Here is a 72,089-nt window from a genome sequence, read left to right on the forward strand (position 1 = left end):
ACTGGTTGGTATCCCCCGATGTCATTAACTGGTTTGATTCCCACAGGACGCTCCCTCGAACATACTCTGATCACTCCCCGATAGTTCTACACTTGAAGCTCTCACGACCAGAAGGGTACGAACGGCAATGGCGCTTCCCGGGTAGAGCACTGCAGGACGAATCATTCAAGGCAGAGGTGCGAGAAGCGATAGAAGACTATTTTGAGATTAATACCAGTTTGGTTGACACCAGGGTGGTATAGTGGGAAGGCTTCAAAGCCATTATTAGAGGAGTCTACATCTCTAAACACGCCGGAGTGCTCAGTGATCTCCATAACACGATGACCCGCATTGAACGGGATATTGCTAAGTTAGATTTGCAATCCTCGGAGTCCATGACCCCTGACTATCAGGCAACACGTCTCTCTCTTCTGTCTGAATACAGAGACACTGCTGACCGGGAAATATTGTATCTGTGGAAATACCACACTGCTCGGCGATATGGGGAGGGAGACAGACCGGGGAGAGTGCTAGCGCAAATGCTGAGGCCACAGTGTTGCAAAGCTTACATCACAGAGCTTCATTCTGCCACGGGCGACACGCTTACCACTACACCCTCTATCCGGGACGAATTTATAGACTGCTATACCACTCTCTATACATTTAGGACAGGGCCTGACAACACTGCTCGGACAGATTATCTAGCAGAAATCGCATTGGTGTATTTGGAGAAGGCTATGCAAGACTTAATGGGGCATATCAACAACAACCGGCGATAATTATCTCTAAGCGCACTTAGCGCTAGGATAATTATCGCCGGCTAGCGTGAATTTTTATCGCTGAGATAGCGTGCTATTAGCAACGCTTATCTCAATAGCGATAAAAATCCTCACGCTAACAGGCTAACGTGAGATTATCGCTGGAAACCCAGCGATAATCTCACGTTACCTTTTTGATAGGGACAGGCAAATTTAGCCATGATATCCTCTTTCCATAGGATATCATGGCTAAGTCAGAAAAATACCAGACGTAAAAAAGCAGCGTTAACCGCGGTTAGCGCTGCTTTTTTTGTCTCTAACAGGGTTAGCGACATTCTTGATAATAGGAGAAATGTCGCTTAGCGACATTTCTCCTATTATTTTACTCTGGAACGCCCCCTTTGCATCTCATTAGAGATGCAAGGGGAAGCGTAGAGTAAAAGGGTGCTAACATGCAAATTTGCATGTTAGCACCCTGTTGTTGATAGGGCGCTAGTTTTATCTCTCCTTTTTTGGCATTTAAAGCCAATAAAGCAGAGATAAAGCCCTTGTTGATATGCCCCCATGTCGGTAGCTATATCAGTAGAGGATGTAACACATGCTATTGACACCATCCGGGGATCCACGCTCCGGCGCTGGATGGTTTCACAGGAAATTTTTATAAGGAGTTCAAAGACCTTTTTGCTCCACAGCTCATTGAAGTCTATGCGGAAGCACTAGAAAAGCAGATACTCCCCCCACGTTTTGGGAGGCAGGAATAATTCTCCTCCCCAAGCCCGGTAAAGACCATAGACAATGCAGCTTGTATCGCCCTTTATCCCTGCTATATCTAGACTACAACATTTTGGCTAAAGCCCCGGCCAACAGACTGTCTCAATTAATGGAGTACATTATATCCCCGGTTCAGTCAGGCTTTGTCCCACATCAGTCCACTTCCCTGAACTTGCGCACACTGTTCGTGGTGTTGCACAGGATACAGCCAGACACCCCTGCAGCCGCTACTATATTATATACAGAGAAAGCATTTGATTCCCTGGAGTGGCCATTACTTCTTGAAGTGATGAGGCGCACAGGTTTACCCTATAGCTTTATTGCCACGGTGGTCCTATTGTACAACAGCCCTGTGGCGAGACTCCGTTTGAATGGCACCCTGTCCAGGCCCTTCCAGCTATTCCATGGGACTCGACAGGGTTGTCCCTTGTCCCCACTCCTTTTTATTTTAGCATTAGACCCACTAATTAGGCATTTTCAGGAGGGTCACATGCATCGAGGGTTACAGCTCAATACTGGCCCACTCCTGGTTTCTCTTTATGCTGATGACACCATCCTATATGTCCGAGAGCCCCAGATTAATCTGGCACCCCTTCTAAGGGAAATCCTCTGCTTCGGTAGTTTCTCAGGGCTGAGTATAAACTGGCATAAGTCCATCATATTTCCCTTAACTGCAGGCACGACACAATGGGACTGTGAATTCCCCCTGGAATTGTGCCATGACTCGGTGAAAAACCTCGGGATTCATATCCACCGCGAGACCACTCACATTATATGCTTAAATTACGTCCAGGCCGTTCACAAGCTAGAGGAACAGATCGGTACATGGCTGAGGTTACCATTGTCATTAGCAGGTCGGGTGGCAATATTGAAAATGGTAGTCCTTCCCAAATTTTTATATTTATTTAATAATATTCCAAATCCTCTCACTGATGTTTTTTTTCGCACACTCCGTTCCCACTTGCTCCGGTTGGTATGGGGAGGGAGACAACCGCGCATTCGCTGGTCGATTCTAATGCTACCATACTATAGAGGGGGGGTACAGTGTCCCGGACTTTCAACTGTTTTATTTGGTGGCAGAGTGTCAATATGCACACGCCTTGGATCACCCAGATGCACGTATAACATTTCTACGACCAGAAGCAGACCTTGTACTACCAGACAAACTGTCCGCAGTGCTTCCGGGAGGATTCCCTCGAGACAGAAGGGACATTCAGACGGTGAAAACTCACCGGCGCAGCACACCTATTTTCATCCTCCCTTCCACTGCCAAACGCTAGATAGTCTCCAATCACAGGAGAGGGCCTGGTGCAGCGCACACTGACTTCACTGGACATTAATAAAATAGGTGATTTCTTCCCTGAGGAGCATGTTTTCTCCCTAGACGAGGACGACAGGCTGGCTAGTGGTAGTTTTATGACTCTTTTCATCATGACCCGTGTCAGATCGGCATTGCGGGCCACATTCCCCACATTTCCTATCGAACCGGACTCATTTCCCCCACTTACATTAGTGATAGAGAATCCCGGGGGATCTCGACTAATTTCCAAAATGTACAAAGCCAGCGCTACCATGAAACCAATATGCGACACCAAACTTCGACAATCCTGGGAGGTAGATATCGGTGGCCCCATAACGGATGACCAATGGGCAAAGTGCTGCGTGACCACTAAAGAAATTTCCATCAACAGTAGGCACAAACTGCTTCACTTTAAGTTTCTGCGCCACGCCTGCTTTACTCCTGCCATGGCACATAGGATAAATGTTACTAGGTCTCACACATGTTTAAAATGCCCCGCACCACATGCCGATTTCATACACTTAGCTTGGTCTTGCCTCGATTACAGGCCTACTGGAGGGGCGTTCACACTACCATGGGGAAAATGATCAGCCTCCCTCTAAATCCCATCCCAGAGATCGCACTGTTAGGATATACGGTCCAGATCCCCAAAAATGTGTAGGAGGTTGTCCTCCTTGGGGCTACTTCTGGCCATAAGAGAGGTTGCTATACACTGGAGCCGGAAAACTTCTCCCAAACTGCAGGATTGGTTACAGAGTCTCGCATATTGCAATGTTAATGCCGAAACCTATGCCAGCTTAATGCCGTCCCAGAGACATTTGGAGTCCATTTAGAGACTATGTGGCAGCTAATAAGCAGGCCTCGGACACGCAGGTAGGAAACGGCATTGTACCGGAGGGAGTGGGGTAAACGGGTGGATGCTATAACTGAGGGGGCAACAAACTTAACATGGGGTGAAGGAACCACTTCCATTACAAACTGGTCATAGGAAGAAGGGGGATAAAGTTCACACCTTTCAGTTAGCACCTAAATCTCCTGGTTGATTTCCTGCACCTTAACTCTATTACTTGCAGTCAAGTTCTGGTTCAGTTATGTTCTGGAGCCAGAGCAACTGATCATGCTAAGAGGGATCCTGCATTGGAGTCCCTAGGACACTTTATTTACCAGTGATATCGCTCAGACAGTAAATCATAGAAAGATCACCAGGCTTAGTTTAAGCATTTCTATAATAGGGATCACATATTGAATATCTGTTTCAAAAGGGAGGGTAACTTAGTGCTCCTTTCAGTAGGTGATGTCCCTGGGCTGCAATGTTTGGTGCAGAAAAGCAGGATAAACAGGCAGATGTAAGCCACTGGTGCTCTCCGCAAGTCATTGTGCCATGTTTGGTTTAATCATTTCCTCAGTACGCTGTAGTTGATCTAAGGCTTAAGTGAGTGGTAAAGGCCAAGTATTAGATCCAGGTTTTCTACTGTGCCTTGATAGCAAATACTCATTTATTTGGGTATCGTGGCAGCTGGTGATCTTTGAAAGTGCTAAGCATGATATTTGCCCAGAATTCCAGCGAGCATGGCCAACTTCTTCTAGTAGAGTTTTGGAGTTTCCCAAAGAAAAGCATTACAGAATGGGGTCATTTAGTGAAAATTAACACACTATTTTTACATTAGTTTGCTAAAAAAGAAAGGGGGTTTGACTAGTTCTGCCAGTGGAGTCACATCAGTTTCAACAGAAGTTAGGAGGCCAAGTCTTGGTATCAACTCCCTCAACAACAATTTGGCTACTGTAAGTCTATCTACTCTCCTAGTGGAAAATGCCTCGAAACATTTAAAGAACAAGCAGAGTACTAGACAAATGTATTCAAGTCCATTACAAAGTTGTGTCTCAATAAAGTCTGCCTTTAATCTCGTAAATGGACCCTCTGATTTACCAATGTGATTCATTACAGTAACAATCCTTTTACCTTGATTGTTTAGATGACAAACTAGACATCTTTCACATACATCTTCAGCAGTGTGTCGAATTCCTGTGTCTTCCCAATAATTCCTAACCACCCTGATTAGGCTATCTCTCCCTGCATGAGTTTGATTATGCAAATATTTATTAATGGGCTGCAACATTGCTGCAGGAAGGACATATGTATGAACCATATTCATATACAATTCCTGATAATTCTTTGTGTAACCCATTTTTATCCATTCCAATTTTTCATTCTCTGGAGCATCCTCCTGCAGATCTCTTAGCTTGTTTAAGGAAGTCTGCAATGACTCCATAAAGAAACAATTTGCATTGCCTGAAAACCCTGTATCATTATTATTTACAAAATTCTAATGTTTGTTTTCTTGAACCACTGTCCATTTCTGCAAGGCACAATACCTCACCATTTGGTCAGTATATTGTTTCCAAATGTTACCAAATTCTTGCCGGCCTTATGGGCTTGACTCTCTCTTTTAATTTATCAAATTATTTGAGGCAGTCACCATCAAATGGTACCAGATCTTGAACATAATTACATGTTAACCTTATTGAAAGCTTTGCAATCTGGGAAAAATTTGATTTCTACTGACGACAGTAGGCAACAATTCCCAAACCATCCAAACACCTTGTTGAGTGATTGAGGACCCATTTTCAGAATTGCACAAACATGTTTTCTAGCTTTTCGTTCACCCTCTCAATAGGGTGTAAATGATAGATAACTTAAATCTCACAATACTGTATTTTTGTTGGGGAGACTTTATGCCTATTTTTTGCTAATTGATTCAACAAAGCAAAGGTATCAAGTTTAAAGTCTTCTTTTGTTCACTACTGAAAAGTATTAAACTTAGGGCCTGATTTTGGCTTTGGTGGTCTTGGGACCGTCGTTGCAATCTGGCAGTCTGACCGCCCATCCACATGCCTAGTGGTCTGACCACTGAAATAGGATGCAGACGTTGAGATTGCCGTCAGACCACCATAAGACCGCTGCCACCGCCAGGATCTCGGGTCCTGCAGTGGTAGCGGTGGGGAAAGCGGCTGTGTATGGAGGCGGTGCCAACATCACCACCGTCACGGGGATTACGATCTTACTTACCATTGACCTTTCCAAGGCAGGGACCCACCCCATGAAAAGGTCAGTGGAAAGGAAGATAAGAGGCCCCAAACAGGGCGCCAGGGTAATTCAGCACAGTGGTAGTAGTGGCTCGGGGCACATGGTGTGCCCCCTATGTTCCTGCACTCTGTGCCATGCATGACATGGTGCATGGCAACAGTGCACCCGACATGATGCAGATGCTGCAGTGAGGCAGCATTGCCTTCAGGCTCGATCATTGAGCTGAAGCATGCCACTGCCACAAGACTTCCGCAGGCACACCACCAGCCCGGTGGTGAACTTGTGATGCAGAGGTCAGGATGCTGCCAGCTTGGCGATGTTCTCCTGACCGCCGTTGTAGTGTGACCGCCAACATCATAATCTGGCCCATAGTAAACTTAGACTTTACAGTTAACTAGTTATTGGTTTTCACAAAGGTAACTTACTACTTGTAACTTTATTACAACTAATTGTACTAGTAGTAACTTTACCACTAGTAACTTTACAACTCGTAAATTTATTAGTGGTAAATTTACTAGTAGAAACTTACCTCTGTGAATACCAAAAAGCACATCGGTTACAACTCTATGCATCATAAAAAAGCTCTAATTATGAGAAATCATTTTCACATAAAATTTGCACATTTTACATATTTGAAAATACTACAAAACCTGCATTCTAGATATGTTTTCACTTCTTTCCAAGGGCTTTGCCTAATAATTCCCAAGGGACATGCGATGTCTGTGTGAAGCAGAGATGGAGATGCCTAGTGCGGCTTTGCGCCAGTTAAAGGAGTACCTGGCCTGGTAGTTCTTTCTGGACTGTTCCCAGTGGTGCAGGGTGTAGACTGCTTTGCATATGGCTGGGTCAAATCTGAGCTGGCATGGTGGGCAAAAAACAATAGGTTGGGATGCAGCCTCAAGCGATTGCCAGTGGCTGAGGTTAATTCAAACATCCCATACATAACTTTGTTTTTGATCCCTAAGTGTGATGGGTATACCCAGACGTGGGTCCTATGTTCACTGTGCCACTGGAATCAAGCTATACCTGGCTGATGAGCCAAAAATCCGGCAAAACCTGTCCTGGGTTGGTTGTGTAATGGTTCAGGAAGGACCTGGTTTGGTAGTTCAGGCAGGACTGTTTCTAGTGGAGTAGGATCAAGACTGATTTGCATAAGGCTGGGTCCAAACTGAGGTGGGAGAAAATTGATTGACCAGGAAGTGACCCGGGTGATTGCCAGTGGTTGAGAATAATTCAAGCATTCCATTTATTACTTTGTTTTGATGCTCCAGCTTGATCTGCAGCATCCTTCAAGGCTCCTCACTTAACCCTACGCTCTTCAACATCTACATAAACCCTCTCGCCAACATTGTACATGGCCTTGGGCTCAGTATCATCTCTTACAACCATGACACCCGACACCCAGCTCACCCTCTCCTTCTCAGAAGACACCTCCCATACCCAAGGGATCTTTACTAGTGTCACGTCTGCAGTCACAAATTGGATGAAAACCAACAGGATAACACTCAACACTGACAAAATGGGAGGGCTCATATTTGAAAAGACACCTCTAACTGCTCCTCCACCTGGACCTGGTGCACCTCTGAGCTGGGGAAGATACCAAGCCTATCCAAATCTGCCAAGAGATCATGATTGACAATCAAATCTCGATATTCAACTAAGACAACATAGTTGCATATGCCTGCATCCATATCCTCAAGCTCCACAAGAAAGCCTTTACATCATCAACTCTCAACTCACCATGAGACTCCATGTTATATAGAATGCAGCAGCTCACTCTCAAACTACCTCTCGGCACACACATGTGCAAACCCCTTAAGGACCTCCACTAGCTCCCTGACCACAAAAGAGCCCTCTCCAAGCTCCTCACACACACCTACAGAGCGCTACACAATCAAGGCTCAGCATACCTCAACAGGCGCATACAATTCCACTCCACACACCAACCAGACACTTCCTCTATGCCAGCCTGTGCCTCACCCACATCCCCCTCATTCACTGAGCCAGTGCCGGGGGCCATGCCTTTTCATACCCAGTCCTCAAAGCCTAGAACAGCCTCCCCTTTCATATCAGAGCTGTCTGGTCAAACTTTGAATTTGGCATAAAACTGAAAATCCGGCTCTTCCAATAGGTTTCAGTCGGGGCTGCACCACATAACATAACAACCGAGGAGCCTTCAGTTGTTTGTCAGGGTGCAGCTAAAGGTCTTCAAAAAGGTACTCCCTTGTGTACTCTGCCATTGTGTTATCAGATATTCCCAATTAAATATCCCATTTACCTTCTGTTAGTGGCCAATCACATATTTTTTAAGCAGACCTGCCTTGTTTCTCCTGTGAGTATGCAGTCAAAATTACTCATTAGAGTCCTCACTTGCCTCCTCTGTAACTGTACAATCACTGGTCTCCACTGACTCCTTCCTCACCCCATCTGTCAGTGTACAGTCCCAAATCCTCATTCGAGACCACTCTCATGTTGTCTACTAGTTCAATCAGGTATTTGCAACAGAGACTGCACCTGTCTGACACCATTCAGTCAGAAATCCATTAACAAGACCTTCCTTGTTTCTTCGAATTGCAATGGGGAGGGGGTTCCAAAACACTGGACCAAGACAGGCAAATGACCGACCACCCATTTAACACTAGGCACCACAAATTTACCCTGAGTGGCCGAGCGAAGCACACGAGAGGGCTGGTAAGGGTGAACCAAGGTTAGTAAATATTTCGGAGAGGAACCAGTTTTAACTTTGTACATATAACTCATGGCCTTAAACTTCACACAGTTTTCAACCTTAAGCTAATGAAGATTACGCAGGGCACTGGAAGTTGAAGAGTTTTTAGAGAGCTGACATAGCAGCCTGGCAGCAGAATTTTGGACCACCTGTAGTTTCCGTGTAACATCCTTATTTGATCCCAGATAAAGGATGTTTCCATAGTCCATTCTCGAGGTCATAAGCGACTGGACTACAGTTTTCTGGGTGGAAACCGAAAGCATCCAAATAATTTTTTTCAACCATTTTAAGATGGTAAACAGGTGGCAGCCACCTTTACAGACTGCTGCTTCATAGATAATTTATCATCAATCAGGACTCCCAAATTGCGGACAGAGGGCTGAGAGAGATCACCCATTTCGCTGCTGAGGGCCCCAAAGATTTTTATTTTTCCCCAAAATGAGGACCTCAGTTTTTTCGCCGTTAAGCTTAAGAAGATTAGCTTGCATCCACGATGCAATATTTCTTAAACCAGTATGAAGCACTGAAGGTCCACACATGTTTTCCGTAGAAAGGGAAAAGATGATCTGGGTGTCGTCAGCATAAGAAAACAGGCACAGCCCTGCTTCCTCTGCTATTGTTGCCAACGGTTTGATATACAGATTGAATAAAAGAGGACTCAAAATAGAGCCCTGGGGTACCCCATAAGAAGATGGGTAAATTTTAGAAGTGGCTCTGGATGAGAAGACTTGAAATGTCCACTTGGCAAGAAAAGACAAAAGCCAGCCAAGTGCTGAGCCAGTAATGCCAAAGGATTGCAAAGATTTAATCAACACGGTATGGGACACCGTATCAAATGCAGCGCTCAAATCGAGCAATATAAGAGCTACGGTGTCCCCAGCATCCAGTCGCTGTCGTAGCACCTCTGATACTCCAAGCAGAGTTGTTTCAGTAAAATACCCTGCCCTATAGCCGGACTAAGAGGAGTGTAGAAGGCTAGTTGATTCCACAAAACAAGTGAGTTGCTGATTAATGTGTTTTTCCAGAATTTTGGAATAGGTAGGAAGCAAAGAAATAGGCCTAAAATTAGATAACTGAGATGAATCCGCATTGGCCTTTTTTAAGAGAGGAAGAACCATCGCATGCTTCCAATCTGAGGGGACAACGGCTTCTCGAATAGAGGCACTAAGCAACTGCATAATTAACATCAGGGAAGATGAGTCCAGCTGCTGTAGCACAGATACAGGGATGAGATCACAAGGAGAGCCAGATTTAATACTATTTAAAATCTTTTTAAAAGAATTAATATCAAACAGTGTCCAGGTTTCAAGTCCAATGGAGTTCTTCGCCCTGAGGTCAGGCTCAATCATAGGCGGTGACTTAACAGATGCCACTGTCTGAGTTGTTTGTAATGCAGAGTATATTTGCTCTACTTTATCCACAAAATAAGTGGCGAGGTTGTCGCACTGTTGTTCATTTAAAATAGGTGGCATTGAATGTGTGTCAGAGCCAGCAAGTTTTTTCACCATGCTAAACAAAGTACGCGAACAGTTCTGGGCATTGGAGATAGTGGAGGAGACATATTCCTTTCTAGCTAATTTACAAAGAGCTTGATAATGTTTTAAGGATAGCTTATAGTTAGATTTAGAGTCCTGTGAGTAATTCCTCCTCCAACTCCTTTCCAGAGTTTTACATTTGTTTTTTTCAATTTTTAATTGCTCTGTAAACCAAGGGGCAGGGGGCGGTGGTTATATTTCTTTTTCATAGTTAATGGAAGGCATCATTCAACTGCATCCGAAATCCACTCACGTATCGTACTCAATGAATTAGTTGATATATGCTCAATAATAGGGACGTTATCAATGAGAGTCCTATTAAAGTTTTCTAAGTCCAATTTACTCCAGTTCCGAGATCTTTGAGGACTACTCGCAGAGGTAGCAATTGGAGTCAGTGAAAAGGTACACTGAAATTTAGTTGCAAAATGATCAGACCAACATAAAGGGAGAGCAGGATCGCACTGAAGACAAGTTAAATTGAAGAAGATGGGATCCAACAAATGCCCAGCCACATGAGTGGGTCCGCTATTGCAGAGTAAAAGATTTAAAGCTTCTAAATCCGCAATCAGTGTACTACTAGTTGTGCATTCAGATTTATCAGCGATTTCTAATGCATATCTTGCTTGTCTCTTCTGATGACAATGTGCATTCCCAGAATTGTACTAAGACCTTGCTTGTCTCTTAGTGTGCAGTCACAGATCCTTCAATGAGGCCTTACATTTCTGTTCTGCAGTGTGCAGAGATATGTTGCTTGTCTCTTCTAACAGTATGCATTCCCAGATCTGTATTAATACATCCTGATACTTGAAATGGATAACTCGCTTGGCTCTTCTGTAATTTTGCAGTCATAAGTCCACAAATGAGACCTCCCTTGTCTGTTCTGCAGTGTGCATTCAGATATTTCTACAGGATATCTTGCTTGTCTCTTCTGACAGTGTGCAGTCAGAAATCCTCAAACAAGACCTTCCTTGTCTCTTCTGCAGTGTGCATTCAGAAATTTCCAAAGGTTATCTCCCTTGTGTCTTTTTACACTGTGCAGTCACGAATCATCAAACAAGACCTTCCTTGTCTCTTCTGCAGTGTGTATTCAGATATTTCAAAGGATATCTCGCGTGTCTTTTCTGTCAGTGTGCATTCAGATACTTCCAATGGATATCTCAACTGTCTCTTCTGCAGTGTGCATGCGGGTATTTCCGAAGGATATCTCACTTGTCTCTTCTGCAGTGTGCATTCAGATATTTCCAAAGAATACCTTGCTTGTCTCTTCTGACAGTGTGCATTCAGATAATTCCAAAGGATCTCTCAACTTAATCTTCTGCAGTGTGCATTCAGATATTTCCGAAGGATATCTCACGTGTCTCTTCTGCAGTGTGCATTCAGATATTTCCAAAGGATATCTCACTTGTCTCTTCTGACAGTGAGCAGCAATAAGTTCTCAAACAAGACCTTTCTTGTCTCTGCTGCAGTGTGCATTCAGATGTTTCCAAAATACATCTCGCTTGTCTCTTCTGACAGTGTGCAGTCACAAATCATGAAACGAGACCTTCCTTGTCTCTTCTGCAGTGTATATTCAGATACTTCCAAAGGTTATGCTTGTCTCATCTGACAGTGCACATTTAGAAACTTTCAAACAATATCTTGTTGTCTCTTCTGACAGTGTGCATTCAGATATTTGCAAAGGATATCTGTCACTTCTGACAGTGTGAAGTCACAAATCCTCAAACAAGACCTTCCTTGTATCTTCTGACAGTGTGTATTCACATACTTCCAAAGGATATATTGCTTGTCTTGTCTGACAGTGTGCATTCAGATACTTTCAAAGGATAACTCACTTGTCTCTACTGACAGTGTGCATTCAAATATTTCTAAAGGATATCTCCCTTGTCTTTACTGACAGTGTGCATTCAAATATTTCTAAAGGATATCTCCCTTGTCTTTACTGACAGTGTGCATTCAGATATTTCCGAAGGATATCTCACTTGTCTCTTCTGCATTGTGCATTCAGATATTTCCAAAGAATATCTCGCCTGTCTCTTCTGATAGTGTGCAGTCACGAATCCACAAAAAGACATTCCTTGTCTCTTCTGCAGTGTATATTTAGCTACTTCTAAAGGATATCTCGCTTCTCACTTCTGACAGTGTGCATTCAGATACTTCCAAAGGATATCTTGTTTGTCTCTCTGACAGTGTGCTGTCACAAATCCACAAAGAGACATTCCTTGTCTCTTCTGCAATGTATATTTAGATACTTCTAAAGGATATCTCGCTTCTCACTTCTGACAGTGTGCATTCAGATACTTCCAAAGGATATCTTGTTTGTCTTTTCTGACAGTGTGCAGCCACGAATCCTCAACCGAGACCTTCCTTGTCTCTTCTGAAGTGTGTATTCAGATACTTCCAAAGGATATCTTGCTTGTCTCGTCTGACAGTGTGCATTCAGATACTCCAAAGGCTATTTTGCTTGGTTCTTCTGACAGTGTGCAGTCACAAATCCTCAATCAAGACATTACTTGTCTCTTCTGCAGTGTGTATTCACATACTTCCAAAGGATATTTCGCTTGTCTCTTCTGACAGTGTGCATTCAGATACTTCCAAAGGACATCTCGCTTGTCTCTTCTGACAGTGTGCAGTAACGAATCATCAAACGAGACCTTCCTTGTCTCTTCTGCAGTGTGTATTCAGATACTTCCAAAGGTTATCTTGCTTGTCTCATCTGACAGTGCACATTCAGATACTTCCAAACGATATCTTGTTGTCTCTTCTGACAGTGTGCAGTCACAAATCCTCAAACAAGACCTTGCTTGTCTCTTCTGACAGTGTGCATTCAGATTTTCCCAAAGGATATCTCTCTGGTCACATCTGAAAGGGTGCATTCTGATATTTCCAAAGGATATCTCGCTTGTCACTTCTGACAGTGTGCATTCAGATATTTCCAAAGGATATCTCGCTTGTCTCCTCTACAGTGTGCATTCAGATATTTCCAAAGGATATCTCGCTTGTCTCTTCTACAGTGTGCATTCAAATATTTCCAAACAATATCTCTCTTGTTTTTTTCTGACAGTGTGTATTCAGATATTTCCAAAGGATATTTCTCTTGTCTCTTCTGACAGTGTACATTCTGATATTTCCAAAGGATATCTCACTTGTCTCTTCTGACAGTGTACATTCAGATATTTCCAAAGGATATCTCAAATGTCTCTTCTGAAAGTGTTCATTTGGATATTTCTGATGGATATCTCGCTTATCTCTTCTGACAGTGTGCATTCAGATTTTCCGAAGGATACCTTGCTTGTCTCTTTACAGTTTGCATTCAGATATTTCCAAAGGACATCTCTCTTGTCTCTTCTGACAGTGTGCATCCAGATATTTCTAAAGGATATCTCGCTTGTCTGTTCTGGCATTGTGCATTCAGATATTTTCAAAAGATGTCTCGCTTGTCTCTTCTGACAGTGTGCATGCAGATATTTCCAAAGGAAATCTCAAATGTCTCTCCTGACAGTGTGCATTCCCTCATCTGTACTGAGAATGCGCTTGTCTGTCATTGTGCAGTCACAAATCCTCAATAAAGACCTCACTTGTCTCATTCCTCGCTGAGTGCTTTATTGATCTCCCTGGAGAGTCTTTACTTGTCTCCTTCTCATTATCCATGAGATATTAATCAGGATTCATTTTTTTCCTATTAAAAGGTCAAGTTTTTTGTCTTAATTTGTATGAAAAGATGACAGTGTTGCAGAGGCAGCACAAAATGATTGAGGATGGATGTGCGGTAAGTGAGGTGGAAGACTGCAGTGTTCGCATGGCAGCTTCAGTGAGGGTCACCCCTCTATGATGACAACAGGGTACCCCTCAACTGATGCTCACACCCTCTTTTTCTGCCATAAGATAGATTTAGTTAATATGTGACTGGAAAAATTTAATATAAAACCTTTTATAACAGAATCCAGTCCTGTAGAAAATAGCTCTTCTTAAAACAAGCATTAACAAAGCCAGTAGGTTTGACTTTTAAATTATGAATGCAGGCACTAAATTTCCACCTACATAGGATTTGCACACAGACCACCACACCGTACTTGCACCCATTTGCAGATCACAAGGTGAAGTACATCTGGAGAGCACAGTGTGATACACTTGTGTGGGCACTGACTGATGTGCCCCAGGGAAGCACCTTGTGATGTGCCTCAAGAGAGCCCTTGGTGATGAGAGTATGGAAGCACTATGTGCTGTGAATTTATTGGTGGGGGACTGGGTGTTGTGCACGCAGTGAACAAAGGGTGATGTACAGTGGAGACAAATGGCAGTGTACATTAAGGGGGAACATGTTGATGTGTCCCATATCATGACTGAAACCTTCAGACACTCCTGTTTTTATTGTCAGAATCATTTTGCATGCTGGGAAATACTTTAAGCCTATACTTTTAATGGTAAGTGCAAAACTAAAAGTTACAGAATGAAATGTATTTGACCTGAAGTTAACATATATGGCAAAGACAAGTGGCAGAAATTCACAAATAAAGAAGAAAGGGCATACCGTGGGTCGCAATTTGACATATCTCCATTCAAGGCACTCCTCTCAAGCATTTTCACAGCCACTGTTTATTCACCTAGGCGGATGTGGTCTGCCGGTTTCTAGGCATTTTATTGTTTTTGAATAAATTAGGAGGGGAAGCATCGGGTTTTTCGATATTTTATATGGTATACCTTTTTAATGAAATCATGTTTTATTGTGTTTTGGATTCTTCTGTAACTTTTATGGTTTACTTATGTGAAACCGAATAAAGTGTATTTGATTTGATTTATTCACCTATTCTTCCAGAGAGTAGAATCTGATTCATTAAATTGGATGAGACCAACAAATCCTTTTTGGTTGGTCGACTGCCCCAAAAGATTTCTGTGAAGTCTTGAATAATTTTTAGCAGTAACCCACTAAAAACACATCAAACAGAAGACACATGAGCTAAACTTCAGCGCTGGAGCAAGATGCTTGCACACATCTCTCTTTATGCAACTGCTAAACCTGCTATTTCACATAGCACTTTAGTCTCTAATACCCATACTTTCAAACTGATATAGTGAATGATTGCTTCAGTTTGTGGCAATCAAACATATAAAGCACATAGGAGGTAATTATGCCATATTCCTGTAGTATTTAAGCACTCAAAAGATAAGGGACCATTTTTGGGCAACTGGTCTCACAAAGATAATGACTATGTAGGTAGCGCGCATTATAAATTTAATTCTGCGTAGATGCTATTAAGAAGATGATTCAAGCTAGTGGCCTGCAAGCTATCGACCTCACATGCTGGCAGACGTTTTCTCCAAACCCTTATTTTTGTAGGATCTCTTGGCTAGATCAGCGGTGAAATTTCCTGTTGTTAGTGGTCCAGAAAACCAGATTCAAGGGCTCCAGTTAGGGTAGACTCCCTTAGGTTTTGTTACCATCCAGAGGTTGGTGTGAACAGATTTTTCTCATTGTAGGTGGTTTGAAGGTTAATCCCAAACACAGTGTAACACGGATTATCAAACTCAATATTGAGCTACAAGGTGGTAGAGGGAAGGGACTAAGTTGACCTGTGGGGCAGGCTAAGCAAACCTGCAGAATGTCTTCTACCATTAGACAGTCAGTTGTACTATTAGGAGACAGAGTAGCAAATAGTAAAATGCAGTCTTTATCAATATAACTCTCATTGTACTACAATTCTTGGAAGTCTGCAGTGAGTTCTTAGTTAGAAGAGGAGATATTGCGCTTCTAGTTGCATTAAGGAACTGACATCAACGTTTCGAGCGATAAAGCAAGTTTTTTTTAAAAATATTACTTTGATTTGTGTCTGTATGGTTAAAATTGTATGATGCCTACTGTGTCCAAGAGTGTCAATTGGCTCATTTTGTGTGGTATCCTTTAACTAAGCTTTTGAAGTAAAGTTTTTCTTTCATACCTGTCTGAGTGTTCAATCTGGTTCTGGTTAGCTTTGGGGTGCTGCTCATGCCCGAGGTGCTTCCTGGCACCCACACACACTTCAAGCAAGCAGGTCAGGATACAGGCAGAGGTCCTTCTAACCTCATACCAGCAGTCAGAAACACATCTAACTCTTGTGTCCAGGAAGACCTTGTCAGCTCCATGCAAGATTTCAGGGTGAAGCTTTTCAAAGCAAAGTAATGATTGCAGAGGCAGGGAACTTTACTCAATTTAGTGGTGCTGGACAGGGGAACAGAACCAAGCAGGTTTATTTAGGGATCTAGGCACCCATCAACTAAGAGAAAAAAATCACTTTCTTGAGCTATCTTTTTAACCAAAACAAGGTAAACTGGATGGATCAAGAAGGATGTGTATTTGTGTTTCAATAACAACTGAAGCGGGAGGTTAATGCCTTTTATCACTTGTCTCTCCCGGTGTTAAACATAATAATGTGTCAGCCTGCAACGGTGTGAAGAGGGCTCTGTCTTTCACCATTCATCTTTCATGAGAATAATGTCTTGCAATTTGGTGGTCCAGAAGTAAACTTACATGAAAGTTCTTGATACCCAACCTGCCGTAAAATGAGGATGTTTGACACAGTTAGGGACTTTCATAATTGGTTAGTTAGGGAGCTTGAAATTGCCACCAATCAAGATGCAGACCATCACATTGAACATTGTTTGAGTAGGCAGAGGTGTCAAACTTGGACTACTCGGTAACCAGTGACTCAGTATTGGAGTGAAGTGCATGCCTTTTTTTTTTGCTTAGACAGTTAGAGTCTGAGTTTTTGTCTGTGGTCTCATTCACTACCAAAACGATTTTCATGATATGCTAGTTAATGGCATCTGAGTGGCTTCAGCCACTGGGATTGGGCATGACCACTGTGAGATGTAAGGGAGTCGGTTTACACCTGAATATTCGAAACATGCTTACCAGATGAGATGAGACATGGGCTGTATAGAAATGTTCATAGAGGTGAAACAGGAATGGTTGCAAGATGTGACATAGAGGAGAAGGTCACTAGCTACCCTCAATCAGCGACAGATTGCTCTGAGTGGAGCCGATTGACTGACCATGGAGCCAGTGGTTAATGAGCTGAGTTCTAAAGTCCCTGCTCAGCTCAGCCCAATGAGTTCAGACCCTAGGACTGGATGCTACAGTTCCATAATGAAACAAAGGGTGAAATGGAAGCTGAGTCTGCAGGAGACAAACCCTCCTGGGGTCTTAAAGGTTTCCTGCTCTTAGTGAAGGGAACCAACCTTTGTTTTACCTGACATGAAGACAAAAGTATGCTTTGTCATGCAATCTTTTAGGAGGCGTCCAGCTTGTGTGCAGCGTTTGCTCAATCATGCTAAAAGGTTCAGGAGGCAAGCTTAAGGGATGCTTATAGAATGACAGCTTCAACCATAGCAGAATTAATAATGCTTTGACACACAGTGGATTGGTCAACACCTGAGAAACACCAGGAGACACAAGCTTCTGCCCTTGATGTCTTCTGACACCTTTTTGCTGAAGGCAATCTGTAGATACAGTTTTGGGAGTGAAATATAGAATCTGTCCCAGCAAAAAAGTTGTGGGCAGACAATTAAGGATCCACACATTGACATAAAACCTGAATTGGAAGAGGTGTACTGAGGTCAGCAATCCTGAAGCAAAAGATGAACCCATCCTGGCATGCACCCCCATACAGAGCCTCAGAACTTACTAAAAGTTAGCAGGCAGCGAGATGTCTGAACTGCCCATAGAAGTTGCTCAGATACACCAGGATTGGATACCCAGCACTTGAATGGGGAGCTGTACCCTAATCTCACATCTGAGAACCCAGGATGTATCAGAGCACTAGTGTCAGAAATGCACTCAGTTCTGTTAGCTCCCTAGTGATCTCTATTGGACGGATGCCATGCTCTGACCACAGAGGAGTTGCTACACCTTAAAATGAGTCTTGACACAGAAGTGCAGTGAAGGACCTGCCTCAACTGGAGAGAGGAGGGGTATTAGGTGTCTTTCAACAGGAACACATTTGTCATGGGAAAATAGTGACTTGGACTCTGTGCCTATGATGTGAGCAAGCAGTGAGCAGTAGCAAAGCTTTGGGCACGGCGTCCGCGTTATCTGCACTAGAGCGCGTTTGAGGCTGAGCGAACCTGAGCTATTAAATTGCAATTAAATCACAGTTTCACTGACCCTCTATAAGGATACTTAGGGTGATGGACAATGGCGAATGTACAGCGAGCAGCGGACCGCGGTGTAGGAGTATTCCAGGGGTCGGCTCAGCCCATGCCGCAAGAACGGACTGCACTTTGCTATCAGCCCTGGTTTATAGCCTCAGGTCCTGTTCTGGCCGGTTGGCCTGCGGGGGTTCGGCCTGACTGTCTGAATCACAACCAGCCTTGTCATGGGTCCACCAGGAGGATGAGAGGTGAGTGGGGGGAAGTGGCTTTTCAGCTGGAGTCCCCTAATAGAGGAGCCTAGGCAGAGGAGAATCCTGAAAAGGCAGCGGAGGTGGCCATGCTTAGGATGCGGTGCTACATGTTGCCTTGTGCCCCACTTTTCCCACCATCTCGTTTCCTCCCCATCTCCACTGCAGCTGGAAAGGAAACTGGGGCCTCGTGCTATGCCCCAGGGCTGGAGGATATTGTGGAGGAGAATGTAAACTCACCTGCATAAGGATTTGTAGGCTGGTGTTGCGCCCTTGAGACCAGAAGAGGTTGCAAACAGCAGCAGCCAAAATAGAAAAAGGGTCCATCCAGCTCCTGTAGTGATCAAGGTCTTATGTCATAAAAGGACCTGAAGGGTTACCCCCTTCAGATTATAAGAATCAGGCATGACCCATTGGCATTGGACGCTCCAGTGGAGCACGTTGACCGCAAAGGAGCTGCGATCTGGCTACCTGCTCTTAGAGAGGGCATGAACCAAAACCAAATTCAACCTGTTATGGAACAGAGATCCTCTAGTCACGATGTTGAAGGGTAAAAGTCTAATCTTTATGGGGGTTGAATGGAGCTACACGGTCTGAACGCCCAAGTGGGACAAGATCTGAGGGGGTTATTTTAACCACAATACACCCTGAGGAGACTATGGTAACTAGAATGCCTCACAAGATCACCCCAAAAAAAGAAGGTCAGGGTCCTCATAGGGCTATCTCTATAACATCCTTATGCGCTCTCCTCCCCTTTACACCTTATATTGGATACTCATTACTAGTCGCTGACATGGCGGATAAGTCCCATTAAGCTCCTCTTGAGGTTTTCCCTCAAAGAACAGACTCTGGGGCTCAGGATGAGGATATTAAACTGCCCTACCTGGATTGAGATCTATGCAAGACATATGGGTCGCAAGATGGATCGCAAGATAAGGACCATAAATTTCAGCCCATGGTGACTCCCCTTCTGACTCTACCTACGGGCAGCAACTCTTCAGTAGTACTCCTTCAAATCGTCCTTCTGTGTTATCCCACTTGTCAGCAACACCAGATTTGAAAGTAAGTGACGTTCAGATGTGTCATCCCACTAGACCAAGAAGTAAAGGTCTCAGCATCTCTACTCTGCTTAGACTTTAATTCGTATTTTAAAGTTGTTGGAAAGATTTGTAGTAGGGTCAGATTGCATCTTTGATACTGTGACGGCAAACGTGAAGGAACTGATCAATGGCAAGAAGGACAAGGGTCCTTGCCTTGGAGAGCTAGTTGCAACAGAAGGCATTCCAATGACAGCCAGAATGGCTGATCACAAAGTTTGTTGTTCCCAAATTGACTTTAGTTCCCTGGCAGAAAAACCGCAGTGCAAAGAGTCCCTCAAAAAAGCCCCCCTCGTCGAAGGTCCAGTTGGTTCTATAAGATTTGGAAGTAAGTGACGTTCAGTTCTGTCATCCCCCACACCAAGAAGTAAAGACCTCAGCATCACTACTCTGCTTAGACTTTAATTTCTATTTTAAAGTTGTTGGAAAAATTTGTAGTAGGGTCAGATTGCAGCTTTGATACTGTGACGGCAAACGTGAAGGAACTGATCAATGGCAAAAGGACAAGGGTCCATGCCTTGGAGAGCTAGTTGCAACAGAAGGCATTCCAACAACAGCCAGAATGGCTGATCACAAAGTTGCTTGTTCCCAAATTGACTTTGGTTCCCTGGCAGTGCAAAGAGTCCCTCAAAAAAGCTCCCCTCACCGAAGGTTCAGTTGGCTCTATAAGATTTATCTTTGACACTACACTGGCCGAGAGGGATTTAGTTGGAAAATCTCCATGTGTTCCCAATTTTTAAACCCTGTACCATTCAGGAGATAAGTGTTGGTAAGTTATGTGTATCTCAGCCAAAGTCTAAGGACAAGAAGAAAAAACGGAGAGGGATGAAAAGTTCTAATCTTAGAATCTCGAAGAGGGGAAGGAGCAAATAAGGATTCAGAGAGGAGGCAGTTATTCCACAAAGGCCAGATGGGTCATTGCAAATTTCTCGATCAGTCCCTCAGGCAGTGGGCTCTGTTTATGGATCCTCAAGTGAGTCAAATGAGAGGATTGCAGAGGGAAGAGTGGTAGAGGCCTCTGCAATTCAATCTCCTTGTATGCCGTCTTCTCTGATTCCAATGGCCACACCGTTTGTGGATTCAGGCATGAAGGAGGGTCCTTTGGAGTCCCATAAACTAGAAGAAAAATGTCTCATGCGGCATAATGTGGATGCCTGGATATTGGATTTTATTCCCCTCTTTGATGCAGATTTAATTGTAATAGAACTTTTCTGGTTTAATGTTTTTGGACATTGAGACATTGAATATAATACAAATTACAGATATTAATATGGTTTCCATACTGCAGTCAGGGTTTGGTTTTAATTCAAGGGTGAACTTTCATTCTAAAGTCACTGAAAATATGATATTACAAAGCTCTGAATGTTTGCAATGTAGGGGCATTGATGTCCTCCCAATATTAGAGGAGAATGGGACACATGATGTGGGTATGGTTTCTCATCAGAACAATGAGGGGGTAATGGGCAGTCCCCCTGCTGGCCTCTGTCCCCTAGCGGTGGGTCCCCGGTTGATTATCAGGGATGGAAAGTTCACCTAGGGAGAAATGGTAGACAGGTGTCACTCAGCAAACCTATACCTTCCTCTGCTAAAGACACAAATTATGAACCATATAGATGGAATTGGTTACCTGGTGTTTTAAATAGTACATACCTGACCAGTCATTTGCTGAGACCCTATAATTAACAATGAGCTAAAGGTTATTTCTTTGGATGCAGTTGGACTAAAGAACAGTAGGGAAAAATTGCACTACCTATGTTTGCTAAAAGCAGACATGATCTGTTTCCAGGAGACATGTTGTGATGGGGAGTTTTTGTGTGAAGATTACTTCATTTTGGATTGTAAAGCTAAATCCTCTAGGAGGGGTCACACAAAGGGGGAGAGGCATGTTTCTTGTCCAATAGGCATGATTGGACGTATGAAGGTTATAGAGATCCCAATTATCTGCTTATGGCAGTAACCTAATTTAATTCAGGAAGGGAGCTGGGTTCATCTCCCCTATTGTTGGTAAATGCTTATATTCCACTAGATGCTATCTATGATGCACTTCTGCAGAAGGTCTTCTCATGCAATAAAAAAAATATTTGGACAAGGAGCAGGTTCCCCACGTAGTCTTGATAGGGGATTTAAATTTTAAAATATCCAATTACGGTTTGTACCAACTATGTGATGATGAAAAAGAGGAAGAATTGCAAATTCCCCCGATTGTCTTTCCACCAACGGTTAGAACTGACAAGAGAGGGTAGCTCCTATTTGACCAACTTAAAAAAAATGACTCCATTATAGCTAAGGGGAGACTACTCTCTGACTCTCCGGCTTTATATACACATAATTATTCAGGGGAAGAGGCAAGTTTGGATTACGTGGTGGTAGTTTGCACCTCATTTTTTCTGCTGGGCCACTTAAAGGTAATTGACACTCACATCAGTGATCATAGTCTGTTGATTTTCTCCCTGGGTCTAAATGAGTCACCTATTAGCTCATGAAGGTTCAAAGGTTCCTCTTCCAATTTTGATTAAAAAAACAGGGAGGACACAACAGGACCACAGGATGACTATGGGCTTGAAAGCAAATTAGAAGCAACACTTCTAAACCTGGAAGGCTGGGTGGGGGATGAATTAAAATCTTTTGGTGTGTTTATTAAGCAGTTATTAGGAAGGACTAGTCAAAGAAATACCAAGGGCAAGTTTAAGGCAATTCCTCGCCCACTTCTCTTACAAAATATGGAAATGAATGCCATTGTTAGGAAACAATATGTGGTATACACCCCTGAGAGGAATACGAGGGTGTCATTATTAAAAAGGAGAAGGAGTCGATTTTAGGCCCGCATAAAAAGAGAGGCGTGGGACAGGCTTTGGATCAGCCTACGTGAAGTTGCAGTAAAGTGTCAGACAAGGTCACAGAAGGGTGTGGGTCAAGAGTCAGATACTTTCCCTCCGTTATTGAGGAAACTAGTTGGATTGACTTTATCTCGAATCTCTATGCCCCAAATGGTGGGGAGGTTTATCGACCTATTGCAGAAAGGGACACATATTCTTACCGCCCCCCACATCAGCCATTCGAAGAATGCGCACCTCAGCCACAATGGGGCCAGATAAAATTCCAATTTCTGTAATACAACAAGATGCGCCTCATTGGAGTAAAATACTACTCCTGGTTTTCAAAGCTGCTATGAAAACAAAATGTTCCCCTCTCCTGGATAAGTATCATAGTACCTTTATTCAAGGAGAGAGATCTTGCCAGGAAATTATTGGCAGATTGCCCTTTTAGATGCGGTTAGTAAAGTCTTTTACAAATGTTTACTGACTCAGATTGGAGAGTGGGCGGAAGAAAACAAAATCATACCTATGGAGCAAACTGGGTTTAGGAAAAAACATGGAACTATTGATAATATAGCAGCCCTTCAGGTGATTAAGGAAAAATATGTTTTAGTGAGAGGAGGATTGACTTATGCAACCTTTATAGACTTGTCCACAGCAGTTGATAATGTTGATCGATCTTTGATGTTGTGAAAGCTCTCAAGATTGGGTATGCCGGGTACACTAGTTGATCTAGTCAACTCCCTCCACTCTTCCACCTGGTGGAGCGTACTACTAGGTGGTGATAGGGATCTCCCTAGGGAACTACCTACCCTAAATTGGCCAATACAGGGGTGTCCCTTAGCACCGCTGCATTGCTCTTTATAAATATCAGACCTTCCTGGCTGCCTGATACAGAGTGAGGGTATCATGATGATAATTGGCAGAAAATCAGTAGTCTGTCTATTATATGCGGATGACATAATAATTTTAGATCTTACCCCAAAAGGGTTAAATAGTCATCTGTAGGAATTGCAACAGTTTGCAGATGCCCATTACTTCAAGATTAACATTTCTAAAAGCAAAATCATGTGCTTTCATGAGAGAAAGAAACCCACATCCTTGCCTTGGAGAGCTAGTTGCAACAGAAAACATTCCAACGACAGCCAGAATGGCTGATCACAAAGTTGCACGTTCCCAAATTGACTTTGGTTCCCTGGCAGGAAAACTGCAGTGCAAAGAGTCCCTCAAAAAAGCCCCCCTCGCCGAAGGTCCAGTTGGCTCTATAAGATTTACCTTTGACAGAAAGGCTCCTGGGTGCATAAAAAGCTAGAAATTGAGAAATTGTATACTTTTTTGGGGAAGGTAATGTGTGGTACCCATAGTGGAAAGGCCCATATTGAAAATAACATGAGCAAAACCCAGTCTCACGCTAAAGGCTTTGGCGATTTCTTTAGGGCAAACGAGAGAAGATATTTCTTGCATCTATTAGAGGTCTATCAAGCCAAAATCCCGGCCTCTATGCTCTATGGACTGGCTTTCTAGATACGTTGGAAGGACGAGTCCTTAGAAACTTATCTTCTTTTAACTCAGTGACCCCAGTGGCGGCCTTAAGATTGGAAATGGGCTTGAGAAGTGCTTTTGTTTAGGGTCTGGCGGGGGTGGTACGCTGGGCCACCTGTCTAGTGAGGATGATAAATTAAGGGCCTGTATAAAGAAAGACATTTTGGCTGAAATTAAGGATAAGTCAATCAATTGTAGAAACTTTGCCTATGCTGTTGATAAGCTTCAACTAGACTCTAACTTGGTTTCTGCTCTAACAGCACAGCAATTAAAACCTAGTTTAAAACAAGCTATATGCAATTTATGGCAAGTTGTTTGTCCTGGGGAGTGTCTATGTCCCCCCGCCCCTTACATGGAGTCTGACTGAACGCTTGCTGCAGCTTTGGGTGGAGATACCTCAGGGACTAACCCTGGTTGGGGGGACTGGAATGATACACTGTGTCCCTCCATTGATAGGTGGCGGGCTACTGGGAATCTAGCTGAGACCCGGGAGTCTAAACTTGGGACCTTGCTGCTGGGTTTGGATTGGGTGGTTTCTTGGAGACGGCTGCACCCCAACACACTGGGCTACACTTACTTTTCTAGCTTACATGGCTCCTTTTCCCGCATAGACCACATCTTCTTATCCGCCGCACATACACCCAGCCTGGTGACAGCCGAAATACTGCCCCCGGGCTTGTCTGACTACTCCCCGCTACAGGTAGAGTTGAGACTGGACTCTACGCGCCCTTCACTCTGGTGGCACCTTTCACCGTAGCTCATGTTAATTGATAAATATCAGTCACATATACACTCATATCTTAAAGACTGCTTTTCATGTAATGTTGGATCTGTAGACTCGCCTGTGACTGTGTGGGAAGCGAGGAAACCCACACTGCGAGGGATGGACATTGCTTACTGCACTGCGCAGCGTAGGCTGCGTCGAGAGCGGCTGACTCTTTTAGAAGCCCAGCTAGTGGTCGCGGAGCGCATGTGTCGGGAAGTAAATAGACAGGATTCGTATAGACAATTCTTGTATACCCAACAGCTTTATGCCGGGGAGTTGATGGATGAGGCCCGGGTGGCCTTGTTGGCTACCCGGAGTAGAATATATCAGTGGGGTGTCAAATCGAGCGCCATGCTCCACCGCCTTCGTCACAGAGGGCTCCACCCTGTATCTATTCCATGTGTGCATGATTCGCAAGGCACTGGGCTCACAGACCCGGCCCAGGTGGCCGCCAGCTTTGCGACTTACTATGTGGAGCTGTAAGCCCCTCGCGAAACTATCTCGGCACAGCTAGTCCGGCAGTTAATCGATGACTTGCCTCCCTGTGCCCTCACAGACCAGACTAGAGACGCACTCGATGTTCCGATCACAATTGAGTAGGCCCAGGAGACACTAGCGGAAATGTGCTCGGTAAGGCTCTGGGCCCTAACGGCCTCCCTTGCGAATTTTATAAAAAATATCAGTCCCTTCTTATGGCCCCCTACCTTGCCGCTCTTCAGGCCACGTTTGACTGTCAGTGTCTTCCAGCTGATTCGAGACATGCAGAGATTGTAATCTTTCAGAAGCCGGGTAGACACCCTGAACTCCATTCCCCCTATCGCCTGATCTCACTCCTTAATGTTGAGGCAAAGCTGCTTGCCAAGATTATCGCCAGTCGCATAGTTTTACATATACTTGACTTAGTCCACTCTGATCAGGCTGGATTTATGCCAGGTTGCGCTACGCGACATAACATTCAGCGTTCTCATAACGCCATTGCGTCGGTAGATAGATTGGGCAAATCTGCTGCCCTCCTGCTGGCGGACATAGATAGGGTCAAGAAAGGAAATGGGCAGTGAGGTATAGTCTGCGCAAACAAATGGTGATTTAAAACAGTAAACGAGAACCACAAATATCACAAAAATTGCATCAAAGGGAACAAAACAGCCACCACCCAATGCTGTTACCTACAATTGATAACAATTGCAACTGTACAGAAAAACAATTAGTTCCCTGAGCAAACTAAATATATCAGGACCTTCAATTTGAAATCATGGGAATAATTCGAAGATCACAGATTAATATGTTAATAGATAAATGCTTTGTCCAATCTGCATCTTCTTATTGAGGTCTCTTGAAGTCACGGCTTTGGCATTGATTCTCAGGAGACTTGTTTAGATAATAAACACCTTAATGTTCAGTAAGAATTCGAGTCCATATTTGACTTTTATAGACCAAAGTGTTTATTTCCGATTCATCGGGTCATAAAAGAACAGCTTTCATACGATAAAACAGAAGCCAACACGTGTTTCGTCTAAGGATGATATTCCATAAGACTTCATCAGGGCCTAGTTTCAAAATATTAGTGGCGTCAACCAGACATAACCATAAAGGTGGCCGCAATTGTATCAGCCAACCCAACTAGATAGTATATATCAAAAAACTTCTGTTGCCTCCGAATTCAAGGCACCGAGTACGGTCACATACTGCCATCTTCCATCCGGCGTCATACATGACGCCGGATGGAAGATGGCAGTATGTGACCGTACTCGGTGCCTTGAATTCGGAGGCAACAGAAGTTTTTTGATATATACTATCTAGTTGGGTTGGCTGATACAATTGCGGCCACCTTTATGGTTATGTCTGGTTGACGCCACTAATATTTTGAAACTAGGCCCTGATGAAGTCTTATGGAATATCATCCTTAGACGAAACACGTGTTGGCTTCTGTTTTATCGTATGAAAGCTGTTCTTTTATGACCCGATGAATCGGAAATAAACACTTTGGTCTATAAAAGTCAAATATGGACTCGAATTCTTACTGAACATTAAGGTGTTTATTATCTAAACAAGTCTCCTGAGAATCAATGCCAAAGCCGTGACTTCAAGAGACCTCAATACGAAGATGCAGATTGGACAAAGCATTTATCTATTAACATATTAATCTGTGATCTTCGAATTATTCCCATGATTTCAAATTGAAGGTCCTGATATATTTAGTTTGCTCAGGGAACTAATTGTTTTTCGACATAGATAGGGTGTTCGACTCTTTAAGTTGGACATACCTATTTGCGCTGTTGAACTGCCTCAATCTTAGCCCTCGTCTCTTACGGTATATTGAACTCCTATCCACTGAGTGGCTGTCCCCTCTCCCCATACATATTTACACTCGTTATGGAGCATCTTGCGGCCTGGGTGCGGATAGACGCTCAGTAGCGGGGATTTGAGTGGCCTGGGGAAGCGTCAGAATGCATAGCGCTATATGCAGACGACTCATTATTTTTCCTTACACATCCAGATTGTTCCAGGCCTCGACTACTCAGGATCATGCATGTCTTTGGCGAGACCTCGGGCCTATATATGAACCCCCGAAAATCCTTTCTATGGCCCTTACGTAGCATGGGACAACTTGGCCCATGGTCCAATGAGGTCACAGTGGTGTTCGATGGCTTTAAATATCTTGGGGTCTTCTTGGCTGATTTGCAGTCTTTGTCTTAGGAAAGGAATTTAGCACTGCTGAGGATTCAGATCAAAGGACAAACTCGCGTTTGGTCACATCTTCCTCTTTCGCTGCTCGGTAGATCCGCCATCTTTAAGATGTTCTCCCTGCCTCAACTACTGTAGCAGCTTCAAACTCATCCTATTTGATCCCACCTAGCTGGTTTACACAGCTCAATGCTACTCTCCGACACTTTCTCTGGTGGATGGGGTCTGCCCGGGTCGCCTTGAAGACCTGTTTCCAATTGACCTACTGCGGTAGATTGGCAACGCCTGATGTCCAAGCCTAATATGCGGCCTCACACTTACTCATTTTAAATGACTGGTGGTACGGGGATAGGTCAGATCCCGCCTATGCAGTCGAGCGCTGGTTCATTGGCACCCAACCGCTGCACTCCGTCTTGTATGCAGTCTGTGTGCAGTCTGGTACTGCCATGTTGACTGGGCAAGTGCACTCACTTGCCAGTCCCTAAACCTTCCCTTTTATACATATTAGTCACCCCTAAGGTAGGCCCAAGGGCAAGGTGCATTGTAGGTAAAAGGTAGGACATGCCCTGATGTGTGTGGCATGTACTAGTGGTGAATTGCAGCCATTTTCGTTTTTCACTATTGCAAGGCTACCTGTTCCCCATAGGCCAGAATGGGCAGTTGGATTTTATAATCCTAACTGAGTCAGGGAACTAGGTAGAAATTCGAGTTTAGTATGCCTGAACTCAGAGTGATACAATACATCTTTTAGTGGTTTTAGCATTCTGTGTTTGAAAACACCACTTTTAGAAAGTAGGTATTTTCTTGCCTAACTATCCAAGCCTGCCTCTGCTAGGTTGTGTATTCCTTGTCTGGGGTTTGAGTGACAGGGTCTGGGGGATTCCAGGAGACAGGGTAAATCAGCACAGGGCTGAATAGAGAGATCTGCATGCAGATGGGAGAGAGGAGTTGCACCTGGGACCTGAATAGGGCTGTGCCTTCCCTCCACAATGCTGGCTCCACCTACTGTGGTGCGTCTGAAGTCCCTGGCCTACACTGTGAAAGGAAAGAAGGAGACTTGTCAACAAAGGGCTCCAGGACTGACCAGAACTGGTTTGGACTAGGCAAAGGCCTCTCTGCCTCCAGAGAACAAAGGGAAAATGAGTATAAATATTGGGACCCAGACCCAAGAACTTCAGATCACTTCTGGGAATCAAGACGAACCTTTGCTGAGGAAAAGAACCAGGAAGCTGAAGGAGGAGACTACCCCTGTGCTGTTTGTTTGGGGGTTGGCCTGCAGTGGTTACTTCATTGCCAAAGAAAGGAGAAAAGGACTGAGTGTGCTTTCTATCAACTCGAGGAAGAATCTCCAAGGGCTTGAAATAGAGCTTACCTCCTGCCTGAAGTCTCAGGGATACAAGACTTCACCAACCAGCTCCCCCCTGAATTCCCTTGCTGGGAATTGAAGTGCCTGCTGTTGTGCTTGGCCTTCTGAGAGACTGCGTGTCGCTGGGAACTGGGAGCTGGAAGCGCGATGCAACAATGAGAAGCGTGTCGCCACTGCAGCAGCTGTCGTCACATCGCCGAAGAAGCGAGCCGCCGCTGTCATCATCGCATCGCCGAAGCGCGGCGCATCAACGGAGAAGCAGGACACCGCCACAGAGGTCACTGTCGCATCCCCGGAGAAGCGCGTCGCAGGGCCTGTCGCGGCTCCAAAGATCAACGAGTCGCCGCACGGCCGTCGGGGGTGCTCGCATTGTATCAGCGTTGTTTCATGGTAACCAAGACGCCATTCTGTCGCAGCTCACCGGAGAAGAGTATCGCATCGAGGTGCCATCTTGCTGCATCGTACCGGAGAGCAGTAAGAAACAGACGCATCACCTCCCCACACAGTAAGGAAGCAAGCATCAACTCCCCTGCACAGCAGTAAGGAACCGACGCATCCACTCCCCTGCGTGTAAGGAGCCCGACGCATCACCTTCCCTGCAACCCTTTTGTTTTCTTTGCGTTCCGCATTCAAGGTACATTGAGAGTAAAGTGTTGCATTTACAACTTGAGAGAACGGAGCTATTTTATAACATTTTAAAGTCTATTTTTTAGTACAGTATTGTTGATTTTTGTCGTTTGGTCTCGTATTAAGTCTATATAAAAATACTTATTTTTATAATACAACCTGTGTGGTGTCCATCTGTAGTGTTGTCACTGTATTACTCTATGTGTTCAAAAATGCTTTACACACTGCCTCTGAGATAAGCCTGCCTGCTCGTGCCAAGCTACCAAGGGGGTGAGCAGGGGTTATTTTAGGAGTGTAGCCCCTTACCCTGACTAGACTCAAGGGTCCCTATTTGGTCAAAGGTACCTCCTCTGCTAACTAGAGACCCCCAAATCTAACATTGGTGGCAGCCGTGGGATTTGGACTTGCATTTGTGATTCATATACAGAGACTGGTGTACACTACTAGTGAGCGCAGACCATAATGCGACCACATACTTTTTGAGAGTTTTTCCTTGGAACTTCTTTTCTATTTTTGATTCTTGAGAACTGCCAGTCTTTTCTACCATGAGCAAGTCAGCATCCATAGTATCTGTAGACATCGTATTGGAAGCAGAGAGAATCGATACTTACACAGTGCCTTATCTCAAAGCTTTGTGCAAGAAATTTAAAATCTCTGTGAAAGGCCTCACCAGGAAAGAGGAATACCGAAAGGTACTGAGGGCCTGGGTAGAATCTAGGAATGCCAGTGAGCATCCTGATGTACCAGTGATGGAGGCAGAGGATTTAAATGGGTAGCTTGAGGGGCCAGTGGGCCCAACCGGGGGAAAGCACCTTCAGGGGCTGGCAGCAGTGTTTCTTCCAAGGGATTGTCCCTAGGACAGCTGGAGGACAGAGCGAGGGAGAGGATGAATACGTTGGAGCTAGCTAGGCTCAAAATGGATGGTCAGAAAGACATAGAGAGCAAGAAAATAGAGCTTGGGATGGAATTAGAGATGAAGAAATTAGCCTTAGAGAATTAGAGAATGCATGTTGAGCATGAGAGAGGAGTGAGGGAATTGGAACTCAAGGCCACATGTTTAGAGGTTCCTCCCTCTGGTGGCAGCACACCGCCAGTGCCTGTAGAAGCAAGAGCCTACATTCCCAAAGATGTAGTTAAAGATTTCCACAAGAATGAGGATATTGGTCAATGGTTTAGGGCTTATGAAGCTGCAATGTTGGCCCACCGGGTCCCTGAGATGGATTGGGGAGCGGGGTTGTGAGCCCAAGGGCTGTCCTTCTTGCCCTTGCCCTAAAGAAACAATAGGCCATGTTTTTTTTGCGTGCCCAACCTACGCCAGACCCAGAAGGAACTGGCTTATCCCGGTATGTAGACACCTAGGGACACATAGTCATAAAGAAGCCCTACGCATTCTGAAGTCAGATGCAAGACCATTTTTTGTTGTGCAACGGCAAAATGTTTGGGTAAATTATGGTCCATTAGAAGGAGGGCCCTGTCGACTTTATCGACTTGAAGGGAGAAAATGAATTGAAACCCAAATGATCTGAACAGATAGGCATGTATTTCGCCCGAGCACTTTGGATTGTAAACATTTGGATTGCTTGCCATTTCAATTTTGATGTTAGACCACATCTTTTAATTATTGAAATATGCTTTTATTTGCACTATGTACATATTGTATCTTTGTGATAAGCTCTTTACCCTAATTTTTATCTATTTTTAAACTTTCAAGAGCCTGTATAGGAAGTATTTTAATCTACAGTACCTTTTATTCTGATTATTGCCATGCAAGACCTATGTGGTTTTTTAGGTCTCGCCTTGCTATCGCGTAAGCGATCGCAAAGCAAGACCATTGTAAAAGGGCTTTTCAAAGTGCTCCCAAAAGCGGATTGCATGGCTAGCACGCGCACAATCACGCGCATCGTGCCGCCATGCACTCCGCTTTTGGGAGCACTTCAAAGGGTCCGCTCCCCCACCTGGAATGCGCTCCCCCGCCAAGCGCATGCGCCACGCTCCGCCGGGCTTGTTTTTTTACTTTTTGAGGAATGGCTAAATGCTTTCGTTTTGTTTCTGCTGGGCTGGATAATGTTGCCAAGCGTGCTGCTGGCTTGGCTGTTTACATTCTACTGGCAGCAGCAATGAGAAATGAACAGTTTGAATTACAAACCATGCGCATTTTGTAAGCTATCTGGTAGTCAATATCCCGCTTGTGTTTTTTCAGGCGCTTTCTGCGACAGTCGGTGATTGTGCTCCGCTGAAAGCTTTTTGTGGCGTGAACTCGCGTCTTTTCTTCCCACATCACTGCATTCCTCGCATACTTTTCACAGGCCTTCCCAAGATCATCTGACAAGAGCCCCGGGAGTCACCGAACTTGCTACATTAATTAAACACTCAGGGGCAGGGTAAATGGATGATTTCTCTTCTCGCTTGAGAAAGCCCAGAAAGTGATTTCTTCGGGGCAGCGCGAGCCGCCATTACAGATAGGCTCCGCGCGCAGCAATCAGGCGTGCATCGCATGATTTACTGCTCTGCACAGGGTAAGAAAGTGATTGCATCCTTAACAGGGCCTCACAGAATGGTCACCACCCACACTGTTTATTCAGACTCAGCTGAGGGCGAGCCAGAGGAGTCATTTTCAATTTCCAGCTCGCGCACCAACCTCGCAGTGCACAGAGAGCACGAAAGGAACACCACTGAATATAATCACTGGGGGCCCGATTCACAGAATTAACTTAAGACAAAATCCTAAACTTACTACTTTTGGTATTCACAGAATGCACTTACTACTTTTGGTTTTCACAGAATGCACTTACTACTTTTGGTATTCACAGAATGAATTTACGACTACTAACTTTATGTTCGCACTCGGGCTGGAATTTCCGGCCTGGAGGCGGAGCTTCCTGGCCGGAGGCGGAGCTTCCTGGCTGGAGGCGAAGCTTCCAGCCTGGAGGTGGGGATTCCGGCCAGTGGCGGAGATTTAGCCATGGCCAAAATCTCCACCTCTGGGCCGGAAGCTCCACCTCCGGCCCGGAAGCTCCGCCTCCGGCCCAGAAGCTCCGCCTCCGGCCCAGAAGCTCCGCCTCCGGCCCAGAAGCTCCGCCTCCGGCCCGGAATTTTCGGTACGAGTGCGGACATTAAGGTAGTCGTCGTAAATCCATTCTGTGAATACCAAAAGTAGTAAGTGCATTCTGTGAATACCAAAAGTAGTAAGTGCATTCTGTGAATACCAAAAGTAGTAAGTTTAGGATTTTGTCTTAGTTTCTGAATCCATTCAAGATTTTCGGGATAACCAGTGATTATGTAACTTTCATTTTAGATTGAATGTAGGTATGGCTGTCATCGCCCAAGGGGTCTTTTCGCCTGCCTCTTTTGCATTTTTTTTAATACCATAAGCTCGACCCTAATGTATTGGAATGCTTTACTTGAGGGCTGGTTACATCACACAAGGTCACATACATTTTCCCCTTATTTTTTACGCACAGGAAGATGAGGTGATGTACCCAGAATCACAGGATATAGCGCCTTCACCGAGACTAGAACCTGGTCCCCCAGTTACAAAGTGGACAGCTTTGTGCGTAATGTTGCGTCATCTTGTTATTCTCTTTAAATCAGGCACTCCTTAAGGGTGTATGTGTTTGAAGGCTCCAGCTACTTCTGTTAATCCCTCCCACCCCCTCTCCCATCCTTGTTGTTTTCCCTATCCTTCCCTCCTCCTTCTTCATTGTTGTTGTCCCTCCCACCCCCACTCACGTCCTTTTTTTGCCCCCTTTCCCCCGCCTTACAACAACAAGCATTTTCAATGCAATAGGTCTCGCATTTACTAGAGTTTGAGCTATTGGCATTGTAAATAACAATGCATTTTATTTATGTGTTGAAAATCAACAAGTAAATAAAAGGCATTGTCATTTACAATGCCAATAGCTCAAACTCTAGTAAATGCGAGACCTATTGCATTGAAAATGCTTGTTCTTTTATGGTTCTGTAAAATCGAAATAAAGACTTTTGATGATCATGTTAGTGATGGGAGGGACACTTTGTTGGATTTACCTACAGATTAGCAGATGTCCTATACCCACATGAACGGAGCCCTAATGTCCAGATTTGGTTTGACCCCAGAGTTATACAGGCAAAGGTTTAGGAATTGTAGAAAACTGGAGTCTACCACTTGGGTGGAATTTGTGTCTTTCTTTTGCAGAGCATTGAATGGTTGGGTGAAGGGTAGCAAAGTGGATAATTTTGAGGCGCTCTATGATTTGTTTGCATAGGAGCGCTTGTCAAATAATTGTTTTCCAGAGCTACGCCAGCACCTTATTGATAGCAAGCTAACTATGCCTACGAAGCTTGCTGAGGAGGCGGGCCGCTGGGTGAGCACCCGGGTCCAGAAGGGTCATGTGGGAGACTTCGCCAAAGGTGGGCAGGTTCCCCAGCAGAAGAGTGGGGGGGACAAGGGTAAACAGAGGGAGTTCCAGAAAGGGCCCTAAAGTAATCCCCAAGGGAACCAAGCAAAAGGTTCCCAGCCTCCCCCTGAGAAGAAGGCAGTGGCCCCAACGGATAAGCCTGTTCATAAGGGGCCCAAGACCTGTTTTAAGTGTGGTCTAGTAGGCCACTATTCTTATGGCAGTTGGCTAGTGTAGCCCTGGGGAAGGAGATGGGTGCCCAAGGTGGGTGAGGTCCCACAGAGATGTCCCTTGACTCTTTAGGAGACTGTGAGGTGGTTCCCAGGACCCAGCTGCCTGATAACACTAAAAAGTATAGGCAGTGGGTGACCATCAATGGCAAGAGGGTGGAAGCTCTGAGAGACACCGGAGCCAGTGTGACAGCTGTCAGTAGTCCCCAATGCATTTTACCAAGTTGTTGTTGCTGACAACACAGAGAGCCACTGCAAGGTGGCACAGGTTCCTTTTGAGTGGGGGGGGGGGGTCTCAGGAACTCTTCAAGTAGCTGTGAGGCCAGCCATGCCTGTCGATTGTCTGTTAGGTAATGATTTGGAGAGCTCCCCTTGGGCTAAGGTGGAGCGAAGAGCTCATTTAGAGATGTTGGGTTTGCCTGAGTGGGCCTGCGTGACCACTCGATCTATGGCACCCAGTAAGAGTGTTCAAGAGGACCTGGAGCCTGAGAAAATGGCCCAGGTGCCTGCCTTAAAGAGAAGAGGTAGGGGGCATGGGAAACCGGCCCCTGAGATTCCCACGGCCCAGGAGGAGGCAGACCCTGAGGGGGATGACATGGAGCCTACCGGGGAAGAGATAGCTAAACTGGGAGACCTGCCTGAGCTGACCCATTGGCAGCAAGAAGGAAGTCCCTCCAGAGAAGAGTTCTGTGAGGAGCAGACCAAGTGCCTTTCTCTTGTGGGTTTGCCTCAGCAGGCTGCAAACTAAGCCTGGGCATATTACTACGCTTCGCTGACGGAGCATGCATAGTTTGCATTACTATGCAAAATGGACATAGCACAGTGGAAATCCGTGCTCCAAAACGTAGTGTAGCAGTAATAGCAACATAACCCACAAATGCTTTGCTACAGCAATTTTACATGCTAGAAATCATATAACCAACTCACAAAAATGAACTGTGAAGGACAAACGTTAGGCAATGAGAGAGGTGATGATTTTGGGATCCCCCCTAACCTATGGAGAGAACCAAGCTGAAGCCTTGAACACAAAGAGCCTATCATGCTGGTGAACGATTCCGTGGTGGTCCCTTCCTCCTAGGACCACCCCAAGCACAGTTATGGGCAAAAATAAAATCCCAGCCAAAGGCCCTGCAAAGCATTATGGAACGAGGTTAGCAGTGGGCAGTGAATATTAAGTGTCCAATATCAAAATAATTCTACAAAGAGCTGCAGTTCAACTAGTCGTTACTAGATGTCCCTCACGAGTCAAATGCAAAAGCATTGAAATTATTATTACATCAAGCTGCAGTTCCACTAGTCGTTACTAGATGTCCCTCACGAGTCAAATGCAAAAGCATTGAAACCCTTTCATGAAACTTTTGCATTTGACTCGTGTCGACTCGTGAGGGACATCTAGTAACTGTGCTTGGGGTGGTCCTCAGAGGATGGGACCACCGCCGAATTGTTCAAGAAAATGTGCTTTTTGTTTTCAAAGCATCTGCTTGGTTCTCTCCCTAGGTTAGGGAGGATCCCAAAATCATCACCTCTCTCACTGCTTGCTAATGTATCATTTTCACTTATGTGAAATGACTATATGCGTTATAGCATATAAAGACAGCAATTCTAATTTTATCGTAACTTGCAGTGTGCAAGATGCTGTGTTATCAGCTACACATAGATCAAAGTAGCTGAACATAGATAAAAGTGTACTCCGTGTAGCTACGTGTAGTGCTACTACACAAACTACGCCCAGGGTTATTGCAAACCAGGCAGCAGGTTATTAGTCTGGATCACATTGGATCTACTGGGAGAATGGTCTCCTGTATAGTGAGCCTAAGGTTGCTGAGCCTGGCTCAGCCCATGTGCTGGTGGTACCCCAGCGCTTCAGAGCCTTCCTACTGGGGCTGGCTCATGATGTGCCTTTAGCAGGATATTTGGGGCAGGACAAGACCTTTGAAAGGCTTTTCACCCACTTTTATTGGCCACAAATGTGCAAGAGATCAGACACTCATTGCAGAACCTGTCAGATTTGCCAGGCAAGTGGAAAGAGTGGGAGGAAGCGCAAGGCTCCTCTCCAGCCATTCCCTGTGGTCAGCACCCCCTTTGAAAGGGTGGGCATTGACATTGTGGGGCCACTGGACCCCAAGACAGCCATGGGCAACAGGTTCATCCTGGTCTTGGTGGACCATGCCACCCGGTACCCGGAAGCCATACCTCTGAGGACGGGCACTGATGGGAGTTTTCTACCGAGTGAGATTCCCTAGAGAGGTAGTGTCTGACCGCGGTACAAACTTAATTTCCAAGTATATGAAGTCCCTGTGGCAGGAGTGTGGGGTAACCTACAAGTTTACCACGCCTTACCACCCCCAAGGAAATGGGTTTGTTGAAAGATTCAACCGAACCCTAAAAGGCATGATTATGGGTCTTGAGGAACCTAAGTGGGACGTCCTCTTACCATGCCTGCTGTTTGCATACCGTGAGTTGCCACAGAAATCTCTAGGGTTCAGTCCCTTTGAGCTTCTCTATGGTCACCCAGTGAGAGGACCTTTGAGTTTGGTCAAGGAAGGCTGGGAGCAATCTCCCAGGAAACCTCCGCAGGATGTATGTAGCTACATGCTGGCCTTCAGGAACCAAACTAGGCGATTCAGAAAACTCGCTGAGGCAAATCTGGAAGCCAGCCAGGAGGAGATGAAGCAGTGGTATGACCAGAATGCCACTCTGGTTGAGCTTTAGCCTGGTCAGAAAGTGTGGGTCATGGCCCCAGTGGAGCCCTGTGCACTCCAGGATAAGTGGACCAGACCATTTGAGGTGGTGGAGCGCAAAAGTCCGGTTACCTACTTGGTGGACTTGCGGTCTCCCAGGAACCCCTTGAGGGTCCTGCATGTCAACCGCCTGAAGCCCCACTTAGAGAGGTGCAAAGTGGGCATGCTCCTAGCAACAGATGCTGGAATGGAGGAGGAGACTAAGCCTCTTCCTGACCTCCTGTCTGCAACAAAGCAAGATGGGCCAGTGGATGGAGTAAACCTCTCTTCCACCCTGACCCCTGAGAAACAGAATGACTGCCACCAGTTGCTGGGACAGTTTTCTGACTTATTCTCCCTAATTCCCAGTGTCACTGATTGGTGCGTCCATGATGTGGACACTGGGGACAGTCCTCCTGTTAAGCACAAAACTTACAGAGTGACTGACAGGGTGAGAGCTTGCATCAAGGAGGAGGTCTCCAAGATGCTTGCATTGGGGGTGATTGAGTCCTCTAACAGTCGTTGGGCCAGCCCAGGGGTCTTGGTCCCAAAGGCTGCCGCACTGGGTGTAATGCCAAAACTGCAGTTCTGTGTGGACTACCGAGGGCTCAATTCAGTCACCAGGACTGACGCGCAACCCATCCCCAGAGCTGATGAGCTCATTGATCGGTTAGGGGCTGCCCAGTACCTCAGCACGTTTGACTTAACTTCTGGGTACTGGCAGATCGCCTTGACTGATGGGGCAAGAGAGAGGTCAGCATTCTCCACACCAGATGGGCACTACCAATTCTGGATTATGCCCTTTGGGATGAAGAATGCCCCTGCCACCTTTCAGAGGTTGGTCAACCAGGTGTTGGCTGGACTGAAAGAGTTCAGTGCCGCCTACCTGGATGACATTGCAGTGTTCAGCGCCAGTTGGGAAGAACATCTGCACCACCTCTGGGAAGTGTTGATGGCACTGCGGAGAGCAGGCCTCACGATCAAGGCGAGCAAGTGTCAGATCGGGCAGGGTTCCGTGGTGTACTTGGGGCACCAGGTTGGGAGCAGCCAGGTGGCACCCCTACATCCCAAGATTGAGACCATCCTGGCTTGGGAACCCACCAAGACCCAGACAGAGGTGAGAGCCTTTTTAGGAGTCACCGGGTATTACAGGAGGTTTTTCAAGGGGTATGGCAGCATTGTTGCACCCTTGACAGTGCTGACTTCTAGGAAGCAGCTCAAGAGAGTGATTAGAACTGACACCTGTCAGAGAGCTTTTGATGCCCTGAAAACTGCCATGTGCACAGCGCCCGTGCTCCTGGCACCCAACTTCTCAAAAGAGTTTATCGTTCAAACAGACGCTTCAGAGCATGGTGTGGGGGCTGGTTTGTCACAGATAAATGAGGAGGGCCTAGATCAACCTGTAGCCTTCATCAGTAGGAGGTTACTTCCAGGGGAACAGAGGTGGAGTGCAATTGAGGGTGAGGCATTTGCTGTGGTCTGGGCACTGAAGAAGTTGAGACCATACTTGTTTGGGACTCACTTCCGAGTTCAGATAGACCACAGGCCCCTCAGATGGTTGATGCAGATGAGGGGTGAGAATCCAAAGCTGTTGAGGTGGTCCATATCCCTACAGGGGATGGACTTCACGGTGGAACACCGCCCTAGTACAGAACACACCAATGCTGATGGTCTGTCCAGATTTTTCCGCCTTAGTGATGAGAACTCCCAGGAGGTAGGGTAGTTCTCCCCACATTTCAGCTGGAGGGGACACGTGTTAGGCCTGGCACCATTGGCGTGGGTCTCCCTTCCATTGTTTTGCTGTTGCCTCTTATGTTTTTGCTGGTTTTAAATGCTTTTGGGCACTGTGCACTGCTGTTCAGTGCCACAGTGCAAGTGCTCCCTATGGTAAATTGATGTATGGATTAGTGACTTCATGATTGGCTTGTTTGACTTACTGTCAGACCCTAGTACATTGCACTGCGTGTGCTCAGGGCTTGTAAATCAAATGCTGCTGGTGGACTTGTAGCACTGATTGTGTCACCCACCGGAGCAGCTCGTAAAGTGTGTCTCAGGTCTGCCATTGCAGAGCTTGTGTGCAGTATGGTACTGTCATGTTGACTGGGCAAGTGCACCCACTTGCCAGTCCCTAAACCTTCCCTTTTATACATATTAGTCACCCCTAAGGTAGGCCCGAGGGCAAGTTGCATTGTAGGTAAAAGGTAGGACATGCCCTGGTGTGTGTGGCATGTCCTAATAGTGAATTACAGACATTTTCGTTTTCCGCTATTGCAAGGCTACCTGTTCCCCATAGGCCAGAATGGGCAGTTGGATTATTAAATTTTATAATCCTAACTGACTCAGGGACCTAGGTAGAAATTCGAGTTTCGTACGCTTGAACTCAGAATGATAAAATACATCTTTTAGTGAAGTTGGTTTGAACATTCTGTGTTTGAAAATGCCACTTTGCTGAAAGTAGTTATTTTCTTGCCTAACTATCCAAGCCTGCCTCTGCTAGGTTGTGTATTCCTTGTCTGGAATTTGAGTGACAGGGGCTTGAGGATTCCAGGAGACAGGGTGAGTCGGCACAGGACTGAATAGAGAGATCTGCATGCAAATGGGAGGGAGGAGTTGCACCTGGGACCTGAATAGGGCTGTGCCTTCCCTCCACAATGCTGGCTCCACCTCCTGTGGTGTGCCTGATGTCCCTGGCCTACACTGTGAAAGGAAAGAAGGACTCTTGTCAACAAAGTGCTCCAGGACTGACCAGAACTGGTTTGGACTAGGCAAAGGCCTCTCTGCCTCTAGAGAACAAAGGGAATATGAGTATAAATATTGGGACCCAGACCCAAGAACTTCAGATCATTTCTGGGAATCAAGACGAATTTTGCTGAGGAGAAGAACCAGGAAGCTGAAGGAGGAGACTACCCCTGTGCTGTGTGTTTGGGGGTTGGCCTGCAGTGGTTACTTCATTGCCAAAGAAAAGAGAAAAGTACTGAGTGTGCTCTCTATCAACATGAGGAAGAATCTCCAAGGGCCTGAACTAAAGTTTGCCTCCTGCCTGAAGTCTCAGGGATACAATACTTCACCAACCAGCTCCCCCCTGAATTCCCTTGCTGGGAATTGAAGTGCCTGCTGTTGTTGTGTCGCCGCCGCAGCAGCTGTCATCGCATCACCAAAGAAGCGAGCCGCCGCTGTCATCAGTGCATCGCCGAAGCGCGGTGCATCACCGGATAGGCGGGACGCCGCCACAGATGTCACCGTCACATCCCAAAGATCATCGAGTCGCCGCATGGCTGTCGGGCATGCACGCATCGCATCAACGTTGTTGCATCGTAACCAAGATGCCATTTTGTCGCAGCGCACTGGAGAAGAGTATCGCATCGAGGTGCCATCTGGTTGCATCGTACCAGAAAGCAGTAAGAAACCGACACATCACCTCCCCACACAGTAAGGAAGCGAGCATCAACTCCCCTGCGCAGCAGTAAGGAACCGACGCATCCACTCCCCTGCGTGTAAGGAACCGACGCATCCCTTCCCTGCGACCCTTTTGTTTTCTTTGTGTTACGCATTCAGGGTACATTGAGAGTTAAGTGTCGCATTTAGATTAAATAAACTGCCTGAGATTAAATAAACTGCTCCTGAGGCGGAAGCCGGGAGATAGCTTAGCGCTTTTTTAAAAATTATTGTTTTTTATCTTGTGGCATTACTCACTGAAGCATTCTCCCCTGGGCACTCCCCCTCCTTGGAAAGCTCGCTCCGGATCTCACCGTGCAGCCGATTAACGCTGCTGCGGGAAAAACCTTTCCTTCGCCGCCATAGCCTGAAGCGAGGCCACGCCCACCACTGCGAGGCCACGCCCCCTCTGGAAAGCATTTTAGACGCGCGACACACCCATCGGTAGCACTGAGATTAAATAAACTGCTCCTGAGGCGGAAGCCGGGAGATAGCTTAGCGCTTTTTTAAAAATTATTGTTTTTTATCTTGTGGCATTACTCACTGAAGCATTCTCCCCTGGGCACTCCCCCTCCTTGGAAAGCTCGCTCCGGATCTCACCGTGCAGCCGATTAACGCTGCTGCGGGAAAAACCTTTCCTTCGCCGCCATAGCCTGAAGCGAGGCCACGCCCACCACTGCGAGGCCACGCCTCCCCTCATCGCCATTAAGGATGTGCCTCAGTCGGACGCGCAGCGGACGAGCGCAGCGGGCGCGCCGTCTGCGCGCCGAAGGCGCGCCTAAGGCAAGCCCGTCTGCGCCCGTCCGCGGCCGGCTGGGTCACGGGGCACGTTCCCCTGCCGGTTCAATGCAATACACCTCCTTAGATCTGGTTCGACTACATCCTCACAGGTCTACCCCCCCGGACTCTGTCGGACCCCGAGTCACTGGGATTTCTTTGCACTAGAGACACATTCCCCGAGATAGCAACAGGCCTACTCTCAGCTTGCCCCTCAAACACTACTCTCCTATCCAATAATTATACTCCACCCCTCAAGTTGACAGTGATCTATCTCAACACACGATCACTGGTAAAACATCAGTTGGAAATCTTTGCCTTGTTAGACTCTGAGCAGCCGGATATACTCCTGTTAACAGAGACTTGGCTGAACGAGGACTCTGCTCCTGATATACTTGCTGCAACCCCTACTGGTTATTACATCCTCCATGTAAACAGAGCCTCTGGAAGGCCGGGAGGTGGGGTAGCAGCAATTATTAAAAACCCTATTCGGTTCTCCGCCTTAACCTTAGTCGGCATCTCCTCAGTCGACTTTCTTGCGGCCAGACTGGAATCCTTTACCACCCCACTTATTTGTGTGCTAGTCTACCGCCCCCCCAACCTATGCAGAATGTTTGGTGATATGTTATCCCAACTTATCATTAACAATTCCAGAATCTTGGTTCTAGGCGATTTTAATTATTGGCCCTCTCACGCTAAGGAGAATACCTGTTCCATATCATTTACTGATCTCTTGTCCAGCATGAATTCTATATCACATATAAAGGCAGCTACCCACATTAAGGGCCACATTTTGGATCAGGTTTGGACATCCAACCTGGACATCTCTATCCCTCTCATTTCACCCTGCCTCTGGTCAGATCATTTTATAATTTCCTCCTCCATCACGGTCACCCCCAGCCTTAGTAGACCTAAGGAAGGTAACCTCTCGGCTCGGAATTGGAACAGGGCTAATCTCAATGACTTTGCCACCTTACTTAAAACCTCCATCCCTTCCAGTCTGGGGTCTATCGACACCCAAGCCTCTGCTCTCACACACTGGCTGGAGTCAGCCAGTGACATCGTGGCTCCTATAGACAAATAAAACTTAGACGTCCGCATGACGCCCAAAAATGGTTCACGGATGACCTTAAAGCCTTGAAGTTGGGCCTTAGGCAGGCTGAGCGCCAGTGGCGACGTGGCTATGCCTCTGACATGAAACTACGTTTCGCCACCCTGCTTAAAGATTATAAACTGGCAGTCCTGCGAACTAAATCCACCTATTTCTCAAATAAGATTGCCAGCTCTGCCACTAAAACCAAGGACATCTTTTCTATTGTCGAGGAGCTGTCAAACCCAGACAGGATCACCCCTAAACCCCTCCCCTCCCGGGCACTCTGCGACTCTTTAAACCTTTTCTTTGTGGAGAAGATAGCCAACATTAAGAACAGTATTTTATCTTCAGCCCTTTCCCACCATCATGGGCCTGAATCCACTCTGCCTTTTCTCAATCCTAGGCAGTTGACCCAGATTCCTTTAATCTCTGAGACAGAGTTCCCAGCCCTCCTTAAGAAGGTTGCCTCGGGATCCACTACTGACTGTTGCTCCCCCTTAGTTCTCCGCGTGGCTTTTACAGCCTGCCCTTCTCCCCCTCTGGTACTGTTGAATAACTCTCTTTCCTCTGGCACTGTTCCTGGATCATTCAAACGTGCCGAGGTCACGCCCATCCTTAAAAAACCCACAGCAGACCCCACAATTTTGAGTAACTTCCGCCCCATTTCCCTCCTTCCTTACCTTAGCAAAGTCCTTGAGGCCCATGTGACTAACACTTTGAGTACCTTTATCGAGGACTCCCAGTTCCTCGACCATCAACAGGCTGGATTCAGACCCAATCACTCCACAGAATCTGTTATACTTTCAGTTATGGAGGAACTGCGGAGAGGGGCGGACTCTAACATCAGCCAGGTCTTGGTGCTCCTGGATTTGTCGGCCGCCTTTGACACGGTCGACCATGATATTTTGGTCGGCCGTGTCGGGGAGGCCGGCATCCAGGGCTCTGCGTTGGCCTGGGTCCGCTCCTTCTTGAGCAACCGCCACCAGGCGGTTCGGCTCTCTCAGTTGTCCGCGGATGAGGTTGAGCTAACCTGTGGTGTCCCGCAGGGATCCTCCTTATCCCCCCTTCTTTTTAATTTATACCTTACCCCCCTAATCCGCTCTTTACAAGGCAGTGGTGTCACCGCGTTTAATTATGTGGACGACATCCAGCTGGTCTTCAACATCAACTCTACGGCCCAGTCCATTGACAATTTCCAAACCATTCTTTGTCATATCAGCGACTGGATGGGGGCGAATCATCTGAAACTTAACCCCAACAAGACAGAACTTCTGCTTGTCGGGGGCACAATCAACCCCTGGAATTCCACCTTTTGGCCCACCAGGTTGGGCACCCCCCCTAATCCCGTCAGCTCAGTGAAGAGCCTTGGGATCATCATTAGTAATGATCTCTCGATGAAATCCCAGATCAGTGCGGTGGTGTCTTCCAGCTTCTTCCAGCTGAGAAAAATCCGTAAGATTGCCCGGTTCCTGACCACTGAAGCCCTTACTTTGGTATTACTGACGCTTGTCATCTCCAAGATAGATTGTGCCAACTCCCTTTATGTTGGCATACCTGTATACCAATTAAAAAAGCTTCAACTGGTCCAGAACCAGGCAGCACGGCTCATTCATCACCAACCTAAACACCAACACGTTCGTCCCCTCTTAAAATCTCTTCACTGGCTCCCTGTCACTGAGCGGTGTAAATTTAAACTGGGCTGCGTTATCTTTAAGTCCCTTGTTGGTACAGGACCCTTGTTTATTCCTTCACTCCTGCACCCATATGTCCCTTCTCGCAACCTTCGTTCCTCCCATCTGGCTTTACTCCAGATCCCAACTTTTAAACGTAAAAAACATGGAGGACTAAGGTTCTCATTCCTTGCCCCCTCTTTTTGGAACGCTCTTCCACTAAGTTTGAGATTGGCCTCCCCCTTAACCCACTTCAGGTCTCTCCTAAAAACCCATCTGTTCCGTATAGCCTACAACTAGAATCTCCTTAGCCCCTTGGACTGTTTGTTTTCTTCTCTCTCTGCCTCCAGCGCCAAGAAACCGTCTGGTGTTAGTTGCGATCTATAAATTCCTTTTACATTACATTACATTACATTTACAACTTGAGAGAACTGAGCTTTTTATAACATTTTAAAGTCTATTTTTGAGTACAGTATTGTGGATTTTTGTCATTTGGTCTTGTGTTAAGTCTATATAAAAATACTTATTTTTATAATACAACCTGTGTGGTGTCCATCTGTAGTGTTGTCACTGTATTACTGTATGTGTTCACAAATGCTTTACACACTGCCTCTGAGATAAGCCTGCCTGCTCGTGCCAAGCTACCAAAGGGGTGAGCAGGAGTTATTTTAGGAGTGTAGCCCCTTACCCTGAATAGACTCAAGGGTCCCTATTCGGTCAAAGGTACCTACCTCTGCCAACTATAGACCCCCAAATCTAACCGTCGGCCCCAATTCCGAAACAGTGTCGGACGGACGCAAGTCCACCCGACATTGTAATAGGCCCCATAGTACTTGAGGTTTATGCTGTCTTGGTTTATAATTCACTTTAAGTAACTTATTGATTATGTGTTCTATATGTATAGATGTATTCTGGTTAATGTTTTATGTGGATCTCTTCAGAGTTCTGTAATATAAATAAGAATACATTTGAAAAACATCTTAAATAAAACTGGACTGTGCATATGGATGTTTCGTTTGGGGATGGAAATGCCCATGCCAAGAGGAAATAGTGCTAGTAACCTAGGAAGTGGTTGCAGGACAAACTGACACCAGAAACCAACAGACAAAGAGTGTATTATCAACAAGGTTACTCCTAAAGGGCATAGGTCTTAATCTCTCACCTGAAAGAAAATAAATAGTGATTGTGGAAATTACTTTTGTTTCAGGTCACAATGGTCACCTTCGATTTGTAGGAACTGCTCTTTTGTTTTCTTTCTTCTCTCTTTTCTAATCTCTTCACCAAGGGTACTCTGAAGAAAGTGAGAGAATTCAACAGAGTTGCCAAAATATATAAACGTATAGGAGATATCGATTTTTCCAATGGTAAAGCTACAAATACATTAAATAAAAACTACTTCCATTTAGATTTACTTTAAAGTATTTAGTGTATTCATTGCAAAGTCTGGGAAGCTTTCATTCTTTGATTTCTTTATTTTGTTTCTTTCTTTGTCTGAATTGAACATGTGCATTGAGGGTGTGTTCATTTCTTCATTTCAATTTCTTTAACAGCCCAGCCGACACAAACTGACTTTATCAAGGCTAAAATAAGGTACTTAGAATGTACACATGTTTTTCAGTCAGATGAGCAAATGGTTCAAAGTCATGTTAGTTGTAAACCTTACTGGTGTCACATGGGTCTATATGGACGATCACAAGGACTGGAGAGTAAAGTTTATTTTCGTAAGTCCTATAATTAAGTGAAGATATTACTCAGTGTGTTAAGTTAACTTTAACTCGTGCATTGATGAACATCTTTCGTTCTGTAGTTAGGCTTCCTTGTCAATCCACAATTTTATCTCACATAGTGTACATTTATTACTAAAGTCAGCATCAAACTTGTCAATGGGTTTTCCCACTGTACTTACGCAGTACACCGCATAGGCATGAAGTGTAAGACATCACACTAAAAAGTTTGATGTTGACTCCACCAACAGGCCTGTAGTTTTGAAAGTTTGTACTTTAACTTTCTGTGCCAATGATGATTGCATTTAGACCTAGCTAATAATTAAGACTGAAGCCTTATGGTCTTCACAGTTATTTTTTCTTTTAACTTTACTATTGATTAATTCATGCAGTATAGAAATAGTTTTTCCAAAGGTAATATCTCTGAGTGGCCATTGACCTTAATTAATTGTGTGAGCATTATGTTATATGGTAGGTGGTACGAACCTTCAAACATCTCCCATGAACTATGCTTCTACTCCTTGACCACAAGAATTGCTAGAGAGTCATTAAAGCTTTAGAGTCCAGCCAGACCTCTCTGAAGCCCTATTATCCAGAGAATTAGACCAGTAATGCAGTATCACCGCTAAAACTGCTAAGTGTTTACTGCAACTTACCATACGGCATACACAAAACAATATTTTAAAATGGCTGCATGTATCCTAAAAGAGTTATGAGGTCAATAACTAGGTCTAGACACATTTTTTATTAGCCTGTTGTGATTCATGAGATTCGCAAATTTAGTTTTTCACAAAAAATCGCTCTCATAAGAGTGACTGTTTTACGAAAGCAAAGTAAAGCTTAAGCAAAGTAAAGCTATAAAAGCATAATTTTGCATAATTTCACAAAAGTTTATTAAATTTTGAAAAATGTAATGAGAAAATATGCAATGTTGTGCACCCTACAAAGACCCTAAGACAACTTGTCCTTCCAACTCCAGCCTCATTGCTCCCCTTGCCATCAACTCCCTCATCTACATCCTACTCGATGACCTCAATTTTCACATCAACGAACTCAATGACGCCAACTCCATCTCTCTCCTGAAGAACCTCAACAGCATCAGCATCACCCAACTGGTCACCCAACCCAGGCACAAAGCCGGACACACACTTGACACCATCTTCACCTCCAGCGACAGAATCAAATTCACCCACATCACGGAACTCACCTAGACCGACCACTACATCATCCATTTACCATCTCTGATGCCCAGAACACCATCTCACAGCACCTCAGCACTACCCACCAAAGCTGGGGCAAGGTACCTGAGACCCAATGGTTGCAGGTACCACACAATCTGAGCCCATGGCAGACCTCGACCAGCCCATCCAGAACTTTACTGCCTGGATCGCTAAATGTGCTGACAGTAGCACCACTGAAACCAGCAAGAACCAACAACACCACCAAACCAGACAGATGGTACACTCCAGAACTCAGAACTACCAAACACAACTGCTACCATCTCGAGGAGCACTGGCACATGACTATGGATCCCTCCAACAGAGCGGCTCACAAAGCAGCCCTTAGCAACTACCACCTCCACATCAAGGAAGCCAAGAGGGCAGCAATAACCGTCCCCTTCAACACCTTGGCCAACCACATGAAGTCTTCAAAATAGTCAAGGATTTCTCCAACCCGACAGTCACAGAGACCACCATCCACCCCTCCCAAGAACTCAGTGACACTCTCTCAGACTACATCCACAGGAAGATCACCACCATCTACAACAACCTGTACCCCTAACCCACCACTCTCAGTCCAATTACCTCTCTCAACCAGAAAACAGCAAACACGCTATAACCACCCAGTCCCTGGTGACCACTCAGACCACCTCAACCATCATGTCGCCCATCCACTCCGGGGCACCCACAGCCCCTGCCCCCACCATCTCTTCAATCTCTGAACCAACCCTATCAGCATGCAACTCACCAGCATTCTTAATACCTACATCTCCACTGCAACCTTCCCAGATGGATGGAACACACGGAGGTCAGATCCCTCCAAAAGAAGCCCTCTGCCAACCCCAGTGACCTCAATAATTATGTACCAATCTCCCTGCTCCCCTACCCTGCCAAAGTACCCAAGAAAGCCATCAACCAACAGCTCACTAAATACCTGGAACTAAACCACCTTCTCGATGCCTCACAATCAGGATTCCGTGCCAACCACAGCATGGAGATCACACTGATTGCTGCCACAGATGACATCAGGACCCGCCGCAACCACAGAGAAATGGTAGCCTTTATACTCCTCAAACTCTGCCGCATTCAATACAGTTTCCCATCACACCCTCTGCGACAGACTTCACAACATTGGCATTCAGCAAAACGCCCTCAAGTGGATCGCCCTTTTCCTCTCAGGATGCACACAGAGCATCCGACTGCCTCCCTTCACCTCCGCACCCAAGGACATCACATGCAGAGTACCCCCAAGGGTCATCCCTCAGCCCCATCCTGTTCAACATCTACATGACCTCCCTTGCAGTCATCTTCAGATCCCACAGACTCAACATAATCTCATACACTGATGGCACTCAACTGATCTGCTCGCTTGCCGAGGACCCATACAGTGCAAAAACCAACTGCTGCAACGTTATGATGTAGCCAAGTACATGAGAGATAACTGCTTCAAACTATACTCCAACAAAAGAGGAGTACTGATCATCAGGAATAACTCGTCCGCATGGGACCACAGCTGGTGGTCAGTAGAACTCAGACCAACACCCACTCTGATAGACCACGCACGCAACCTCTGCATCATTCTTGACAGTCAACTGACCATGAAATGACAAGTCATCTTCGTCGTGTCCTTCAGCTTCTCACCCTCTGCATGCTCCACTGGATCTTCAGATGGATCCCTACCAACACCAGAAAGACCACCGCGCACGCCCTCGTCACCAGCCACCTCAACTATGGCAATGCTTTCTATGCCAGAATTTCCACCCAGCTCCTCAAAAGATTCCAAACCATATAAAGCACGGCAACCAGACTCATCCTGTACATCCCCAAATGGACCGCCATCACCCCTCACCTCAGATACCTCTGCTCGTTACCCATCCAGAAGAGATGCCAGTTCAAGATCCTCACTTACATGTACAAAGTCTACAAAAACAAGGACCATCCTACATCAACCATCGACTATGCTTCCACCACCCTGAAAGACACCTACGTTCTGCCTCACTCACCCATGTACATCGCCCCGCATCTATTGCAGCTACAGCAGGGGCCGCTCCTTCTCCTACATCGTCACCACCAAGACCTGAAACAACCTACCCATCCACCTCTGAACAGCACCCTCCCTGGTAGACTTCAGGAAGAAACTGAAGACCTGGTTCTTCGACGGAGACACAACACCCCCAGTGCCCAGATACCCTTAGGGGGGACAGTGCTGCACTTTACAAATTCTGTTTGATTAATTGAAACAGCCGTGCTCAGTGTCGCTCTGATGTTTCACATTCGGTTAGCACTCAATTCAACAGGTTCAGCCCAGTGTTCGGACTTGTGGTTTTAGCTTACCTTGAAAATAACCAACATCCAGTGAAATCCCCATTCTGAAACTGATAGCTGGTGAAAGATTGGTGAATGGCGTTTTTTTCATCATGTCCAAAGGAACAACCCAGTCCACTGTGCTGTGGGCCTTGAAGTTCAATTCATTGGCTGTGAATATTTGCGAACATCTAACCACTGATAGCATAAAAGAAGAAAGAGTGAAAGTAATATAGAGGAGAACAATTTCACTGGCTTCATCAGCTCTCATTGGGTGGGATCCAAGAGGCTCTTATGGTGGGAACTGATTAGTGATCAAGTGCTCAAATGAATGAATATGAGAATGCAACTGTACAAAGATCGAATGAGCAGTTCAGAGAAGGTTCAAATGGAGGAGTTGGTGAGTAAACCATCCAGTTAGACAGGAACTGAGAGTGATTGAGTGAATGAGGAAGTGAGGGAGTATTTGATAGAGTGAAAAACAAGATAGGGAATGAGTGAGCAAGTGAGCATATGCACAAAAGAGTGCAATGAGCATTGAGTGAGAGTTATTTGCATTGTGTGTGTTAATGTACAATCACAGAAATTAGGTAGCTAATGAGTGAAAATAAGTGAATGGACAAAGAGACTGTTGGTTAAATTTAAGTAACGAGTAAGTGAAAGAACGAAAGAAAATAGATGTAAACTGCTTGGGAGCATGGTGGAACCTCTCAAATATCTATTAAGGGCCTTATTAAGATGTTGGGCACACTCATGTCCGCCCAACACTGTTGTGGAATCAGGACCGACCGAACGACCTCCAGTCAGCCCTCCCAACCTCATCATTGCAGTGCGACCGCACATGGTGCGGTCACATACTCCCATTTCTCTATGGGAGCTTCTGTCGTAAACCGGCCATAGCATAAACTCCCATAGAGAAATGGGAGAGTCTGTTCATCCCTGCACCATGAGGCAGGCATCGTGAGGTGTCTGCATCGCAGTGCAGGGATTAACTGAAGGCACCGTAGGTGCCCCCTCAGCTCCCAAGCGCAGGATGAAGAGGGCCCTGCTAGGGCCTCCCAAATTCGGTTTACAACAGGCTTTCCATGTCGGAAAGCCCGACATGGAAAGCCTGTCGGAAACCTACATCATAATCCCTAGGGTGGAAACGCCATCCATAGGGATTACAGTGAGTCCTCTGGCTGGCCGACGGGCTCAACCCATCGGAATCCAGCCGGAATGACTGTCCAGTTTCACTTTTGACCGCCTGCATCATAATGTGGAGGTCAAAAGTGAAACCTGCGATGAGATTTGGAAAGCCTCCAACCTGCGGTCGGAGGATTTCCGAGTCTCATCGTAATGAGGCCTTAAGTGTGTAAAGTGGTTTAGTGGTAGAAGGTGGAGAAGCTTTTTAGTGTAGGCAAAGCTCTTTTTATTAGCAAGACTAATGATGATATTTATTGCCTCTTGCACAGTGGAGTTTGTATTAATGTGACTCACTGACTCATTAAATGTGTGTTGTTATAGAAGCAAAGTGTTGGAAGTTGTTTATATGTAATTAATTGTGGTAAAACCTGATTCATTTCAGAGTCAATCACGATGTTAATGTTGTTTTTATGTGTAAATTATAGTGCTAGTTCCCAGAGATAGCTTTTGTGTTAAAGTGGTTTGTAAAAAAGGCAATGTTAATCACATTTTATCAATTGTAAGTATGTGTGAGTAAAGGAGTGATTACGTTATGTGGATGAAGGCAAATAAGAGAGTATTCTTTAGTGGTGTGCAAAATGTGCGTAAATTCCTTTTGTATAAGTACATAAAACGTAGGGAAAATCATGTGAAATACAAATCTGGCATTCAGTGTAATATTTTAGTGTCCTCGTGTCCATTTTGGACACGAAAATGCATTTTTCTCTGAAAACAAAAGCACAAAAAACATAAATGACATTTTTTTTGCATTGTTCTCATTCTCATTACGTAACGTGGTGGTATGGTGTAATTTTGAGAATTACACATTACAAGCATAAAGCAAAAGGCTCACATTACACAACATTATACTGGAGTCAGGAAAAATGTCACCCAGACCTAGTATTTATGATTGAAGAAATGAGTAGGAGTGGGCAGTTAAATTATGAGCAAAAAAATCAGTGAGAGAAGTACAATACAGTGATAAAAAGATTGAAAAGTTGAGTTGGTGTGTTCATGAAGGACTGAATGAATGAACGAATGAATGAATGAATGAATGAACTAAAGTTTATGAAAAAGAAGCATGAAATGACAAGGACATACATGAACAGTCAATTACTAATTTCAAAAGTCTAAGATGAACCAGTGAGTTAAGGAATGAGTGAATTACCCAACCCTCTTAATTTGTTAGCATGCTGTGTGTCATTCACATTTTTATTCCACCCTCTACAGCATACAGCATGGATCAGGCAACTTCGGGCATTCTTTGACTTCACTGTGAGTGATGGCATTCTGCCTTTTAACAAGGAGAACATATATACGTAAAGTTGTCCCCTTCAGTGCCAAGGACTACGGTGCCATTTTGTGCTTTTTTAGACCAAAATAGAATTTTGCTTTGAGCCAATGTGTGTGTACACACACACACATATATAAATATGTATGTGTGCATATGTATATAAATATATACATATATTCACTGAAAAAATCATAGGTTACAGGGACATTATAGTTAGGCTCAGTTTAGCTTCACTAGTACAAAACATGTGAAATTCAGCAGAGCTGAGCTAACTATAAGTCGGGCCCCCGCAGTGCACTGCTTATGACCTGACATATTACATCACTCATGACATGGTCATCTTCGGTCCCTTGGGGCCCGGCATTTTACATTTTTTTACATATGTTTGAAAGGGAGAGGTAGGCAAGCAGCCCCTCTCCCGAGCCATTTTTGGGTTGGGGCCTGCCCATTTTTTTATTTTTTACAGGAAAAGAGAGGGGGGCCACAGGCTGATACTCACCCCAGGGACCCCATCCCCCATAGCCATGCCTTTATTTATTTATTTAAAAAATGGGGAAGGAGGCCTGAACGGCCCCCCTCCCAGGAGGATATCAGCCCGGGTTACCCCATTCCCCGGGGCCAGGACTTTATTTATTTATTAGAAAATTGAAGTGGGGGCCCGAGTGCACCCCTTTGTTTGCCGATATCTGCCCCGGGTACCCCATCTACTGGGGCCTGGCCTCTTAATTGGGGACCTGAAGGCCCTGTGGTCCTTGCTGGCTCCCCTCCTCCTGCTGGAGCTCACATTGCTTTGAGACCCACAGAGCTGCTCCCTGGGTCCCAAAGCAAAGTGTGCATTTCCCTGCTCACTGCACAGTGCTTCCTCCATGCCATAGCAAACCGCAGTGTCCCAGTGGTGGGCACCCCAGGACAATGCTGGAGCCTGCCCTGGTGGATGGCAGTCCCCAGGGCCATGAAGGGCTCCACAAGGGGGCCCGCACAGCCCCTCTCCCGAGTTAAGTAAGCCCCGGGAGGTGGCGGTCGCTGGGGCTGGGAGTCTGAAACAGACCCCCTTCATTATTTAATTGCAGCCTCAGGGAGGTGGTGCGGTCTCCTGGGCAGCGGGGGGAGGGGCCCAGGGCCCCTCCAAACATGTTATGTGAGTCCTGGGAAAGTGGTGGTCCCCGTGGCCGGGGGACCCAGATTATTTATTGTAGCCCAGGGAAAGTGGCAGTCCCTGGTACAGCAGGGGGGCTGGGTGGACCCCTCACAAATATATTTTGTTTGTCCTGAGGACGTGGCAGTTCCCGGGGCCTGGGGTCTGAGATGGACCCCCTTTATTATATCATTGTAGCCCCGGGGCGGTGGCAATCCCAGGGGCAGTGGGGGGGGCAGGCCTGCCCCCCGCAAATATGTTATGTGAGCCCGAGGAAGTGGCGGTCCCCGGATCTGTGGGGGAGGTAATAGGACCTCCCTTGCATTGTTCTTTTAATAAATATTATATGTGCCCCAGGGAGGTGGCAGTCCCCGGAGATTAGAAAAAGCCTAGAAAGGTCCCAAGAGCCCCCCTTACCCGCATGCCCCCGGGATTTGGCGCACCCAGGGACTTTAGAATTTTTTAAAAATGTTTGTTTACCCAGCGGGGTCCCTGTGGGACCCCCCACCATATCTGGTAGGTCCATGTTTTCCTACCCTGCCCCCTTTTCTTTATTTTTTACTTTTTTCTGGGACTCAAGTTGAAGTCGAGTCCCAAGATGGCTGCCAACACTTCCTGGTTGAAGTGTTGGCAGCCAATTACATTTTAGTAGGATCCACGAGCCCACTGCAAGGACTCGCGTCCCAAGATATCTACATTTTTTAAAGTTAGATGTCTGAAAAACGGCTGAATTTGGTGCAATTCCATTCAGCAGTTCGGGCTGTAGTCGTGTTCAAAACATGAAAAATCAATAATGTGCGGATCCTAGGTGTCCTGGAAAAATCTGAAGGGCAGTCTACAGATCTCTTCGTAGAAGATCTTATTCTGAAGCACTTGCAGCCCAAGGAGCTAGGGAAGTTTTTCGTTATCGTGACAGCTCATAGGGTTCCCGGAGGTCAGCCTAAACCAGAGGCCCCCCTCGTCCAATCCTGGCTAGGGTACTGAACTTCCATGACCGAGATGTGATACTCCAGCATGCTAGGGTGGGACCACCCTTGAAGTACGAAAACGCGGACATAACATTCTTCCCGGACTTCACCCAGTTAGTTCAGAGACAGCGACGCTCCTTTCTGGGAATCAAAAAAGCATTGTGAGATAAAGGATACAAATATGCCATGCTGTTTACAGCCAGGCTTCGAGTTGAGGCAGATGGTAGAGCCTGGTTTTTTGAACATCCAGAATCAGCGGCAGAGTGGCTGGACAATCGCTGATCAGTGGAACATTTGACACAGTGGTGAGACCGTGGGGAGTGTGGGTGGGGTTGGTTGGGTGCAGCGAGGCACGGGGTAATCCTCCAGGCAGATCTAAGCATGCCAGGACCCGGACCTAAATAGAGGACACACCAGCAAGTAATTTCAGACATTCTGGGCCTTCTCTGCTCCTATCGTTGTGGGGTGACTTGAAATATTTGGATAAAGTTGTGAGATTGGGTTTTCTGAGTGGGGGGGATGGGAAGGGGGGCACAACGTACCCTACGTTCTATACTTAGTCATTTGGTGGGGCGACGGGCACTCTGCAAGTTTAGTCATGGGCAGTTCGAAGCCCGGAGTGCAGGGGAGCAGGAAGGGGGGCAGTTGAGAGGGACTGTTTATGTTGTTTGAATCAATGTTGTTGAAGGAACACTTCAATCGACTACACTGGATGATGACATAGAGCAGGAGCAATGCACGATTACGATTACAGATGGGTACACAGTGAGACGTTGGGGTTAGAGTCCTAGCTGGAATGTCAACGGGCTGGGTGATAAAATCAAGCGTAGCATGGTGCTTCAGTATTTCAAGAGGCAGGCCCCTGATATTATCGTGTTGCAAGAAACTCACCTGATCAGCAACATGTGCCAAGCTATGAACCAAGGGGGGTACAGGCTGGTGGCGCACGCGGGTTTTACAACAGGTTCCAGAGGGGTGCGCATATTGGTCAGGAACTCATTCCCTTTCATGGCGCAGTCTACATGGTCTAACAACAGGGGTAGATATGTGGGAATATCAGGGCAGTGAGAAAGTCAGACTATCACGTGTGTTTCAATATATGTTACCCCCGGCCTTCAGAGTGAGACATATAAAGACCTGAGTACAGTGCTGCTGACATTCTCGCTGGGTCTCCTCAATGTAGGGGGAGACTTTAACGCTGTTGTATCCAGTGAGTTGGATCGTCACCCCCCAAGGGGCATTCGGCCGGCGCAGAGGTGGCTCTCCAACTTCCTTGAGGCCATGGGGCTGGTAGATGGATGGAGGATACATAACCTGGATAGAGCCCAATATACCTTCCGGTCCGGTGCCCATTTAAGTCTGTCCTGTATTGACTATATCTTGGTTCCGGCGGCGCAGGCCTGTGATATCCAAGAGATTTGTCACCTAGGTAGGGGTTTCTCGGATCATTCTCCGGAATGGATGCGACTGGCCCTGGGCCACATTAGTGTAGGGAGGGTTGCCCCCATTAACCTGTGGCACCTACGTGACCCTGCCATTCGTGAAAAAATTGATTAAGACTACTGATCATTATTTCCTGGAAAATGAGGGAAGCCTATAAATCAGTTGTCCGTAGGGAAGCTCTATCCCTCATTGCGGGTAAGAAAAAGGACAAGCAAAAAGATTTGGAGAGGGCGGGGGAGGAAGTGCTCGAACTGGAGGAGGAACTGGAATATGTAGTGATGCCTGAAAAGGTGCACTTGTTGAGCTTAAAGCAAGATGAATTCAGAGGCATAGCGACGGATAGGGCTGGGGCATAGGGGAGAGAGAGGCAGAGTAGACTTTATTAGCATGGGGATAAGGCAGGGAAATTGATTGCATGGTTGGATAGGAAGGAATGGGCATCACGACTGGTACCCGAACTAACAGGTGAGGGTGCCGGTCCCATCACAGACCCGCAACGCATAGCTGACCGCTTTGCAGACCACTATCAGGATGTTTACAGAACGGAGGGACAATACACCGAGGGAGACAATGTAGACCTCCTTCGAGATATTGCACTCCCCACCCTGGCCGATGAGAACCGTGAATACCTGGAGTCGGGCTTTTCTATTGATGAGTTGGCTCAGGCTATACGAGCGATTAATTCTGGTAAAGCATCGGGTCCTAATGGTATCCCAATAGAGCTCTACAAGCTGAGACCGGACAAGATAGCTCCTCGCCTCCATTCAATGTTTATGGAAAGTAGGGACAAGGGGACACTTTCAATAGATCAAAGAATTGCCAATATTGTGGTTATTCATAAAGAAGGCAAGCCTAAAACTCTTTGTACGTCCTATAGACCGATATCACTGCTCAATGCTGAGCCTAAGATCCTAGCTAAGATGCTGGCTACATGCCTGGTAAAAGTGATTGATACCTTGGTGCACCCTGACTAGTCTAGCTTCATGCCACACTGTAACACCACCTTAAACCTACGCCAACTCCATGGGGTGTTGGGTAGGGCTACGACCATCTTGGAACCTGCAGTCCTGGTGTCACTAGACGCCACCATGGCGTTTGACATGGTGGAGTGGCCGTATCTCTTTGCTGTCTTAGACAAGATGGGATTTTGACCCCAGTATGTGAGCTGGATACGGTTGTTATATTCTAAACCTATGGCCCAAGTTGTTGTGAACAATCGCAAGTCAGTGACGTTTGAACTTAGCCGTGGAACGCGTCAAGGATGTCCCCTGTCCCCGCTTCTCTTTGCCCTGGTGTTGGAACCATTGGCGGCGTGGATCCGCGGAGATCCAATGATTCGCGGTATGCGCTGGGCCCCGGACTGGGAGGACCGGATTTCGCTATATGCAGACGATGTGCTGCTGTATCTGACATCACCGAGGGCCTCCCTGATATGCCTACTAGATATTCTCGCAATATTTGGCAGATATTCCGGATTTACCATAAACTGGTCTAAATTAGGGGTGGGCGGAATTTGCGTAGTCGCGCTACGCAAATCTCCGCGAAATGGTTCAAAATGTCCACGAACACGCAGAAATTCCGCGAACACACGGAATTGCTTATTCGCAATGCTTTTTTCCTGTTCGCGACCGCTGTTTGCGTGCTCGGGGGGAAATATCCCACGAACACGCATTTTGAGATTGCGAACAAACAAAAAATTCCACGAAGCCGCAGAACGCAGAATTTTGGGCAATTCCGTGTTCTCTGCAGAACGCGAAATTACCCAAATTCCGCAAATTCCGCGAGCGGAACGGAATTTACCGCCCAGGCCTAGTCTAAATCCATGATTTATGTCCTGCAAGGCAAACCGCCGGTTCCCCCGAAAGGCTGCCAGATACAGATTGCCACAGATGGCTTTCGATACCTCGGTATCTTCATTACATTAAACGCTATGCTACGGTTTACCCGTAATCTCCTACCACTCATTCAGAGATTATCTCCTACCACGTATATGTATTAAGAGGGTAACTGTTCCTAAAGACACGACTAAGGAGATTGTGTGTGCTCTCAAGATGTAGACAGGTCGGGTAGAGTGTGGGGAATTTCTCCTTTTGAATATAGTGCCCTCACACACCCTTTCGAGTGTCCTGCTTCATCATAGGGCGTTGCTCCTCGTGGGGGTGGCGCTGCAGTCCCCCACGGGCCCCGCAAGAGGGCTCTTTGTCAGAGATCTTTTGTTTGGAGACGCCGCAGTTGTGCATGGGGGTGTGTGGGCCTATCTAAAGGGAGGTGGGTGGTGCGTTAAAAATTACTGGATAGAGTACAAGACCTTTATTCACAACTCTACCTAGTAAAAATTTAAAATTAGTAATCCTGGAGCTCCTCTTGGAAAAGAAACACACCCCCATGCACAACTGCGGCGTCTCCAAACAAAAGATCTCCGACAAAGAGCCCTCTTGCGGGGCCCGTGGGGGACTGCAGCGCCACCCCCACGAGGAGCAACGCCCTATGATGAAGCAGGACACTCGAAAGGGTGTGTGAGGGCACTATATTCAAAAGGAGAAATTCCCCACACTCTACCCGACCTGTCAACATCTTGAGAGCACACACAATCTCCTTAGTCGTGTCTTTAGGAACAGTTACCCTCTTAATACATATACGTGATTCTGAGGGAGCACGGGTATTGGACCTATTTCCAATTACGCTCCCGGTCCCCCCCTCTTTTTGTAGTATGATTATCTCCTACCACCCATTCAGAGATTGAAAGGGGATATCAACCAACGGAAGTCTCTGCCGCTCTCTTTATTAGGTAAAGCCGTTCTTTTTAAAATGATGGCTCTGCCCCGCTTGCTCTACACCTTCCAGAATTCAATGGACCCAGTTCCCAAGTCATATTTTAAAGAGATAGAAACTCTGCAGAGAACCCTCCTATGGGACGGAAAACCTCGGATTGCATTCGCTAAACTCACCCTCAACTGGTACGATGGCGGCATTAGTCTCCCAGACATTAGGAAGTACTATTGGGCCACCCATCTGGCCACGATAAACCAGAGGTTGTATGGTCGTCCTGAGGACCCAGGATACGCCATGGATAGATGGCTCCTCCCAGGTAGTAGAGCACTCTATTCCAAACCCCGTAGGTACCCCCTCACAGGTCCAACCGCACACTCAGTTCATGTGTGGCATGAAGTGACCAAGTAACTGGGATGGGATCGCAGGCTTACACTGGCTACTCCCCTCTGGAACACCGAAAAGCTGGGGAGCCTCTGGAAAACTAAAGGGTTCGATAAGTGGGTCCTTATTGGTATTTCCCAGATTAAGGACCTCTGGGTCGGGGGCGCAATCCTCCCATTCGCCACTCTCCAACGGCAATATAATCTGGCTGGCACTGAGTATTATAGATATCTGCAGGTCAGACACGCACTCCAGACCCACCTCGCTAGCAGACCCTCCCCTCCCAACGCATCACCTCTAGAGGATAGGATATTAGATGGCCATCTTCCTGAGCGGTCTATCTCGCTGATTTACAAAAAATTGATAAACAATATGGATGATCCACTCCAGTCCCGTAAAGACAAATGGATTAGAGATGGACTAGAACTGGACGATGAAAACTGGCAAGCAGTGGTCTCCTCCCCAAGGGAAGTGGCTGTCCAAGCAAGGCTACGTCTGGTGCAGCTAAAGATTCTGCACAGAATTTACAACACCGGGTCAGGTTTGGTCCGGAAGGGCAGAACGGATAGTGGGGAGTGCAGGCGTGGGTGTCGGGAGTTGGGTACCTTTATCCACATAATCTGGGAATGTGTGCATATACAATCGTACTGGTGGGTTTTACATCACACGCTGCCAGATACAGATTGCCACAGATGGCTTTCGATACCTCGGTATCTTCATTACATTAAACGCTATGCTACGGTTTACCCGTAATCTCCTACCACTCATTCAGAGATTATCTCCTACCACCCATTCAGAGATTGAAAGGGGATATCAACCAATGGAAGTCTCTGCCGCTCTCTTTATTAGGTAAAGCCGTTCTTTTTTAAATGATGGCTCTGCCCCGCTTGCTCTACACCTTCCAGAATTCAATGGACCCAGTTCCCAAGTCATATTTTAAAGAGATAGAAACTCTGCAGAGAACCCTCCTATGGGACGGAAAACCTCGGATTGCATTCGCTAAACTCACCCTCAACTGGTACAATGGCGGCATTAGTCTCCCAGACATTAGGAAGTACTATTGGGCCGCCCATCTGGCCACGATAAACCAGGGGTTGTATGGTAGTCCTGAGGACCCAGGATACGCCATGGATAGATGGCTCCTCCCAGGTAGTAGAGCACTCTATTCCAAACCCCGTAGGTACCCCCTCACGGGTGCAACCGCACATTCAGTTCATGTGTGGCATGAAGTGACCAAGCAACTGGGATGGGATCGCAGGCTTACACTGACTACTCCCCTCTGGAACTCCTAAAAGCTGGGGAGCCTCTGGAAAACTAAAGGGTTGGATAAGTGGGTCCTTATTGGTATTTCCCAGATTAAGGACCTCTGGGTCGGGGGCGCAATCCTCCCATTCGCCACTCTCCAACGGCAATATAATCTGGCTGGCACTGAGTATTATAGATATCTGCAGGTCAGACATGCACTCCAGACTCACCTCGCTAGCAGACCCTCCCCTCCCGACGCATCACCTCTAGAGGATAGGATATTAGATGGCCATCTTCCCGAGCGGTCTATCTCGCGGATTTACAAAAAATTGATAAACAATATGGATGATCCACTCCAGTCCCTTAAAGACAAATGGATTAGAGATGGACTAGAACTGGACGATGAAAACTGACAGGCAGCGGTCTCCTCCACAAGGCAAGTGGCAGTCCAAGCAAGGCTACGTCTGGTGCAGCTAAAGATTCTGCACAGAATTTACATCACCGGGTCAGGTTTGGTCCGGATGGGCAGAACGGATAGTGGGAAGTGCAGGCGTGGGTGTTGGGAGTTGGGTGCCTTTATCCACATAATCTGGGAATGTGTGCATATACAATCGTACTGGTGGGTTTTACATCACACTCTCCGTGACGTACTTACAGTCAACCGGCAGCACGAAGCCCGCAGGTGCCTTCTAAACATTTGGGAGCCGACAGACCTAACCTCTTATACGAAGCAATGGGTGATCCTGGCACTCATGGTGGCTAAAAGGAACATAGCACAAAATTGGGGGCCCCCAAGTGCCAATGCTAGAAAAATGGAAGGAAGATTTGGGCTGGTGCATGTTCCGGGAAAAATCTGTATATGTGGCCAGGGGGTGTCCCGGGAAGTAGAGCAAAGTGTGGGGGCCCTGGAACTTGTATGGAGGAGATATCTGTATCCCGCCAGCTCCCCTGAACAGGGATGAGACTCTAGAAACCCCATAATTGTCATGTTTTGTATGTTGGTATTTGATTCACTGTAACCCATGTTGGAAAATTGGATGATGTATAATCTCTTGCTCATGTCACAAAATGATATGTCATGTCGATTTGTTTTATAATAAAAAGAATTATTAAAAAAAATGAAAAATCCCCATAGATTTAACATGGGAAAAACATGTTTTGGAACCCCTTTTTTTCTCAGCCCCGCTTGATGGATCACCCCAAAACTTTCAAAACAGCAGTTGAACCAAAAAGGGAAAGTTTTGTGTAAATTATTGGCAAAATAACAAATGCTTTTTCTATGGAAACTTTGGTCTTAACTATAGCTACCTACTGGCTAGACGAGAGAGAGAGAGAGAGAGAGAGAGAGAGAGAGAGAGAGAGAGAGAGAGAGAGAGAGAAAGAGAGTGAGAGACAGAGAGAGAGAGAGAGAGAGAGAATAGTACCCTGCAGCTATCCCGACAATAAATGAAAAATAAAAAATTCGAGGAACCAAATCCAGAGCTATTGACTTTAACAATACTCAGTAGTGCTATTGGTTGCAAACTTCCGCAGGACGCTAGTGCTAATTTGTGGAACAGTCTCCTTTTTAGGTCTCGCAGACCTGCGTTGCAGCGCACATGCGCTGCTAACTCTGCGAGGCTTCTTGTAATTGAGCAGATTTCAGAAGTGGAGTGTAGGCTCTGACCCTTCTTTCCTTTGGCTTGCATCATCGTGCATGCTAAACACTGGCTTTCCACTGTAAGTGATGCTTTTTAGTCACTCCTTGTTACGTCCTGTCTCCTTTTGGCCCCGCCCACCCAGACTGGATTGTTTGCTTGCCGCTTTAGACAGTCTCCTTTATTAGTCCGTAAGCACTATTTTGTTGTTTATTCGGCATTGGCAATGGTGGCAAGCAGACGTGAATCCGCATGCACAGACAGGCAGGAAACTGAGCACAAGAGCAGTAGCATCGCGTCAGTGTACAGATGTGGATACGAACCAATACTAGTTTCAGTTTATAGTGAAGTGTCATTCCCCACATAGCTGGATTGCACATCCTGACACCAGCGTGGCGCTAGATCAGCCTTTGAAATTTGCCAGAGTGAGGATGGGACTATGTGAGAGCTCCCCTTAAGCTAATCGGCTGCTTGAAACCAACGATCCTAAACTCAAACCAGCACACCCACTTCCACCACGGCCTTTCGTGTGCATTGTGCGCCACAGAACGAGGCAGGCTTTCATCGCCTGGCTTTGCTTGTTTATTTTTAGTATTCACTGAAAGACTGCATACCACTGCAGTGCCTCATCATATCTCCCCCCCCCCTCTCCTTTGGACCAACGCCCTCGCGCTCTCTGTCAGTGACTTGGTATATAGATACCACAACGGAAAGATAAGAAGCATAAACGCCATCCACCTAAACTACACTGCCCCGTCTTATCCCGTATCAGATTCAGATCAACATCCTGTGATTATGGGCAAATCACTTGCGGTAGAAAGAAAAAAAATGAATTACGTGACTGGTGTCCATGTTAAGCGCTCCGAACACCTTCGGGTCGATTTCGCGCTATATACAACTGCAAAAAAATAAATAGTGGATATCTTTAAATTATGTAATCAGCTTCTTCACAAAAACTCCAGTTTAAGGTAGTAGACCGCCTATCTAATTTTTTGACATTTTTTAGAGACATTGCACGCAAAGAAATCATTAGCCTCGAACCTAAATGCATCACATGGCAGAGTACCTTTATATTTTCAAAAAAATGTTTTATGTCTGTGCAGCAGGAGCAAGGATGGGCTTCTGCAGTAACTATCAGGATGTGATCTATATGAACTCTAGTGGCGGGAAGTCGTTTCAACAAATAAATGCTCTCCCTGCTCTGCACAGATTACCTGCTTTCATCTCCGGGGATTACAACAGAAAAATACCGTCTGCGCTGAGGGGCGGGTCTTCGCCATTGCCTCCCAAGTAACCGGTATTCCCGACTGCATGAAAGCTGCCTTTAATACCTCACAGAAGTCCCGTCTTTCCGAGGTCTCACACTTCTTAACCACCAGAGTCAGGCAAACGTTGTACCTCAGTTTGGCCCCCTGGGCTCACCTTTCCCTCCTCCACACTTTCAGAGGACACATGTGTTTCTTAGAAAGGCACATTTAATCTGAAGGGGTCTACGTGTCCCCTCTTTATCATCCAGCATACCCAATGTCAGAAAACTACCTACCCCAGAAAAAATGACAGCTAAAATATTCATTTGGGGCAGGACACACTCTCGCCTATCGCTTTTTTAAAAACAATTTATAGGACGGGCATTGAGCGCATTTGCAAGAGTTTAAGATATTGGCATTGTAAATGACAGTGCCTTTATTTATCTGTTTTAAAACAACGCATAAATAAAAGGCATTGTCATTTACAATGCCAATAACTTAAACTCTCAGAAATGCGAGACCTATTGCTTTGCAAATGCTTGTTGTTGATCTGAGGAAGATTCATGGCATTGCCCAGTTTAAGAAAACTCTAAAAACTTTCCTTTTCTAAATATGTTTCTACCTTGTAGTTAACTGTGATGGCTCTTCTATAGCCAAGGGTTTTTGGTGCCTTACTAAAGCTCTTGACTTGACTTACCCTGGTAGAACATGTTCAAGTTCAAGTGATACTTTATTTCGGCCTAATAAGGCCATAAAAGCACAAATAAGACATTTAAAAAAATACAGTGCAATCAATGCAGCATTTCCAACATGTTAAAATATTTGATCAATATTTTTTTTTTAAATGTATAGATATCCTAAAGGGTACAAGTCTCTCAATCGTAATATACAAAGTCATATGTTAAAAAGGCGGAGCCTCAGGCCATATTAAGGAAGTAAGATGAGTTGGTTGGACTTGCTCTTTCTTTAAAATTGCTCAACGTACACTCCACATTGAAAACAGATAGCGGGACACTGAATATTCAATTGGCATACTGCTATCAAATTTTAGAATCCTAAAAGCCTGTGAACAGTGGGATGTTCCAAGATTCCTACATAGCTGTTGTAGCCAGCGATATCTATCTTCCTTGAATGCTGGACAAAAAAACAGTACATGTGGGTCAGTCTCTGTACAGTTATTACTAACCCTAGGCGTAGTTTGCAAAGTAGCGCTACGAGTAGCTACGCGAAGTGCACTTCATACTACGCACGCTACGCGTAGCTACGCGAACTGCGTAGTGCGGTAGGGAAATGCTGTTAGCACTGATTGCACAGTGCCGGATGCTTGTCCGCACTGTGCAATCATTGCAAACGGCATCTTGCACAGTGCAAGCGGTCGTTTTCTGTCGCTCGAGTAGATTTGTACTCGTGCGGCAGTTTCTCAACGCGTACTGGTAGTTTCTCATCGCGAGCGGTTGTGAGCATACGTGACCACTCGCAATGAGAAACCTGACCTCCCCGCGTTGAGAATCTCGCCGGGAGGTATATTTTCCACGCTCGGGATCGGCAACTTGAGGTTACTGATCGCGAACGAGGAAAAAGTCTCGCCCGGATGTTGATTTTGCTCGCTTACGGTCGCCAACTTGCCGTTGAGGACCGCGAGCAAGCAAAAAATGCCCACTACACTACGCTACGCGTTTTTGCACTGTGCTACATGCAACTTGCATAGTGCGTAGTAGCACAAACTACGCACGCTCTGTGAGCATAACGTAGTACTACGCCCAGGGTTAGTTATTACAGGTCAGACAATCTTTTATCGAACTGCCCCCCCCACTGATGAGCAATGGCACGTAAGGGAAGTGTACCATGTCTAAACTGCAAATATAGTTTTTAGCTAGAGATGGCTGTATATCGTCTATAATAAGTTCTAGATTGTATTGCAATTTAACTTCTAGGAAAGATGTTGTGAGTGTGCCTGTCCTGGGGCCCCTCAGTAGTCAGATGAGATTATGATCCTTGAAATTTCTTATGAAAACCTTCCTAGGAGTTAGCGGACATCTGGCTTCAGCGCTAACCCATAAATCTCCCATTCCAATGGATATCAGGGAACTCTTAATATAAGCCAGCCAACGTACTTTGCTTGCTCCACTCAGAGTTGCCACTTCCCTCAGTTCCTCTCTGTACATAGATAACTCTGGGGTACTCCATAGACAGTGCCAGTATAGCAAGGGTTTGAGGGCTACCTCCAGTGCAATTGGGCTAACTCCAAGGTCCATTCGGAAGTCCCAAAAGTTGTCTAAGAAACAAGTTCTCGATCCTGGCAAGTTGTACAGAGGGCCGATGACCCCATATTTCCGCACATATAAGGCAGCTCCTCTGGCGTTTGCCTTATATATTTCCAGAACCGGCCCCATCATCTTGTGCAGACACGTCCTTTGCTGTTTCGCTAACCCCCCTGATGTTTGGGCCAGTTTAAAGCAAACCATCTTAATTTGAGCATCCCACTCCATTTTATAATTTAGTGACAGACCCAAGTATTCGCATACAGGGACTTTCTCTAAAAGTTCCCCATCTAACTGGGTATTAGGTCGTTTAGAATGTCTTGCATTGAAAACAGTATATTTGTTTTTTTGGGTATTGATTTCCAAGCCCCTGTTCTTGCAAAATCGGTGGAATATATCCAAAGAGCTTTGAATGCCCATCGGTGACCTTGACAGCAGGAGGGTATCATCTGCGAACATCAAGGCAGGTACCTTGCGGCCCGATAACTTGGGACCATCTATGTCCCCTCCCGCTGTCAGGGCCCCAACAAGGCCATTGATAAAAATACAAAAGAGGGTCAGGCCAAAACACACCCTTGCCGTACACCTCTCTCTATGGGTATGCGATCGGTGAGCTCTCCAGTCTTCCCGTATCTGATTTGGGCAAATTTGTGTTCATGTAACCTTTTTAGAATGTGGCATAGGTACGGGGCGCTCCCAGGTCTAATAGATTAACCCAAAGTTTCTCCCTGGGAACTAAATTGAAAGCCGATTTTAAGTCCACAAAGATCATATAGAGGCTGCCACCCTCCAAGATCACTGTTTTCCAGTGCAATATTTGCAAACTGAAAACTTGGTCGATTGTGGACATTTTTGCTCTAAAACCGGCCTGATAGGGACTGAGAATGGAAAATTCCGTTATCCAGTTTTGTAATCGGTCCAAGAGCACTCGATCAAATATTTTCTGTGCAACATCAATGAGGCTAATGGGCCAATAATTCGCGGGATGGAGGGGTGATCCCTTTTTAAAAATCGGGATAATTTCCGCCCCTAACCATGTTGTGCGGATCTCCATTCCCTGTAGGAAAGCATTGAATACGGTCCATAGTACTGAGCCCAAATACTAGGTTCAGTACGATAGAGATCTTATCTAAGCCCGGAGCCTCTGCGGGAATTATTCGGTCTATTGCGCACGTTATCACTTTAAGGGAAATTTCGAGGGTGTCCAGGCGAGCCAGCTGTAGCTGGGGACAATAAATTGCTGCTTGCCCTGGGTCGCACTCCACCCTGGAATAGAGGGACTGAAAGTGGGCCTTCCATCTCTCAGCCCCTGGATTTGGTTTGAGTGCCGGTTTATCCTCTTTGGAGTCTGTGTTTATTAATTTCCAGAAGATCCTCATGTTCCTGCAGTTTAGAGCAAGTTTCAAACTTTCCAATTTTTCTACTTTCCAATTTTGTTTGGCTATCTTAATTGTATTTTTATGGGATAACCTTTTGGCCTTTATTGCCAATTTATAATTTGATTTAATGGCTGAGACAAGGGTTTTCTTGGCCTTGCGGCAGTTGCCATCATACCAGGGGTGCCTAGGTGCACTGCTTTCCTTTGGTCTTGATACATAAAAACTATCAGCCAAGGCCGCCACTAAGCCTTGGTGGTTTTCTACATTTTCACAAAATGAACAAGCGAGATCTATACGCTCGCTCAGTTGATTTGCAACCTCCAGATATGGCATGATGGTTCGATAGAGTGAAGATAGTCTATCTTGAGATTGGCATAGAGCTCCCATCTTACTCTCCTCCTGCAGTTAGTGAGGATGGGCCCTGGGGTATTCGAAGATTGGCCATTTGGGGCATCCCCGGTATATGGCGAGGCAAGTTCTAAGATCAGAGCGTTATGGTTGCTGTCATGTCTGGGCACAATCTTAAAGTCAATGATCCTGTGCCATTATTTAGTGTTCACCAGAATATAGTCTATTATGGAAGAACAGCCCGGTCTAGTGACGGTAGAGTTAGCTGGAAAATCAGATTTAAAGCACCTGTTACATGCCCTAAGCGACTGATTCAAAGCAAGGGTGTCCATCTGTATAACCAGTGGTGTCCAAGCCCGAGTAGGCGGGGCATTGGAATAGCCCAGTACAGGTCATCTTCATTAGGGTCACCTGCATCCAGGTTCTTCAGTGGTTCATAGTGGCAATTCGTTATCGATGATAGTAAGCAGAAATGACGATAATAAATCAAGGGTGGCAGACTCTTGGCCATACCCTACTGGCCTTGAATAAACATTGATATGTGTGATCCTAGTCCTAGCCGAAAAACTAGCGCAAAGGATATCGCTAGAGGATGTCTCTACCAGTTTCATTGTACAACCTAAGTGTGTAGAAATCCAGATGCTAAGAACCCGGATGGTCTACCCTTTCCTCCAGATGTGACTGGTATATTAAACGTTGCATAGCCAAGTCTATGTATGTCCTCCCTGGACCAAGTTTCCTGGAACATACAAATGTCATAATCTTGAATAAAGGTCCCCTACTTCGGGTTATCTACTTTGGAGCGGAGGCTTGCTACGTTCCAGGATAATATTTGGAGCATTGGTGGATCATTTAACGGCTTGGTAAGGCTTCCAGTCTCCTTAATTATGGGCCTTGTGCCATTGTTGGCTAGGGGCTGGTTAACTTCTAGTGATGACAATAAGGGGTTTGCTAACTGTTGATCTTTATATGTCTGCGGCAATCACCCTAAGTGGTTAGAGAAAAAAGAAGCTCCCTGGAGATCCTCCCTTTCACCACTTTCTACTCCCCCAGCCTCTGATAATCCTTGGTCTTGGGGCGTATGGTTGCCATCAGGAGGAAATACCTCTGCCATAATCGACGAGTTAATTAAGCCTCGTCAGTTAGCCGAGAGGCTATTCTCAACATGACTCTCAAGGGATACCCTCAAATTTGACAAGTGCGGAGACTTTAAGGCTCCAGACTCTTGTTTTGCCAATCGAATGCTAGTTAGTACAGGATCCCGAATGCCCCTTGTGACAGCCCTTCTATCTATTAGATCAACAATCGATGGCTCTAGTCAGTCATTGTCCTCCAGGGAACTGAGAACAGCATAGTGGTTATTCACTGGTATATTATATCTGGGTTGATTCCACCCCCCTCCTCTGTCCATCCCTTGTGAAGGCTTCAGGGGACCAGGTGGCTTATAAAAGCACCCAAGTGGCAGAATATGTATCCCTGTTTGCTCTATTGTCCAGTTTCCCGCCCTATCAAGTATTGTTTGTACAAGATCAGGTGACCAAAAAGATAGCACCACGCAGTGACCCCCTAGCGACTTTTTAGATCTAGCCATTTTAAATTCTGCAAAGAGCGGGGTGGATAATCTCGACCTTGCACTTAACAAAAATCGTGATTTGTTCTTAAGGGATGTCCAGTGTTCGTTAGCTCCATGAGGCAAGATTGGAATGTTGTCCAACACAATTGTGTAGGGGGTTGCTTCTGGTGGAAGGTTCACAGTGTTTGTATCAAATGAACCTCTCAATGGCTGATGTTCATGACGTTGAGCAATTTTCAATGGGGCTTCCCTTCTACTTTCGTGCCTTGGTCTGCTAGAAGGGAGATCTTTTTGGATATTCATAAGTCGTTCTAGGATGGTACTTGGGGCCTGTAACTTATGGTGGCTGTTGGATGTACCTGCCGTGCCCTGGCGCATAGACAGAGGATCCAAGGGGGGAAATTGAGGTGCTATCGCAGGGCCAGGGCCTGGGGTTCCAAGTTGCTCAGCCTTAGGACCGTCGCCCCTCTTTGTTTGGGCGATCTTAGTTTTGCAGTGAGATGGGTTGGTCATGTGAGGCTGGATGACCTGGAGACCTAACAGGCTCGACTGGGGCTGCTGGATTGTGTAAGCATTACCTGCCATCGTTTCGAGTTTATCAATGCTAGTTTCAATACGGGTTAGCTTTTGCAGGTGGTTTTAATATAGCTGAAACCACCTCACCCATTTTAGCCCAGAACTCCCCGGTTTCAATGCCCTGAATGGGAGTTGGAGGACTTATAAAAGGCACTTTGTTAACAGGACTGGTTACAGGCGAGTGCACTTCTACCTCCTCCTCCTCCTCCTCCTCCTCCACCGTATTTTTGCTAGTACGTCCTATTTTTTATGCAGGGTGTGTTAATTTATTGGGGCCCTGTCCCTTCCTTTTTCTGGACTGGATTGAAGGACTACTCCCCAGATTGATCTTACCTTTCTGACCCCTGGTGTTTACTTTGGGTCTAGTGATTGTGGCCCTTGACTTGGTAATATCATTTGCTTCAGGAGTATTGCTGATTAATGTCCTATTTGGGGTGGAACTCTGATGGCATTCGGTGGAATTTGGGGGGTCTGACACCTCAATCTGCCCTTGGGGAATTTTTGGTTCTAGGGACAATCTTCGCTCTGTTAAAGCAATTTCATGGATGAGGGCTGACTCAGTGCATAGCAAAAAGGCATCCAATGTCCCCACCACTCCCTGTCCTGTCAGTGATTTTCTTTTGTTCATTTTATCTATGGTGTTAGAGACTACTATCTATAACAGTGGTCACCAGTAATTGTCAACTAAGATCGACATGGTCCCTTAAGCCCTCATACGGTAACCCCACTATCTGAGACAATAGACTAATAAGTATAAGGCACAAAATATTAGTAGAGTGGCCCTGCCTGGCCTCTTACGGTCTCTGACGGGCACGGACGGGACCGCCCGTGCGCGTCCCACGCAGCGGGAGCACTGGCATGAGTTTATGTGCCTCCTGGCGTGTCCAGCAGCTTTGTCCAGTGCGCATGCCCCAAAGGATGCTGGGGAGTGTAGTCCGCGCTACACCCGACCCCCTTCCAGAATGGAAGTCGTATCCTCACGGCAATGGCGGCAGTGGCGGTGAAGGCAGCCCAGCTCCGGTAAGTGTGGCCCAAACGAGAAGAGACATGTCCAAATGCCTTGGAAATTATGTTCTATAAAGGAGTCTGAAACAACCTGTTTTTCAGTGCCTGAGTGTGAAAGACCTTAAGGCCACATGATCTCGGACAATATGATGATGAATGATTTCAAAGATAGACAGATAGATAGATAGAGGGATGGACAGGTCACCCATATGAGTGGCTGACTGTTGAGGTCATGCTGGAAGTTAATGGAGTTGAGCGTCCATGGTATGAATGAATGAATGGAAAGGATTTATCAAGCACATGCTCCTGCCCGAGGGTGTCTTGGTATTGCAAAAGACAGGAAGAAGGGAGTTTTGGTCTCCTCTTAATGGGCAGTAAACTCCATTTGAACAGCAGATCTCCTATTGCTGGACAGAAAGCCATGTTTTCAGAGACTTTCTGACAACTGATAGAGAGGGAGGTGTTTCGAGTTCCAAACGTAAGCTATTCCATGGTAGAGCGGTGGACCTTAAAAAAATAATTCCCACCCCAGGTGGTCCTTCTAAAGGGGGGAACTGCTAGGTTCTTAGTTGAGCCTAAGCAAAGGGTCCTACTGACACCTCAGCTTATCCTTAAAAAGTGATGGGCCTTACAGTGAATTATAGGCCACACAGAGGGCTTTGAACCTAATATACTGCTTGACCAGCAGCCAGTGAAGTTTCATAATAGCTCCCTTGCTGATTCAAATTTAGGGATTTTAAGTGGGAAACATGCTGCAGAGTTCTGCATGGTCTGAAGCTTCTTCAGAAAGCCTTCTGATAGATTGAGATAGAGACTGTTGCAGCAGTCGAGTCTTGCATGTTCAAGAGAAATAACTACTGTCTTCAGGAGCTCAAACAGCAGATATTTCTCTATTTTTTTAAACTAATCTCAGTGAGCAAAAGAAAGCGGGTGTAACCTCGTTAACTTGTTCTTTGAGCTTTAGTTTCTTATCTAGCAGGATTCTTACGTTGTGTACTTTAGCCTCTGGTGTAGGGATGCAACCTGGTTTGGGTCCAAAGGGATGGATTATTGCCAAAAAGAATGATCTCTGTTTTTGCTGAATTTAATTTCAGGCAATTACCATCCATCCAGTTGCTTACCTCACTCATGCATGTCCTAAAGGTGTCACCCTAAGTTGGTCTCATCCTTTGACAATGACACAACATTTTGTGTGTCATGTGCGTAGGATGCTAGCGAGAGGTCAAGTGATTTTATAAGCTTAGCTAATGGCGTAACATATAAGTAAACATCTTTGAGCTCAGTGATGATCCCTGTGGCACTCCTCAGGGCAAGGGATAAGATTTAGAAGTGAACTTATCGAGAGTCACCCTCTTCTGCCTGTTCTTAAGGAAGGACTGTAAGAGATCAAGTGCAGTGTCCTCTGTTCCCAACCTCCGCATACGGTCAACCAGGATAACATGGTTGATCATATCAAAAGTAGCTGAGAGGTCTAAAAGGACCAATGCCACATTCCCTCCTCTGTCCAAAGTTTCTCGAATTTCCTCTGTAGCTACCACCAGTGCAGATTCAGTGCTATGATTTTTTCTGAAGCCGAACTGGGTATTGTCCAACAGGTGGTTGATGTCAATAAAGGAGGCTAGCTGTTCATTCATCGCTTTGTCCACCAGCTTGGCAGAGAAAGGAAGCCTAGAGATGGGGCATTAGTTGTTCAAATCTGAGGCACTGAGGATAGCTTTTTTTAGAAGGGGCAGAACTGAGGCAGATTTTCAGTGCGAAGGGAACACTCCTTCTTTAAACATCATAGCAAAGATCTCCACCTGCGCTGGAGCCGTATGCATTATTTTAGGTGGAAACAGGTCTTAAGGGGCACCGGATTTCACCAGGGGACACACTTCCTCAGTTGCTCTTCAGTGGAGGCCATAAAAAACGTGAGCCTGATGTGACCTGAGTCTGACTGGTTTGGATCTCTGATTGTGCAATCGCCTTGCTAGTAGTGAATTTGTTAAAGATTTTTTCGACCTTCTCCTGAAAAAAGCAGGCTAGGGAGTCACAGAAATCCTGACTGTTGGCTGCAGAATTATGGTTTGCGGGCACTATAGATTTTTTTATAACTCGGAATAGGGTTTTGTTAGTGTTGCAAGCTGATTCAATCTGCTTTGAATAGTACGTAAGTTGTTTATCCAGCTATAATGCGTTTTTTGTGTTCGGCGAATTTAAGTTTGTAGTTCGCCTCCTCCTCAGGCTTGTAGCTTTTTCTCCACTTCTGTTCTTGCCTGCAGCATTCTTGTCAACAGGCTTTAAGAGTCTCATCGTATCATGGCAGGGATACCTTTTTAGATAAGGATTTTTGTTTAACTGGAGCCCAGATATCTATGGCCGAACGTATCCAACTAGAAAAGTTTTCCACTCTCTATTCTAAATTGCGGGCAGATTGCAGGGATGAGGACGTGATTAGAGATTCAAAGGCTGCCGGCTGAATTTTATACCAGGCTCTCCCTGGAGCCGATTGATTTGCAGATATGCATACTGCTTAGTCCTGGACTTGTAGCTTCCGATTCACTGCACGGTGATCTGACCACATTAAAGGTAGGGATGGCAGGATTCTAATATGGGGATTATTGGAGAATATCCCATCTACCACATGGCCAGCAGGGTAAGTAGGTCCCTTAGTTATTAGGGACAATCCAATGGTATGTCTGGGAG

Source organism: Triturus cristatus, chromosome 7 (genome assembly GCF_964204655.1).
Source record: "Triturus cristatus chromosome 7, aTriCri1.1, whole genome shotgun sequence".
In the NCBI taxonomy this organism is placed as follows: Eukaryota; Metazoa; Chordata; class Amphibia; order Caudata; family Salamandridae; genus Triturus; species Triturus cristatus.